Genomic DNA, 60948 nt, shown 5'->3' on the forward strand with positions numbered 1-60948 from the left:
GTCCTATAATATACTTCTTCCAAAAATAGGAACACATGGTACCAGTTGTCTATTGAATTTTTCTTCAAGATCTCTTGGACACTGAATACCTATACAATACACATCCTGTAACAGCATCATGCTTGAAAATGAGGGCATTAGAAATGTCTTTATGGGTCCTGAAATCCTCCTCCATCCATTAACTGAGACATTAAATTCTCTTTTCTGAGCTTCAGGCCTTCAGTTTTTGTACTACAACCTTATTAAAATGTAAATGCCATGCAGAGGAAACAGTTCTAAAATGTATTACTAGTAATCAGTCTATAAGTATAAATGAAGAATTTGAGATTCAGTTTGGTAGAGTGTAGGAATACGGAAGAGAGAGTACATGGTGTAATTCTATACGTGGCAGTTCCAGAAAGACATAATGTTCACCCAAATCCATTCTTGTCAGATTAATTAGAACTCTCATTGAAACATGGTTTACATCATAAACCAAATGTATCATATTTATGTATTTAGAATGTGCTAGTGCCCACTATATGCACAGTTGTGTGGGATAATCATAATAAAATACAAATTTTCTCCAAAAAAAAAAGTTACATTCAAAGTAGAAGGTAAAAATGACAGAAAGTAAAGGAACTGGATTTATCAATACTGGACAGTTATCATCGAAGGTGTGTTATAGAGGCAAAGTCATTGGTTACTTTTCTCTTTAAAGTTAGAATAATGTAGCTTCTCCTTTACTTCCAAAGCAAAAGTTCCCATATCCACAAGGATGATGTAATCACTGATCCCAGTGAAGCATCCCAGAATCTTGTCACATTTATGAGGTTTTTAATAGTATTTTTCTATATGACTTGTAGCCTTTCTTATACATAGTCTAATTTTTGAATTATGCAAAGTATTTACATTGAGCTTTCTAGAAAAAATCAATTTAATAAAATGGATACATTCAATCCATATTTAAGTAGTTTTCAGATTGGGCTCAGTTCCATTATCCTCTTTGAGTTTTTTATTGATAATAATACCGATAAATAATTAATATTATTAATTAATACTATTAATAATAAATACAAAGTTTTCAAAAGTTCTTGATGAAAAACCTACAATGCCTGTGAAACTGTCACAACAACCATGATAAAGGACATTTCCATTTCCATCCATTATAGTCAGTTCTTCCTTCTGCCCCGCCCCTGTCCTGGGCAACTGTAGATCTACTTTTTGTTCTATATATTAATTTGCAATTTCTATAATTTTATCATACAGAGGTCATCACATTATACACTTTCAAAGTATTCAACTTGTAGTGCATAAATTACTCTGCAAAACTCTAGAAAAGGTTAAGGACATACAAGGTTCAATAAATACTTGCTAATTAAATAGTGTTCAGATTTACCTCAGGTATTATACAGATACTGGGAAGCAATATCTATAATTTGCTCTCCAAGGAAATTAATAAAATAAATAATAGGAAAAGTTTTTAAAAGTTTAAGCTTTCCTATTCACTGACTCTCATGATCCTATTGACCTCTTAGAAGGTTCTACCCCATATCTATTTCTCAAGAATAAAGGAAGCCTTGGAAAAGAGTGATCGATCTCTAGGGAGACTACCAGTCTACTGTAGGAGTCAGCAAAGACTCCAAGAAATTGATAGAGTTAGCTTGGTATCCCCAAGGTATTTTTGCTTCCATGTATATTCCTATGTGTTTATTCAACTGAACTATAAGTAAGAGAAAAATAGTTGTTATAATTTATTTCATTTGACTTCCTGATCAAACTAGAATATCGAACACACACCCAACTCCTTCCTTCCCATTTCAACAACTCTAAAAAAAAAAAAAATAGATGAAAGATTAAGACCTCTAATTTAAGAAACGGATTAAGAATAATCTCAGAGGGGGTGCTTGGGTGGCTCTGTCAGTTAAACATCCAACTCTTGATTTTGGCTTGGGTCATAATCTCAGGGTCATGAGATCAAGCTCCACATCAAGCTCCTTGCTCAGCATGGAGTCTGCTTGTCCCTCTCCCTCTGCTCTGCCCCTCCCCATTCTCTCTCTCTCTTTCTCAAATAAAGAAATAAATAGAATCTTAAAAAAAAAAAAAAAAAAAAAAGAATCCCAGGAAAGTGCCATCCAAATCATGGTTAGGAAAGCAGGCTCTCATGAATTTCTTGCAAACTCTAAAAATGGTCCATAACATTAGATGTCAGTGCCATGTTTTACTTTTTGCTGGTATAATAGGTCTAATTGAAGTACTGTTTGAAGTTACTACCTCCAGATACCCCTATGAGAATTTAATCAGATATTCCTTTCATTGGCAACTAGATTTTCTCTGGAATGTTATATTGCAGTATCATAGGAAGACGCGGTGGGAGAATTAAGATTATACAAAGCTTTTTGATATCATAGTAAGCAGCGTCTCAATAAAGGTTCACAGGACTATAGATTTACTTCAATAGGTCCAGGAGATAGTCCTAAATGGTAAGTAAATCAAACTATTTTTAATGCGAGACAATCTAAAATTACCCTCGGAAATCCTTTGGTTAATCAAGGAATCCCTTTGAACTGTAATTGCTTTGGAATTCTAGGGCTTGAGATACATTCTGAAAATAGGCTCATTCATGAAGATTAGTGTTTCTCTCTCTCTCCTTCCTCTCTCTCTCTCTCACTTTGTGTCGATGCCATCATCTTCACTTAAGAATATTCACTTGTTAGCCATGTTTTTGCCAAGAAACAGAAAGAAAACATGGTCTTTTAGAAAGTTGAGATCTTGGAAAGTGAGAGTTGATAAATCTCATTTCCTTATGATGAAACGCCTTTGATATCTTGACATTTTGTGCTCACATAACCCTTTACAAATTTATCACTGGTCTCAGAGTCCTCATGTGGCATACTGGTACGTTGAGGAAGCAAATATTGCAAAGTTGCCAAAAGACCAATTCCAATCTAATTAGGACTTGCACTGCTTCAGTGAAGGCTACATAAACACTCTGTTAATATTCACAGCAGCAGCTTTGTCAATAACTCCCCCAGAATCTTCAAATTTATAACGGAAATCAGCAAACTATTGATTCTCTGACACTGATAGATCTATCTAGATTCACTGCCTCTTTTCTCTTGCCTCTGCCCCAATAAAGGGCACAAATGCCAGTTGCTTTAATCGGCTCCTAAACACTGAAGGATCATTATTAAAGTATGGCTGGCATCCCTGATCATTAATTATAATCTTGTGCACATATGCAGTGTGATTGCAGGAAATAATCAGCTTTGTCTGCCAAATTGGCAACATTTAGAAACTAATTTGTTATGACACAGCATCAAAGATATTTAAACAACAAACTCAAGGCTCTGCTGCTCTGCGTACATTGTTAAATATCAGATAACATCATTAAAAAATAGTTAACACATCCAGAGGGAGGTGGTGTGTACCCTTGAACTTCCATTCAAGTAGAATTATCAAAAAATAGTTTTTATGTGCTCCCAATCCTGCAGTTCATGTGTTGGGAACACCTCTCCAGAGTGACTGCCATTTAGAGGGGTGCTCGGAAGAGGTGCTGTCAACTTAATTAAGTGGGTGTAGGAATGTGTGCCTAGGGCAAAGATTAGACAGGATTACAATCTTTCCATTTGGGACTTACTAGAATTCATTTACCTACTTAATGCTTCAGGGGCCAAATCATAGCAGCAGATTCCCCACACCGGTGTCATTGTATGGAGAGTAACTGGTGTCAAGGTAAGTTATGTTCTCTCCATTCTTGATGTTGGCCCCCTCACTCTAGCATGAGAATATTCAATTTCTGAGTCTTGAAACGTACATCGTATGTTTCACTTTCCACCAGCCTTTTCCTCTGGACATCATAGCAACTGTTCTACTGTGGTTATTCAAGGAACTTTGATTCTCTGTTTTTCCTCCACCATTTTCTTTAATCTCACTCAGCAAAATCAAGCCCAAGCCATGTGCTCCATCCTTCTGCCAAGCTCCACTTCTCCACTCCCTAACACCTCCCAAAAACACATACATGTAAAATTCTTATTTCATTCCTTTTGCATATGAAACTATAGATGAAAGGTTGTTGTTTTATAGCAATTTCTAAGGATTCTAATTACTTCTAGAAATACTACTTTTGATTCACTTTTGTACCCTGCTCCAAAGGAAGTTAAATATGAAATAGTGCCAATAATGTATCTTTACAAAGCAAAAGTCCTGAATGTTTGTGGAAGCAACATTTTATCCCCATGCCTGAGGAGGCATAAGCTTTAGCCTCTCTGTAGACCTTTTTACTTACTCCATTAGGAGTGAAGGTATAATTTGGGGAAGAACTTAAGAAGAACTAAACAAGATTGTTTAGGTAGCCAGAACCTCCCTTCTCTCTTTTGAGGCTGAACAGCCCACTGTTCTTCTAGGGCAGCTCTTTGCCCACCTCCACCAGCTGGGGGCCTGACCAAGCCCAGTGCTGCCTGTCATGTGTTGTTAAGTCTACCTAATTTCAAAGCTTGTTTAGCAGGTTCATTTGGCCCTCAAACTAAGATAAATCCTCCAAATTAGCATTTGCCAATAATAAAATCGACATTCTGAACTCTGTTGGTCATTCTTTTGTTTCATTTTTTTTTATTTTTTCTAAATCCTGGTAAGAAAGTAGAATGCTATTTATTGGACTTCCCCAAAGGTTACATTTGCTCTATTGTCCACAAAAAAATAAAAACAGAGCAGCAGAATCTAGGAGAACAAAATATATAGTTGAGAAACTTCTAGTAAAGCCAGCACATGGGGACGCCTGCCTGTAACCATGTGCTAAATCTGCTTAATATGAAGCTATATACTCCAACTTGTGTTTATTAATAAAAAAGTTGGCACTTTGGTCTCCATCATTTTTTTCAGAACCTGGGTGAAAAAAGACTTTTGACAAATAGAAACTAAAATAATAGGAAAGTAAGAAAGAAAAATCACTGGAACAGAATGCAAATAATAATCAAATAATTTTTGTTCTCTTCATTTTAGATGAATTAGATGAAACTTACTCTTTGTTTCATGACATTCACCATCTCTGCTTGGTTTGTTAGTTGCACAGTGCTTAATAATGTACTAAATACTTACAACTGGGGGCACTTGGTAGGATGAGCACTGGGTGTTATGCTATATGTTGGCAAATTGAACTCCAATTAAAAAAAATTTAAAAAAACACCTACTACTTCCCAGTATCTTTGGCTGAGTCCATTTCTAAGTCTAACCTAAGAACCACTTAGTCATGAATCTATTTCATTCTTTATGTATATTCACTACCTATGTGATCTCGTGCAATCCACTGGCTTTAAATAGCAGTTGATAGTGTATCTCCAACTCGACCTCTCCCCTTAGAATCCATACTCATATACTTTATGCCTATTTAATACTTCTGAATAGCTAATGATATTTTCAACTTAACATAATCATTACTGATTTTGGATCTCCCTGTTCAGATCTGCTCCACATGCCTTGCGAGGAGACCTCATAAAAGGACCAGTGGAGGAGAACCAAGCCCCCAGAGACTGCAGAGCTAGTGCACATCTTCTCTTCTCCCCTAGATTCTCTTTTGCTAGACATTAGCCTAGTTCACTCCTCCTACACCTCACTTGTGCTTTTGTTGAGTCATCACCTCCTCAGAGAGGCCTTTCCAGACCATTCTATCTAAAAGGAAAACAAAAGCAAAAGGACAACAAAGAGCCCTAATCCTCTGTCCTCTCACCCTACTCCATTTTTTTCATTGCACATATCCCTACCTGATATTTTATGAGATTATATGTTTGCATGTTGTTTATTTTTTATTATCTGCCTCCCCTGAGAGGGTATGGACTCCATGAGGGAAGAAACTCATGTTTACTACTATTTTTTCCAGCACTGGAACAGTGCCTGGCACATACTGATGGATTGTGTGAATGAGTGGTGTGGCTCAGCCGAAACACAGAGTTAAGTGAAGAGCAACAGTGAGAAACAGGCCTAATTGGTAGAAAGATCACAACTCTGACACAGAGAGAAGTACTGCACACTGTTGGTCCTCTGGCCACCCTGCCTCCACTTTCTATCTGGCACCTGTCCCCTGGCCTTTGTGTGCTTTGTTTCTATTGGTTTCCACCTGAAACCTTTTGCTGAGGACCTTTTTATATTAGCTGCTTTGACCCTTTGGCCAAGAGCCCAGAAATTCTGGGAGTTTCTGTCCCTTCTAAGGTGGCTTATAGCCAAGAACTGGCCAGGAATATAAAGCCAACCCATCTCCTGTGCCTCTAGGTGGAATAAATTTCAAGGCTTAATGTATATTTCAGAGCTCCTATGAGATCTGGTTGATACTAAGATGTCACCTGAAATCATGCCTTTGCTTGGATCTTTCCCCTTCTCTGTCCTGGTTCCTACACTTCACTACCCATTGCTCCAGGGAGCTTCTCATTAGGCAATCACCTGCACCTTAAACCTCTTCCTACAGCCCAGTCTAAGGAAAGGGTCTCCCCGTATCAACCATGGAAAGTCATCTGTAGCCTCCGCATGGAAAAATGATAATGGCAAGGATTTATTGGATGCTAAATGCTCAGCCCTATGCTGAGAGCTGTATGTTCATGGTCTCTTATAATGCTTACAACCCTATCATTATCCCACTTTAGTGTGTCAAGTATTTGTGTTTAATACGTTTATTCAAACAGTAGTGTATAAGATTATTAAATGGAGGCACAGAGACCAGTGAGGAGGCCACTGTAATAATGTTAGGCAAGAGATAATAAGTATCAGAATTGTATCACCATCCATAGAAACAGCAAGGCAGTGACCACAATCTAAAGGAACAATATTTGAGATCGTCCCTGCCCATAAATAGAGAGTCCCTCAAATTCTCCAAGCTTTAGTTTCTCAATTGTAAAGGAATAGGTTTGGAAAAAAATTTTCTCAAGAGATTCTTCCCTTGAGGGCCCGGCAGAATGGCTCCCACAAAGAAGGGTGGCGAGAAGAAGAAGGGCCGTTCTGCCATCAACGAGGTAGTGACCAGAGAATACACCATCAACATTCACAAACCATGGAGTGGGTTTCAAGAAGCGTGCCCCTCGGGCACTCAAAGATTCCAGAAATTTGCCATGAAGGAGATGGGAACTCCAGATGTGCACATTGATACCAGGCTCAACAAAGCTGTCTGGGTCAAAGGAATAAGGAATGTTCCATACCGTATCCGTGTGTGGTTGTCCAGAAAACGTAACGAGGATGAAGATTCACCAAACAAGCTCTACAAGGCTGGTTACCCAAATACCTGTCACCACTTTCAAAAATCTACAGACTGTTCATGTAGATGAGAACTAATCGCTGATTGTCAAATAAAGGTATAAAACTGCAAAAAAAAAAAAAGAGAGAGAGAGAGAGAGAGAGAGATTCTTCCCTTCAGAAATCCGAGGGAAGACATAGCAAAAAGAAGACTGGACTTGAAGTCTTTGGAAGTGAACTGAAATTTCCTAGGACTCCTCCCAGCAGGGCACAGTGGAAGGAATATGGGCTATAGCAGGTCGTGCTCAAGTTAAGATTAGTGCTTAGATTCTTTTCAGCTATTTGACTCGAGATGACTAATTTAAATTTGTTGAGCTTCAGAGTACCTTTCCGCAAAATAGGAATAATATATTCCTTACAGGGTTGCTGTAAGGCTTAGAATTCCATGTAAAATACTCCCAGGGTGCCTGGCAAACTCTTAGGAGAGTTGCTTGATTTGTAGCAGCTTTACCCCATCTTCATCAAATCCGATTTCCTCGGGGTAGCCCGGGTGGCTCAGCAGGTTGAGCGCCGCCTTCAGCCCAGGGCCTGATCCTGGAGACCTGGGATCGAGTCCTACGTCAGGCTTCCTGCATGGAGCCTGCTTCTGCCTCTGTGTGTGTGTGTGTGTGTGTGTCTCATGAATAAATAGATAAAATCTTTAAAAAAAAAAAAAAAAAGAAAATCTGGTTTCCTCTAGCTCAAAAATGTTTAATAAATGCCCTTTTTATATTTTGGTCTTTTGTTTAATTACAAGTGTTAAAACAATTTTTTTTCTCCGTAACTGGAAGGCTGTATATCTCCCACTTCCTTCATCCACAAATTTTGCCCATCTTGAAAATATACTATTTAAAACTATGCAGTCTTTTTACATTCCTTTCAGGAACTATTTGGGTCATGTTACCATTTGAAAAGCCCAGGCAAACCAGAAAAGCTTAGGTTGTCAAGCTTAGAAGTCTAAATGGTTACAGAACTTCACTTGCTAATTCATAAGATGATACGTTTATCTGTCATTTCTTCATTTGTCATTTGTGTGGAAATCTATCCAACAACTTAAAAAATGCTTAATACTCATCACACCCAATGAATATATAATTTGTCTTTCTTTTTTTGAAATAATTTATCTTTCAAATAAAAATATTTGTTATATTTTGAATTCTTCTAATTGAAATCAGATATAAATAATAAAAATATTCATTATAGAGCAATACATTTTAAAAGTCCTCTTAAAGGTACATACACATTAGTATTTATTTCTAGGCCTCAAAAAGGTATGAAAAAATGCTTAATAATATACTTTTAAAAACTGTGCCCCTTTATATTGATTTGGAAGAATGATCCTCAGTTGTGTGAGAGATTATTAGATGGGCAAAAACCAAAGCCGTGGATGATGACAAATAGTTTCACTAAATAAAGGCCAGGCTTAAATATATAAAATAAGAAGCTTGGTATAAATGGGTATCTTGCCTCAAAATACCTCTCAACACTTTAGTAAGTCTTTATTGAGTCTGCACTTCATTTAATAATATATTTATTTTTAGGTAAAACCACTTTTATCCTACTAAGATGAAAAAAATCAAGTGGGAAGAATAATGCTTTGAGTCATAACATTTATTAAGTATCACCATAAAATCAACAATTCTATCAAATATTACCAAATGCTTTCTATGTGCCAAAATTAAATACATTATATGAATTAATTCCTTTGCTTCTCACCACAGTCCTACAAAGCAGTTATAATTATCCTCATTTTATAGATGAAGAAAATAAGACTCAAAACATTTAAATAAATTGCCCAAAACCGACCAAGCAATAAAGGATAGAATTAAAATTTGAACTCAAGATATCTGACTTTATGCTAAAAACGAGTAAGATTTAAAAAATACGGTATTGCTGAGTGTATTTTTTCTTTCCAAGTAGCAGCAACCGTAACATGCTTTAATAGTTTCCTCAAATGCTAGGGATATCATCTGGTGCATGTGAATGACAGTTTAACAAGTAGAGAATCCACATTTCTTCCAGGTGATAAACTCAACGCCTCAGTAAAGGAAATTTTCTATTAGAGAGACTTGAAAGCACCCAGAAGTTCTAGACAGGCACACCATCTTGTTTTTCAAAGTATGGAAGACCATAGATTTGTTCCAAAACACTATTACTCAACATGTTTTGGAAACCTCTTTGGGAACTGCCTTTAGGACTAGTTTCTAAGTTGCAAATAAAATCATCACTGTTCTTTTTTTTCCCTCTCTCTTAAATCCGAAGAATGTCACAAGGATTCAGCATCCATGTTACCTATATGACTTCACTCCAAATTAAATTCTGCTCTTGAGAACAAATTTTTACCATCACTACAGATAATTGAAAGAATGTATACCAAGTCCTGGATGGAATTTCCACAATCTTCTCAGGAAAATCAGTGACTATTAAAGTGAAATAAAAACTACTATTTGGGATGCATAGGATACCTGATGACATTATAAATACCTTTTTTTTTTTTTTTCCAGTCCAATCTTGACAGCCTTAGTGTGAAGAAATTTTGAGATCCAATCAGTGAGGAGCTGAAAGAGAAAGTGAGAGTGTGAGGAAGGGAACATAGGACAGGTGTTGAGGGAAGTACGTTCAGCCTACTGCACGAGGAATTTAACAAGTGGGTCCGGTGATCATTTTCTGTCCTTGTTTATTTCAAAAGGTGATTCCTGGGCTGGTATCGCTGCACGCTGTGATTTATGCCACAGAAATATTTTCTGTCAACGGAGGTATCTCATCTGGATGCAGTGTCCATTAATAGTCTTTTCGATCAAGGTAAAGACATCAGGTCTAAGCAAATATAGCAGCTCTCTAAAAAGGAGTACTTTCTCTACAGCTTTTGATTCCTATATGTATTTGCCCCTTGCCTATTTTTGTAAGCCATGGACTAGCAGCAATGCATCATCTCAGGGAAAGGCAGGGGTGGGAAATAAAAGTAGAGCTGCCAAGGCAAAATACTTAAATTGTGTGATTGCTTCTCCATTCTTAACATAATAACTGTTTACTTGGGGAGATTATACTTCATCACAATGTCTACTTTAGTCAAAGCAGTTTATGCAACAATTTCCTACATTTTCCCATATTTCTTGGGATATATCATTCCGTATTACTGAAATTGCATTCAGAAAAGCACAGTTTTGTGCAAACCATTTCACTAGTCAATTGCTATTATCAACCATTTGAGGTTTTACAATAATGTTTATCTTTTCCCTATCTTATACAATATATTCTAGCATTCTGTTTATATTAAAACATTTTAGAATATTTGAGCATAACCATGTATTGTGGGGTTCTGTTGTTGTTGCTGGGTCATTAGTGATAAACGTTCTTTTATTACCTACCCCCCTTAAAGTTTGAAATGTAAAACTAACTCAGTCATTTGAGAGTATTAAGTAGAAGATACCTCAATAGATTTGACACGGCTTAAAGCTTTTCCTTTAAAAATGCCTGCAGCTCCTGCATGAGTAACAAATGTATTTTTCTTTGTTCTATATAATAGAAATAACATGTAAAATTAAAATGAGCGCCTTCTCAAAAAAAAAAAAAGCTGAACACATATAAATCTGCTGTATACATTTCACTGTAACTTTAGCCTTTGAGCTTTTAACATTTTCCTTTCCTATTTGACTGAACATAATAAACAGTGAGAAAAATACAAGGCCATTAATTATCCCTAAACAAGGACATTTCCTAATGTTGTTATTTGAGTTGGTTCACCATTTCAAGAGAGAAGTTTGAACTTTGCTATAGAAATGGGCAATTATTTACATTTTTTTTACTCCTGCTGGTTTTTTCCTTCTTGAAGTCTGTTAACGGGGTTTTAGGCCATCCTCAGATGCAGAGCTGAGGTACTTGACAGGAAACAGAGACATGTGCTGTATTTTTTGTTGACTACAGAGAATTTTCTCTTTCTTGATTTGATTGATCTCAAAGGAAGACCTCTCTGTGAAATGAATGTATCAGCATGAATAGGCTACAATTTTATTCCATACTTTTTGTACTGTATTCAAAACACCAGGCTTAAAAGGAAAAAAAATGGCCCTTGAAACTTACTATGTCATACAAACAGCTACAAAGTAAAATGTACATCATACACAAAAGGAGTTTAATGTAAGCATAGGAACACACTATGGTTCAGAGTGTACGGTTCAGACTGAGCAAGGACAAAGTCAGATTGACAATCAAGTTGCAGTGTTAAGCTCTCCTAACTTTGCAACAAGTTAGGACATGAATAACCTTAAATGGGTTTGCATTCATCTTTGCAACTTCTAAGAACAGTAACTCCCTACAATCTATCACACTGAAAGTGCTATCTGTGTCTAATTCTCTGATATATTCCTAAAACATTAGGGGCACCATGTTCTCTATGTTATTTTGTATTTGTCAGGCAAAACATGTTCCATTAACTATTCTTTTAACAATGAAGCTAAGCTGATGACGTCCTAACTATGGAATTGTTCATAAAAGTGTGTAGGGTAATTTGGCCTGGCAGCTAGTTCACATGGAAAGGATTTTTGAGGAACAACTGGAAGTGTGAAGCATACTTCTGGAGGCCTAGCATTTCCACATTCAACTTGGCACAGAGGAAACAAAATGACACGATTGTGTCATTTCAAATAATGCTAAATAGGTTCAAGTCAGTTTTTAAAAATTCCCATATTCTAAAACAAGGATAAATTATAAACATTCTATATTTTGTATTCTAATGTAGGATTACTATGATCAATCACACTATTGTGACCAATCGTCTTTGGACATCGTATGGCCCCCCGTTTTCTGCCCTCTTGTTGCCCATTCCATTCTTCCAACCATTTCTTATGCACTACTCTAACACACTTAATGCACATCCTTTCTATTCACCTTCCATACTTTTATTGACACAAATTTGCATCCACAAACAACATATCATATAGCTTTGATAAATTGAAAGTAAAATAGTACTTTACATATCCTTATGCACTTTACTCTCATTGTTTAATGCTATGTTTTGCTTTGTTTTTAAAAGATTTTATTTATTTATTCATGAGAAACAGAGAAAGGGAGAGAAAGAGAGAGGCAGAGACACAGGCAGAGGGAGAAGCAGGCTCCATGCAGGGAGCCTGACGTGGGACTCGATCCCAGGTCTCCACGATCATGCCCTGGGCCAAAGGTGGCACTAAACCACTGAGCCACCCAGGCTGCCCTAATGCTATGTTTTTGAGATGTGTCTGTATTGGCAAACATCACACGACCTGTGAGTGAACTAACATGAGTTATTGGCTCACACAAATAATTGTGTAGGTTTAGGTGTGTGTTTGTGTGTGAATATGTGCCCCAACTGGAAAGATAACCAATTAGAGTCAAAAACTCAACCAGACCAGCTTTTGGTATTGAGAGATGATAACCAAAGGCTGATTAGTTCACCCAGAAACAATCAGTCTATTTAGGTCAAACAACTAGTTGATGGAATTCTTGTCTCAAATGAATAGTTGTTAAGACCTTTATGAAGGGTCTATAGCGTTGTTCTATCTTTGTTGCCTAGTAAAAGGTCCGTTAGAATAATGACATGATATTTAACTGGAAGTCATTAGTCTTCCTGGAATCCACTTGCCAAGCTCTTAGTATTTTTATTAATATTTATAACATTGATATTTCAAGGATAACATTTTAAATCAACAAAAGGACAGAGACCTTGACGCTGTTTTGTGTCCCACTAAGCAATGCAGGTGTCAGTGATTCAAGTTTCTAATTAGCATAATGCCAACGTGTCGTCTGTCCTATCCAGTGCATCTTTGCTTTTAGAAATCCCTCTTTCTGTAAGTTTACATTTGCCAATGCTAAGAGTTTCCTTAAAGTGAAAACGACAAATCATTTCTTTACATAAGAAGTGGGCACTTTACTTTTAAATATGAGTCCAAGAAAAAGATTCACGGAGCTTTCTTTTCTAAGTGTAGGTGACATTTAAATGACTCATAGTCAGATATTCTACAAATATAATGGGTATAAAGTAGTGAATAACTTTTTAATTAATTTAAACAAATAAGGGATCAATGATCAATTAGCACTAATTTCAGATTAATTATTTGGTGACTGGTATCCAAGAGATTGATTTGTTTAGTTGCTTGGTCATAAGTACCTGGAAGCCTTGCTTTCCTTGATAAAAATGCTAAAAACTTTAAGGTATTGAGACTTCAAGGAGTAGTAGAAGCATGCAAAGTCATTTAGGGAGGTTTTCAAATCACATATATTTCCTTCATTTACTTTGGAAGATATATTCTTTCCCATATGACAGGGGACAGGTTTATTTTTTAATGTCTTCAATATATAATACACCAAACTCTAAATCTAGATACCACATCCTAAATAAGAAATTCTTACAACTATTTTATTCATAAAGAAACGTAACTGGGAAGGAAAGTAACTTGTCCCAAGTCACAGAGGGAGGCTTTGAGGCAGTAAGGATCTCAGGACCTCGTGACTCCAAAGCATACTGGTTTTCCTTTGTAATGTTCAGTTCTCACATCTGAGGGAATGGTCCCATTTGCAATAAGCCAACTTTTAAAACACATCTGGAAAAAAATTAAAAAAATAAAACACATCTGGAGGGCAGCCCCGGTGGCATAGCGGTTTAGCACCACCTGCAGCCTAGGGCGTGATCCTGGAGACCCTGGATCCAGTCCCACGTCAGGCTCCCTGCATGGTGCCTGCTTCTCCCTCTGCCTGTGTCTCTGCCTCTCTCTCTCTCTCTCTCTCTCTCTCTCTCTCTCTGTGAATAAATAAATAAATAAATCTTAAAAAATAAAATAAAACACATCTGGACCTTAGAAATCAGGACTTGAGAGAAGGGAAAAAGTCGACCTTCAAATTACTCTCCAAAATTGGCCAGGTATCAAAATTACTTTGTTGAAAAAGGATATAGGGAAAGATAATCTTATTGATGAGATGGTGGGACTCTTCAAGCAGTGGCAACACATATAAATAGCTCATTTTACTGTTTGGTTCCTCACTTTTTGCTCATTTCAACTTAAGTAAAATATTGAATAAAAATATGGTTATTCTTATCTTGCTAGTGATTCAAACCTCTCCAGATAGAGATCTCTCTTTTTCTTGGATGCAGCAGAGGCGATTCCAATTATCAACTGTTGTTATCAAGGAAGAAAGATTCACCCTACGTATGTTAATATGTGTCTATGTTGGCTGTAATCTGTAAACATGACAACACATTATAGGTAACAGACAACACTTCTTTAAAAAAGAGGTCTCTTATGTAGATGGAAGAAAAGCACATAAAACTAGGTAACATTATGTGTGCATTGCAAAGGAAACTTTTTGATTTATGATAGTATGTCACACACTTGGGGATACATTAGGATAAAAGGGGATATCAAAAATCGAATTTCTTTTTCTTTATTACAGGTACAACTACAAGACAATATCACCAGATGGGATCATCAGAACCCATTTACAACTGCTATACTTTTTGAAAATAAGGCAATTGTCTCAGGTATGCATGCATTCATTACAGGCCTACTGTAACTAATAGGAGCTGATGATGGCTTTTCTGAAAAACTATAGAATGTCAAACGGGAGTTGCTTCTACTTTATGAATATATTAGGCTCAAAATTTGAAGGAAAAGATGCATAAAGCAATGCTTATTATCTATCCACTCAGTTACAAATGTTTAAGGTATTCATGAAACCTACTGTTTATCTATTTTTATAAATATACGGTGTTATTCAAAAAGTGACACCAAAGACATGCTGCCTGTGTATCTAGAATGTAAAAGTGGAAAAGTCAATTAAATGCCCATATGGTACTTTTTTGTTTGGGCTTTCAAAATGAACTAAACCACTTCTCCAACTTTGAATTTATTGTGGGAGCTTTTGGAAAAGAATAGTACCTGGTCAAATTTTGAGATTTTATTGAGATTTTATTGAGATTACTTTTATTGAGATTAAAAGTAAAACATACTCCATGCTCTAGATTTTGTATTACATTATATTATTTTAAAAATAACAACTGGAATTTAAAGAATGTGATACACTGTGTATGTATGTGTGTGTATGTGTTTGATATCAGTCTATTAGAAAACAATTTAGTAATTTTTTGTTTAAAATAAAAATATCAATATGCAACTGATAAATCACTAAGTTCTACCTCTGAAACTAGTAATACATTATATGTTAACTAAATAGAATTGATACAATTAAAAAAAAAACAGAGAACAACAAAGGTAGAAGCAGTGGCATGGTCTTTTAATTTCTTCAGATCCCCATATCAAAATGAGTAGAGGAACTAGATGGTAAAATCAAAAATCCCCAGACAACATACATAACAAAACTAGGTGAAAAGTTGTTCATAAAATGAAGCAGGTAGGGACACACTACCACAGCACAAAGGGCTCCTGGGTCATTACTAGCAAAGAAGAAAGCAGAAAGAAGCAACAGATATTTATTTAGTGAACCATGAAACAAGAGAATCCCAAAGGAGCCACCAGGTCTTCACTGGATGTTTGGTGTTCCAACTCGAGAACAGCAGCTCAAGTGGGAGGAGTTTACCCAATCCAATAACAGGTGGGGCCAGGGCCTGCCATTAAGGTGAGAACAGAACAGGCTAACTCCTATGAACGGGGACCCACTGTGAGGAGAATCTGCTGAGCAATACGTAGGCACTATGAACAAAAGAAATAACAATCTCAGATACAAGAGTGAGGGTTGGCGGCAGAATAGAGCCAAAAAATCTGAGTGAATGAGGAGACATATTGGTGAATCCTAAATTGAAACAACAAAAGAGGAAATGCATATTTCAAAGCCATCTTGAACCACACCTTCTTCTAAAGTCCAGTAAAATTAATCTCACACACAAAAAAACTGAGCAACAGGAAAAGGTCAAATTCTATCCAAAGTTATTATAAGATGAAAGAAAAAAAGGATCAAAATAACATTCCTACGAACATTGCTAGCATTCCAGAAAGACATGCCTACAGAATAGATCAAACTGCACCCTACTATTTCAAAACGAGCTAAAAGGCATTTTTAAATGATCAAAGATATCAAAGAATAACATAAATCATAACTAGAAAGACTCAGGATTTAGGAAACAGAACTCAGGAAATAATTAGAAATACAAGAAAATAACCAGAAATGAAGGCTGGAAAACAATACATGAATAAAGAAGCACAGAGATTAATCCTGTAAGAGCAAGGGAAGATAAAAGGAAGAACTTTTTAAAATTAAAATTTAAAAAGAAAAAAAAGGAGAAAAAGAGAAAGCAACAAAAACTTAGGACAGGCAAAGAAGAGAGACCATATGGTAAAATGAATTCCTGAAGAAAAAAAACACAGCTGTATTTCCAGAAAACATTCTTGAAATATAGAATTTTAAAACTCCACTCAAAACTAGATATTGAAAGAGCTAATATCTGAGATTATAAACTCAGAATAAGCAATATTAGTATAGCTTTTAGGAAAATTATTGGACTATCAATTAAAAAAAGATCATATTGTGTGCATATAGGCAAAAAGAGCAAATGTCTTTTAAATAGAGTAAAATTAAGGCAGCCCAGGTGGCTCAACAGTTTAGCACCACCTTCAGCCTAGGGCGTGATCCTGGAGACCCGGGATTGAGTTCCACGTCAGGCTCTCTACATGGAGCCTGCTTCTACCTCTGCCTGTGTCTCTGCCTTTCTCTCTCTCCTCTCTGTGTATTCTCATGAATAAATAAATAAAATCTAAATAAATAAATAAATGGATTAAAATTAAATTATTAGATTTATTGACAGGAACATGATTTTCAAGGAAAAACAAAAACTTGAGCCAAGTATTTTTTACCCAGCAAAAGACTTTCAAACATAAAGAACAAAGACAAAGGTGCAGAAAGGCAGAAAATACTATTTCCATGAGTTCCTTCTAAAAAATAAAGAGCAATCTTCAGACATGAAAATAACCAGAGAAACTCTGGCAGGACTGGTGGTAAGCATTATGCATGGCGTTCTAAGTGAAGGTTAAAGGGAGAAGATGATCTGTAATAGCCTTATGCTCTGAAATTTTAAAAATAGTGTAACTATATAAGATGGCTTATGGCAAGAACATGTGCAAGGAATTTTTTAAAAATAATTCCCCGTATGTATTACTGATGGTAGTAAAGTTACTGTTTTTTTGTGGGTTTTTTTTTATACTATTGCAGGCATAGTACGGTATATACTAATTCTATCATTCCTTATGTCCTTGAGAATCAGGCTTTTGAGTGTTGTAGAAAGGGAATACATATATATTATAGAAGAGGTTAAGTAAAAAAACTACAGGACTGTATTTGAAGCAGAAGTATTTGTATGGAACCATGAGTCACTGACACACATGCATGTACCCACGCACACATATTCTAGCTCTGCCCACCCGAAAGGCTTAGCAATAATGACCAAACAACTGAGACCAGTAATATTCTCTAGTGGATGCACATGGTGGTCTTGAAATACCGTTTTCCACTAAAGGTACCTAGAGCTTCTTGAAAGAATGGCAGTTCCCAGTCTATGGCAGAAAACAAATGAGATAAAACTGGAGCATGTGCCATTCTAGTCAGCAAGGGGGCTACTGAAATCTATTAAAGTTTTGTCAAAAGAACTCTGGAGTCAACTTGAAAAGGCTCCCAAAGCCCAAAGTGGGGACAATTTGAGCTCAGTCATGTCAATAATAACAACTGGATGAAATCCACACAATATGTTAAATCACAAGTTGCTACAGAATAAGTATTTTTAAAAGAAAAAAAATAAGATTACATGTTACACATGGAAAATGAGAATCTATTGCCTCTTCTTAAAAACTGATTTAAAAAATCAAGCAATGATGCTGCTTTTCCTATAGAAATGGAAGCATTTGGTTGCCAAATAGTATCTGAAAGTATCCATTTTTAAAAATATTCTGTGGGTGCCTGGGTGGCTTGAGTCACCCTCAAGAACGCCCCACTATTGACTTCGTGACCTCAGGGTCATGGGATCAAGCCCTGAGTCATACACCATGCTCAGGGAGTCTGCTTGTCTCTCTCTTCCTCTGCTCCCCTCGCCTACCCCACAAAAAAACAAAAATAAATAAAATCTTTAAAAAATAAAAGTATTCTGTCTAATAATGAAAAAAAATTATGGGATTAGAATCCCACTACATGGTGGGTATTTGTCCTTTCTAATGGCTGAGTAATATTCTATTGCATACGGAGTGTTATACTATATGTTGGCAAATTGAACTTCAATAAAAAAATAAAAAATAAAAATAAAAGAATCCCACATTTCCCAACTACCTAAGTTAATATATAAACTTAGGCATTGAACATGAACAGCTATTCAAATCACAGAAAGAGAAACATCTGGACACTCTGTCCGCTTAAAGACACCAACTAAAATCTGGCCAAAGGGAAGGTACCTGATTCTGATAAATCCTCTATATGTACCTAGCTGCTCAATCTTAGGAAATCCAGAAAATACAGGACCTTGTGGAACTGCCCTAACAGTACATAATGAGCAATATCCAGGCTTTCCAGCTCTGCATGGCAGAGACTTATGCTCTTCAGCAAGTACATGATAAAGAAAAGAAACGTATAGAAGGGGAAGTTGTAGATTAACAGAAATTCTTTGAATTATCAAATAAAAAACTGAATAAGACTATAGCTTTTAGGGACACACACACTTAGGGTATAAAACTAGAAGAAATTCAAGGAAGTTACTGCTATAAAAATCAGAAGAGTGATTACTTCAGGGAGAAAAAGGAAGTAAAGATTAACATAAGGGGATCCCTGGGTGGCTCAGTGGGTTTAGCGCCTGCCTTCGGCCCAGGGCGTGATCCTGAACACCTGGGATCAAGTCCCACATCGGGCTCCTCTGCCTGTGTCTCTGCCTCTCTCTCTTTCATGAATAAATAAATAAAATCTTAAAAAAAATATTAAAATAAGGCATATACAGCGAAGGTGGCTGAAAAAATTCTAGTTTTTGACCTGGGTGGTAGTTAAAAGGCTTTTATTTAAAATCACTCATTAAGCTACACATTTGTTTGGTGTGGCTTTCTGGATCTTTTATTTTATAATAAAAATTTAAATTAAAATAAAAATAGATTACTATTTAATCAATATTTTCTAACAACTTTAAAATAATTCACCTTGCTATAAAAAATAAAATTGTATGAAGTATACAATTACTTAAGATGTTTTTGTGAATTCTTAGTCATTTAAACAATTAGTCTACTACTTTATGATTTTATGGCTATCATACCACCAAGCTAGGAACAAATTCGATTTAGAAGAGCACTGACGAAACTACGTAACAGCTTCAAGAGATTTTTATCTACTGGAAGCTGATAATATAGGAGGTACAGCAACGTCTGAAGATTTCATTGTGGTAGGGCTGCCATCTTTTGATCCTCTGTACCAGAAACGAAGCTTCCACTTGCTCAGGCAGAGAGGAGGGCAGAAATGAATCATGCCAAAGAGGCTGATACTGTAGAAATCACTTCCAATCCTTCCGGTCACTTCACTGGGTAAAGTGTCACCATGAGCAGAAAGCCAATCCTCCATAATGATGATTTACAGTTGGAAAGTGGCTTTAGGACAGATTTACTATTGCCCTAGTCACACCACTCTGTTTCTATCACCAAAAGACATTTTTCCTGTAAAAAGCAATGTTAGGAAAGGACATACACATCAGAGCATGTTAATAACAGCCCCCCTTCATTTTCCCCTTCAAGTAAAGTGAGCAGTTAGAAAGGAAAGAGGAAAAACGCATAACTATGAGAGTGAATAAAATATTGAAGGCATCCAAACCTTGTACAGGAGAGAATAAACATTTCAGCAAATACTCAAGTCACTGGACATATTTATCATTTTGAAATCTCAAAGTATGGCAATACTTACAAGTTTGACACATCTTTAGGGAGTATACATAAATATGCATTTATTTTTGTTCTCAAGCACAATGATTCTACAAATAAACAAAAGCTCCCATATATCGGTCACTTATTATGTGACAGGCCATGTGCTAAGTGTTATATATAAATATTATCACTTAATTATCAAAAAAAAAAAAAGACTAGAACACTAGAGCTTGAGTTGACTAACTTTATCAAAGTTATACAGCTTATTTTCTTTACCCATGTACTGTACTCATACTAAGAGATGTTAAGATGTTACATTTCAGCTGTGGCCCAAAGACAATCCTCCAAAAAGGATTAGATCAAATGAAAACTTTTTATAGGAGGTGTTCAACATCTAGTTCTTAACAACCCTTCATATGTAGGTATGTGAATGATTCTCCTTGGACCACATAAGGCCTATAGGGGAGGACCCACATGGTTCTTCTTAAGGCCTATGCAAGACTACCTGGGGAGGGAAACTAGGGAGGCCAAAGTTATGCCTGGATTCCTAAGAGCAGAGGAAGGAGTCAGCTAACAAGCCAGAATAGAGATGTATTTGAGCTTTCAGGAGGAACCTAGGGAAAAATCCTCAGAAATAGGGGAATTTTCCAAAGAAGCCAAGAAATGCTCAAGAGAGAGACAGAGATGGAAGTAGGCTGCTAGCATCAGATCCCTGCAAGTTCAGGAATCAACATCAGTGTAGCAGGCTATTTCCTGACACCTTCTGTTTCCTCTCTTCCCAGGCACCAACCCCAAGTGGTCGGAAAGTACTTTGTCCTGCAAGCTGGTGGAAAGAGCATACAAGCCTCCAATGGGGGAAGAGAGAAAACACCAACTCCCTTACCCGACAGTAGACTTCCCACGTGCTACAGGGGAGGAGAGGAGTCTGGAATTTAAAAAAAAGTTTGGGCTCTGAATATTACCTGTTTTTGATGGTATTAATCAAGCTTATTACTGAACTGAGCCTGTGTTTTGTAATTTAACTTGACTATAAGACGTTTTATTATTTAAGAGTAAGGAGAAATGTTATGAGGCCTGCCAGGAACAGAGAAAGAAGAAGCCCCTGAGATGAATTTAAATGGAGAGAGGAAATTAATACAAAGTTGTTTTACGATTACTTCCCCTGAGTTTTGCTTGTTCAACACAGGAGCTACCTTGACGTGTGTGCTTCTGGCCGGGAATGAACTCCATGACTTGCCAGTGGAATGATTATTTTTGTCATCATATTATTGCCCCTATATGCCTCATATATAACCTCTCTTCTTATTCAGAGAAATTGCAGCTGACACTGTTATCATTCACATGCCAAAATGGTGTTTAAAGGAGGCTGACTTACAGTTCTTGTTTTCAGGGATATATTTTTACTGTGAAAGGCATAAGCCTTCTCTGAGGTACCTACAACATGTCATCCTCTCACAACTAGCTGCGACTAGCTTTTCTATTATTTGCATCACTTCCGTGGAATTTACTGGACTTTATTATAATTTTGATCACATATACATGTTTTGTCTTTCTCATGTGTAAGTGTTGTCTTGCCCAATTTAGGTTGTGTTTTCTTTGAGGACACATGCTTAAACATATACTTTTTCAAATTAATCCATAGCATCTGACAGAACTTTACTCCTAAGTGCTCAAGAAATATGTAATGTCTGGAAACGTTAGTTATAAGTTGGCAAACCATGTTTCATTTCGTGACCTCAAACACTTGTTTCCACTTCTATATAGCTTGATGCAGAACAAATCATTGTTTAGCTTTATGCTAAAGAAAGCTTTCAAATAAAGACCCACTTAGCTGTGTGCTTTGATTTAAAGCCTGTCATCAGGATATCAATAATCTTTCATGTGAAGCTTCTGGAATGTGGAAGAGAAGATGGCAGAAAAGGGCAGGAGAACAAAACTGAATCCCATGCTAGAAAATTACTGGTAAATAGTTTTTCCTTCAAAGGAGAGGAAGATGGTCATATGTGTATATTGCATGTAGATTTACAGACAGAAAAAAATCCTATTTGCACATTTATTTCACACACTTCTTTTTCATTTTATTCACTGTGCTTTGAGCTTCCTAGGCTAGTTTCTAACAGTTGTGCCCCTGACAGTGTTATGAGTGGTGGTTGTAGGCATTAGGCTTGCCTTTTTACAAAGATTTTGCCCCTGTTATCTCTGACATAACTGACTGACTGAGAAACAAAACCCTACAAATACCATTTATTCATTCTCTTTCATTCAATTGTTTATTCCATAAACGTACTTGAGCATATCTTAGGTTCCACGAACGTGCCTTTAAAGTTCCAGAACTGCATTCTTCACATAATGATAGCCATGATGAACACCACACTCACCAGATCACTGTCTCCATTTCCCTAAGAGACTGAGCATCAGGTGATTTGTTTGATTTGCACCTCCTCCCTCCACACGACTCCTGCTAACATACGGGTTTTCATTTTCTATTTGGCTCATCTTCTGCCCTAAATTCAACAACTATTTCAATTTAAAGAAACAGCGTAGCAAAACTATCTGCAAATCCAACTGCACTCCTTGGTGACTTGTTATTTTGATAAAAACATTTGAATCTTGTGCACTGACACAAGTCTGACATCGATGCTGGGAATGTAAGAATCTGGGGAACCATAACTATAGACGAGAAAGTAGAGTCAGGGTAGTGGGAATAATCATGCTTCATTTATGGCCACCTTAGGTAATGACTATCCAAGAAGTTGAAATTTGCAATTATTTTATTTTGCCTTTACCTCGTCACAGCTCGAGGTAAAAGAAAAAAAATACTGAAGAGACAAAAATCACCTCTATACAGTTATTTATAGTAAACAGTATGTATTAAATAACTACAATGTGAATAAATGAGTTCTTCAGGTAGATACGAGGAAACAATACAATGCTCCTTGAGTTTAATTGGGAGAGATTAAAATGTGAAGCCTCAAGTTCTGGAGAATAAATAGAAACAAGAAGAAAAGAAAAACCTAAATGTGTGGGACTCAAAAAGGTACTGTAAAAGCAAGCCTTGTTCTAGGAAGGAGAGAATTTGGGGCTGGTTCTTGAAAGGAGTGATGAATGCAGACCAAAGAAGGGGTGGTCAAGAGGCCACAGAGACAGGATAACACAAAGTGTGGGGCAACAGCAACAGCCTATTGATCAGCTTGGCTGTAGCAGAGTCAGGGTTAAGAACTGATGATGACAAATGGAATCAGAAAGTTACATGTAACTAGCAAAGTCCTGGATTGACACAAAGCATAATAGCCCCTTGAATGGGAAACACAACCCAGTGGTGGTAGAGTACACATCCCAGAAAAAAGATTTATTCTTGAATAAGGTTTTACCTATAAAAATAGCTATACAGATGCCTATTTTCTAGTTGGGGTAGCAATTAATTTGCAAGTACACCCCAATCTGTTTTTCCACAATTTCCCAATAGTGGATGTGAAGCCAAGAGGCAAAGATAAAGATGCCTCAGCTTTTTAGAAGTAGTGAGAGAGCTGGATTCCTTATAAAAAGAAATAATTTTTATCTCACGCCATATTAACAGCTCATCTTTTTTAAGTAGCCACATCGACTTTGCATAAAAAGAGAGCATAAAGAACTGGTACAACAATTACAAATACAAATTATCTTACCCCTAGTTTTATTTTTTTATATTTTATTATTTTATTTTATTTTATTTTATTTTATTTTATTTATTTTATTTTATTTATTTTTACCCCTAGTATTATTTTAGAGATGAACCAAGTTTCTCTTGCCCTCATACCCACAGTCTAAAAACATCTCACAGCTTGTGGGCACAGTTTGTCATATCACAGGTATTTATTCTCACTGTGAAGAAAATCAGAAAATAACTACTGATTTAATCAGACAGCAACATTAGATTAGCATCTACACATTCTCAGCTGAGTTTACAGTTCAGATATTTTCAGCCAGTTACTGACTTCTTAGAGGTCAGTACTTATGACTTTTACTGCCATTATAAAATAGGAAAAAACAAGCCAAAAAATAATTAATTTCTATGTAGTTGAGCTATATAACCCCTTTCTCCCAGTGATGTTTACCATCTTGATGTTTTCCTAAAAGTTAATGATGGATATCCCATTAGGCTTATTTAATACAACTGCTTTAGCATTATAAAACTTATTATTAGAAGCAAAAAAATGTACTAATAGAACAATGTTCAGCTATGAGTAAGCTTTTGCTTATGCTGTAAAAATATAAGATATAAACTGGGCCAGATTGAACTAGGTGGTAGGAAGGGTCCAAGTTGGATACAAAACACTATGGTGACAGATAAATTCTTTCAGAATTTCACTACATTGTTAAAAAAAAAAAAAAAACCCACTCATTAGAATCTTACTTGGCTATATCTTGCTATTTTGTTCCAATATGGAACAGACATGATTTTAAAACAAACTCTAAAGACAAAATTACTTTTCTACAAATGATTGTTTCTTCAGCAGTATTAAAGAAGTAGATCTTCTGACATATGGAATGATCTGGACCAATTAACTTTCTCTTTGTATTATCATAGATAGTGTTTGCTTGTTTCTTTTTCTATATGAACTTTTGAAAATCCTTGCCAAAATTAAAAAAAAAAAAACTGTCCAAATTTTTATTGGGCCGGCAATAAACTTAAAAATTAACTACAATTGACATATTAATGGTGTTCAATCTTTTCACCCAACAGCATGGACTGTCTTTCCAGTTGTTCCATCTTCTGTTTTAGGTTGGGCTCCCCAAGAAACAGACCCTGAAAAATTTACTGTGCCTGGAACAACATCTGTGATGAAAGACAAAGGCAGGATTAGGCTGTGGGAGCATCTGAACTATGACACAGCTAAGGACAGGTACTTTCACCAAACACTCAGGAAGCTTTGGAGCTGGAAGAGCTTTTAGAGCTCCCAGATTGAAACAGGCCTCTGAGGCCTGCATGGACCAGCTGGGACATACAAGCTTCCCCTAAAGAGGGCTGTAACTTGGTGAGTCAACTCCCTTGGCTAAAGAGAATGTTCAGCTGTGATTGGTCACCAGCCAGCACTCCTAGTAGTGGGGAGAATTAGTGCCTAATTCATCTCAGAGGCATCTTGTAGGTGAAACATATCAACTACTACTGATCATGCTCAAACTACCAAGATCCACTTGCTTTATATAGTAAGTGTACCCCTATTGTAGGAGTGCTGACAACACTGACTCCATCTTTGGCCCTCCACCTTGTGCTCCCCTCTGGCAAACAGGTGGCATCACTTTAGATTACTAGTAAAGAGCCTCTGGCACACATATGGAGCCACTTTGGATAACAACTCTGTGAGCTAACCACCATGCCCCTAGCTCCGTGAAGCTGAGGATTAAGGTCCGGATGGAGTCGAGGATAGTGGTAAACCACCTGGATCTGTCGACCTGATTCCTCCCATCAGTAACTTACCCTGAATAAAACTCTGTAAACAGAGTGCCTTGATTTTTGGTATTAGAGCACCTTCTGAGCCTGGAGGATACATTACTAACCCTCCTCTACCTTCCAACGCCCATCTAGGGGCATCTCCTCCAGAATTCTGATAGGAAAACTTAACAAGAGAAAGGTGAGTAGGACCATCAGTAGCCCTTCCTGTTAGTTACTCTTGGGGTACAACTGATACTCATTTTCCCCCTCCTCTTCTAAGATTCTCAATTTCCCTCAACTTCAGCTAGCACTTATAGGTGACTTGTGATGGAATGATCCAGACCATCAACCCCGAGGAGGGACCTGAGCCCCTGGTCTTCATGATTTCTTCAGCCTATAGCTGCTTTTTTTCTCATTCACCATAAATATTGAGCAGGGGAATATCAAGAGACATCCAGTGATCACCAAGATGACAAATATTCTTCCCTCTCCCTGTTGTGTAGTATAAGCCCCTACCTCCTCCTAATTATCAGGAACTTTTTTTTCCCTTTCTTTTCCTTGCCTGCTGGAAGGAAGCATAAGGAATCCTGGCATACAGAATCTGGAAGTAACCACATGGCAGTCAAAAACTTAGGTTTAACAGGATTATTGTTTTTTCCCTAATAGAAATGCTTCCCCCTTTTAGAACCAAGACCTCAGACCAAGCTTAGAGTTGTAGGAACAAGAAGCACAGATTCCTCCAGCGGGTTCCTGGGAATGATAGTAAGCAGATTGTGCTTCCTGTGTCTCCTATCCACCGGGGATGCAGGACCATATAAAAGCTATTGATTTATGCCTTGCATCTTGGAGAACAGCACTTCATCCTCATGGGAGTATCATCTCCAGGCTGCTGACACAGCTCATTTAGGCTGCTGACTCCTAGGTGGTGTATTGTATGGCCAGTCCCCATTCTTGAATATCCTCTGCTATTAAGTGCCCCCCCCGCCCCGGCCTAGCCAAAACATGATCCTGGATGCAGCATTTCCAATGTGCAATGAATTGCTACTGAGACCATCTAGCCTTATGATTTACTACATCTGAGAGAACTAGGCTCATGATGAGCAATTCTGGCTGCATGGCTACCTAATCTCCCAGAGACAGGCACTCCATCTTTATCAGGGACCAGTAATATGCCAGGAGCTATGAGTGATATACAGGTATCTGTTACAGATGGTATGACTTTACTTCAAAACCACAGGTATCTATGTCATGACCATCCTCTTGGTATTTTCCAAAGTTCTACATAGCAACTTTTCTCACCACAGATACCCCTAATATGGGTCATGTGGCCCAGAGGGCAGGGATAATTGCATTAGAGAATGGACCTTTTAAAGCCCTTTCCTGCTGTAAGCCACACATAGCTGGCAGCCTTCCATGACATTTGGTAGATGGGTGTCCTACCAAAGTGTGGAATGAGCTGCTTCTGTAGCCCAAAGTAGTTTACCAGCAGTTGTTCCTTGTTAGTGATGGGATCTGAAAAATGTAAAAATTTGTACTTTACTTTGGAGAATATGTCCTAGCATGCCTCAGATCACTCAACTGCTATAAACTTCACTATTGTGATGGGTCCCTGAAGCTTAACAGATCATTTCTAGTTTATTCAGTGTGGACTACTGCTTGTTCCAAGTTCCTATCTAGTAGCCAAGGAGCACCATCTGACAGGGTCCTTGCCAGGATGTGAAATTCTTTATCATAGGAAAGAATTCCCAAGTCAATATACTCTCCCTTGTCCAACTTCTGATTCTAGCTTCCTTAATCACAGTCTAAACCCCACTCTCCTGTTTCTTACTAGTATATCTTGGCTAGGTTTGTTTTGTTTTTGTTTTTGTTTGCTCTTTCAATGTACAATTAATCTTATCCCTTGGAAAGCCCAAAACTTTCCCAAATTACTGATGTGTTTTCACCCTAATTGTCAGTCTGATAGCCAGGAGAGGCTATAAAAGTAAATCCTTGTAGAGAGAGTGTATCTTGCCTTTAAGACAGAGTTCTCTGCATTTTATTTAACGAAGTGTGGAGTTTTAATAATTAACAGTAAGAAGTGGGATGCTTCTACAGAGCTAGAGGATTTAGGAGAATATGGAGTTTCAATATTGTTGAAGGCACTGACTCAGTTTTCCCATTCCAAGGCTCAGAGTCCCTCTCCTTCCCAATTAGGTTCAGAGCAGAGCAAACTTGCCAGGTTGAGAACTCAACCTTCCAAGGAGTTATACTATCTTTTTAATTAAGGCCTAGGCATTACCTTCAGCTTTATCTATCCTCTGGCTATGAGAAATTAGCATTCTTTTGTGTGCTATGAAGGAGCCCTTCTGACTTTTACACTTAACATTAGGTGGTGACCAATCACTTTGCATATTTCATTATCTTTCTCCAAAACACAGCTTGGACTCATCAAAAGCCATAGGATTCCATATTCCATATAATTACTACTTTCCCTGAACCTCTCAAGCCCCTAAAATTATTGCGGCTGTTAGTGAAGTCCTTTTCCGATTTCCTATGTCAGTCCACCACGGTGAAACTTTTAACAACTGCATCCCTAGAATGTGCCAAAGCCTACCTGCACTCTACCTACCACCAATGATTTTGCCCTCATTACGAAACATTCATCAATATTCTGGTCCTAACAACCCAATTTAAGGTCTGTTTCCTCAGTCCACTCTCAGAACCAACTGTCTTAAGATCAGGTGCCCTAAGAAACAGACTCACAGATGCAGATTTGCATGCATGATGTTTGCTAAGTACACACACACACACACACACACACACACACACACAACCACCTGTGAGAGAAAGCAAGCCACAGAACTGGGCAGAAATAAAAAGCCGAATTGAGATGAACTTGCAGTAGACGCCTCAGCTGATTCTACCAGGAGCACAGAGGCTAAAAAGGCTTTTCAGAGCTATCCTAAATTAAGGCAGGAGGCTAAGCCAGTGTCCTGCCATACCAACCAAGCATTTCATGTCATCTTCCCAAAATGTAATTGGCTTTTTGAACAGCAAAAGTGAATGTTGCATGACAATGAAGTCACAGCTAAAACCTGTCAACTAACTTAAAAACAGAAAATAGAGACCTTTATAGATATTCAAGGCTAAGAAAATTAGTCCCATGTGCCCTTAAAAATTTTTTTTGAGGAAGTATTCCAATATAGAGAGGAGAAGATATGAGATTCTAAACCTAGAGCACATCAAAAGAAATTCATAGAGGACAGATGAGCCACCATCAGTGGCAACCTGTGAGTTTTATCCATGGTTCCTCCAGGGCCTCAGGTAACAAAGTCCTCTTACTCTTGGCCTTCTAAAGAACCAATGTAAAATTTTAATAGAATATTTTCTGTCTGTAAATGCTTAATATTCTTAATACACATTTTGTTTAGGGGTGCCTGGCTGGCTCAGTCCAAAGAGCATACAATCTTGATCTCAGGGTTGTGAGCCCATGTTGGATATAAAGATTACTTAAAAATAAATAAGTAAACAAAAACAAAAACAAAAAAACCTTTGATTATTTAAATGTAAATTTAAAAGCAAATAATATAACAGAAAAATGGTGAAAAAACATAAGTCAGGTTCATAAATCATTATATCCAAATATTTACTAAATATAAAGTATTAAAACTCACCAATTATTAAAGAAATATAAATTTAAAAAATAATGCGATGGATGCCATTTGATCTATTATTTTTAAAGATTAAAAAGACCGTTTTGTTCAGGTGATAAAATATAGGCCTTTTCATGCATTACTGCTAAATGTGCAAATTGTTTTAATAATCCTGGAGAATGATTATTAACATTAACAAGGTGTTAAACCCTTGAGTCTGCAAGCTGCCCCAGGGATATTCATAGTATTTGTTTATAATACTAAAAAACAAGAAATAGCCTAATAAGCCAAAAAGAGGGTTGAATACATAAATTATTCTATGGAATTATACAGTGAAATACTGTATTGCTGATAACAAAGGTGTAGAAAAATAAGTAATATTAAGGCAATATTTTAATATCTATTTTTAAAGAGAAAAAAGTAAATTATTAAGTAATAACTAGTTTGTGGATTGATAATGTAAAATTGTATATTTTACGAGGCTTCTATATGCAAGACTGAGAAGTTTTGATACGCATTGTGTTTATAGAAAAAGATGACTGGCAAAAGAAGTTAAGAATGAATGTATGGGGAAGAAAAGTTGAGCGCTCAGCATAAACTGATTTAAGTCCTTGTGACCGGAAGTATGCAAACAAGTAGCTGGGATTTTGATTGTGAGTGTTTGCTGTTTGGGTTTGGGGGAGTGACAGAGATCAAAAACTGATATTCTGGGCAGCCCCGGTGGCCCAGCAGTTTAGCACCACCTTCGGCCCAGGGCGTGATCCTGGAGACCTGGGATTGAGTCCCATGTCAGGCTCCCCACATGGAGCCTGCTTCTCCCTCTGCCCGTGTCTCTACCTCTCTCTCTCTCTCTCTCTGTGTCTCTCATTAATAAATAAATAAATAATATCTTTAAAAAAACTGATATTCTTGGTTTAAAAAGGTTAAAGTGACACAGTATGGCACAGAATTGAGGAGAAGGCCATTCTTCTTGTCTAAACACAGATCTCAGCCTAGCTGTGGTGCCCTGTGAATTGATGACTTCCATTTGTTTATAAACTCGTTCAATTTATAAGTATTTATTGAACAACTACTCTGTGATAGTCCCTGTTTTTGATGCTGGGAATATAAAAATGAATAAGACACATTTTCTGCTCTAGTGGAACATTATATACACAATAACCAAGTAAAAAATTAATATGTAATATAATATGGCATAATTACATAAAAGATTTTATATAGTTGTGATATATCTTATACACAATCACATTATATAATTATGTTCCATATTAAATATGATATGTGACATTATGTATTAAATTATAACGTATCATATATGACAAATGTTAAGAAAAATAAATCAGAGAAGAAATGGTATGGTAATTAAGGGACTGATTTCACTGGGGTAGTCTAATACAGAGATATTTCAACTGAGATTTGAAGGAAGAGACAGAGTGAGCTCTGCATATTTATGGAGAGCACACCAGCTTAAGGAGAGAATGCAGGTGACGGCCATGTGGTTACAGAGACCTTGACAATCAGAGGAACTCTATGGAGCCCCGTGCTAAGGGCACAAAGTACCAGAATAAAGAAATGAAGTCAGAGGGTGGCTCCAGACAGGGTTATGACGGAGGGAACGTCTCATTCTTAAAGAAAGCAAGTGATACAACCTCACTTAGGTTTAAAAAAAAAAAAGAAAAGAAAAAATCATTCTTTTTAAGGTGAACAGGAAGCAGAGAAATTGGCTACAGTCCAGAGGTGATGCTATATTACATGCGAATAGTCAGGCTTTACTCACAGATAGAATTTGTATTATGAAAGAAAGAAAAAAGTCAATTATGGCAATTTGGGTTTTGGTCTAGACCATGAGAAGAACAAAACACCAAGAGAAAAATCCATGGTCTAGCCACAGACATTTTCATGTAGGGCATCATCAACAGCAGCAACTCTAAAACTCCCTAAAATGAACTTCTGAGGTCCAGATATCAAGTCAGAACCTAAGTAAGAGAGGAAAACATGGCAGATATTTCATGGTGATGTTTGCTGAAAGACTAGCTTATGAACGATTATGAAAGATTGGATTAAGAAAACTCTGTGGGGCTTATAGAAAACTGGGTAGTTTTTGGAAGAGGGTGCAAAGGTCCTGCAGTCAGGTACATGGATTGATAGATCAAAAAAAGAAAGATTGTATAAAGAGAGGCAGAGAGAAACTGTGTGTGTGTGTGTGTGTGTGTGTGTGTGTGTGTGTGTAAAAAGCAAAAGAGAGAATGGGTATGTTCCAAAATGTTAACAGCAAATTACTTTTATTCACACTTTTCCTCAATGAATGAGTATTAATATTGTTAAGATAAAATGAAGGATTATTTTAAAAAACAGAGGTGGAGAAAAGAGTGGCTCTGCTACAGCTCATGTTTCCTAGGAGAATCAAATCACTATTTTACATTGCTATTTGACTTAATAATCCCTCTCTCTTTTATGTGGACATCAAGGCCTAGTAGCAAAATGAATGCAACCATCACTCAATGAAGCTATGAAATTAGAAAATCATCCCTACGTTATTTTATTTATAACATAAAATCCTCTTACTCTCAATATACTATCAGTTGTAAGACATATTGTTTCCACTGCTTCTTGGATCAATAGTTCTCTTCCCCCAACTGCCTAGGTTCTCTGGCCTGTATAAAGAGGCTAGCCAGCCAACCCAAGGAAAGCAGGGCCAATACTCATAGTTCTTATGGTAAAAGTGAACGGGCATGAGAGGGGCCCACTATGGAATGTCTTAGCAATTATCCTAAGTCTAGGTGAACAAGAACAAAAAGAAAACCTAATCCAAGAATATATTTCCTGCTGTGTTTAGTACCTTTTACTGTGTTATGGAACAGATAGGTAGGGTGCTCTGAGAGTTAAGGAAGATAGACCTGCTTTCAGTAAAGAGGGCAGTCCAGCTCTCAAAAACAAAAGCCTTGATGGAATCTACGTTCCATGACTTCTTTCCCCTAACAGAATCATTAGGCTGCCTGTATGGGGCAACATATGGGAGTCAAGGATCCTTCTGAATTCCACAACTGGGGTATGGAAGCCTTGCCCCCTGCCCCCTGTAGAAGATTACATCATGCTCAGAAGCATAAGGATGTCTTTGTTGCTGTCTTCCCTACAGTACTTTTTGATCCCACTAGAAGAGCTGGAAAATGTTATTCCTATTCATATAAATTTATACTTCTGAAGCCCTACAATGTTATTTGTTTCAGTGATTTTCTTTCACCAGCAATGAAATCCATGGGTTGATTATAGGCTATGTCTGTAAAAAATTGAAAGGATTTCTTTTTATCCATTTTGCATTTGTATGCCTTTTCAGTTCCATAGGGAGTCCCCCTGGGTTCTATTCTGGGAGCAGGGTGAGAAACATTTTTAGCTTTTCATTTGTAAGAAGAAAATCTCCACAGGTTGGAGGGTTCACTGGATACTTAAATTGATATCCTCATCGTGGTTATATTAAACTATGCAAATCTTTCCATAATGCAACATGAAAATGCATTTTAAAAGCACATGCCAATATATGTAGAGTCTTAGATTTTACTCATCTTAAGAAGCACATAATATTCTTAACATTAGTCACATTTAGATGAAATTTGAACACTTTTTGCATTGAGTGTATAGTTGATAATGTGTTGTATTATTCCATTGTCTTTTTTTTTTTTTACCTGCTTTATCTTTCTCTGCCAAGCCAATGATCTGCAAAGCCAAAAGTAATATGGATTTCACTTAAGTCACTATGGAAACTCAACAATTGCTGAGAAAGATAACCTTGCTAACAGCTTGGGTGTTTTATGGGTGAAACAAAGATATTATACCTATAGAGAAAGTTGGTAAATTAATTTATAAACTCAACATTTATTTCACACAAATGCAATTACTCTCATCTTTGCTCCCTGAAGGAGATTATGCCTTATTTTAGTGTCCTCAACGCTTAGCAGAATGTATTGTTGCTCCACCCCAAATCATATAGATTGGATGAATGGATGGATGGATGGATGGGTAATAAAGTAATGAGTCATCTAGGGATTGGCTGATGAATGAGTGAGGACAAGAGCTTATGAATCCAGCATAGTATACAGTTTTCAGAGTAGCACATCAGTCTTTTATTTCTTCTTTATCTAGGTCAGAAGGTAAAAAGCACATAAAGAGAGAGCCTATCCTCCATTCTCAGGAACAAAACAAGGATGTCCATGCTCACTATTACTATGTAATGTAGTACTGGAAGTCTTAGCCTCGGAAATAAGATAACAAAAAGAAATAAAGGGCACCCAAATTGGCAAGGAAGAAGTAAAACTTTCACTATTTGCAGATGACATGATACTCTATGTAGAAAACCCAAAAGACTCCACCAAAAAATTGCTAGAACTAGGGGCACTTGGGTGGCTCAGTGGTTGAGTATCTTCCTTTGGCTCAGGGTGTGATCCCAGGATCCTGGGATCAAGTCCTACATCGGGCTCCCTGCAGGAAGCCTGCTTCTCCCTCTGCCTCCACCTCTCTCTTTCTGTCTCCCATGAACAAATAAATCTTTTTAAAAAATTTTTCTAGAAATAATATGTGAATTCAGCAAAGTTGCAAGATATGAAGTCAATGTGCAGAAATCTGTTGCATTTCTGTACACCAATAATGAAGCAACAGAAAAATCAAGGAACGGATTCCATTTGCAATTACACCAAAAACAATAAGATACCTAGGAATAAACTTAAAGAGGTAAAAGATCTATACTCTGAAAACTATAGAACAACTTATGAAAGAAATTGAAGAGGACACAAAGAAATGGAAAAATATTCCATTCCCATGGATTAGAAAAAAAAACCTATACTACCCAAAGCAATCTACACACTTAATGCAACCCCTATCAAAATACCACCAGCATTTTTCACAGCACTAAAACAAACAATCATAAAATTTGTATGGAACCACAAAAGACCCTGAATAGCCAAAAAAAAAAAAAATTCCTGAAAAAGGAATATAAAACTGGAGGCATCATGATTGTGGATTTCAAACTGTATTACAAACCTATAGTCATCAAGACAATATAGTACTGGCACAAAATAGAATAGAAAACCCAGAGGTGGACCCACAACTATAAGGTCAACTGATCTTCCACAAGCCAGGCGCAAACATCCAGTGGAAAAAAGTCTCTTCAACAAATGGTGTTGGTAGAACTGGACAGCAACATGCAGAATAATGAAACTGGACTTCTTTCTTACACCACATACAAAAATAAATTCAAAATGGATGAAACCTAAATGTGAGACAAGAAACCATCAAAATCCTAGAGAACACAGGCAGAAACCTCTTTGACACATGGCTGAAGCAACTTGTTATTAGACATGTTTCGAGGCAAGAGAAACAAAAGTAAAAATGACTTATTGGGAAGTCATCAAGATAAAAAGCTTCTGCACAGTGTAGGAAACAATCAACAAAACTAAAAGGTGGCCTATGGAATGGGAGAAGGTATTTGGAAACAACATATTTGATAAAGGGTTAGTATCCAAAATCTATAAATAACTTACAAAACTCAACACCCCAAAACCAAATAATCCAGTTAAGAAATGGGCAGAAGACATGAATAGACACTTTTCCAAAGAAGACAACCAGGTGGCTAACAGACACATGAAAAGATGCTCAAAGTCCTTCATCATCAGGGAAATACAAATCAAAACCGTGATGAGAAAACTGTGATGAGACTCACCTCACACCTGTCAGAATGGCTAAAATTAACAACACAAGAAACAATAGGTGTTGGTGAGCATGCAGAGAAAAGGAACACTTTTGCACTATCGGTGGGAATGCAAACTGGTACAGCCACTCTGGAGAACAGTATGGAGGTTCCTCAAAAAGTAAAAAATAGAACTACCCTATAACCCAGATATTGCACTACTAGGTATTTATCCAAAGGGTAGAAAAACACTGATTTGAAGGAACATCTGCACCCCGATTTATAGCAGCATTATCAACAACAGCCAAACTATGGAGAGAGCCCAAATGTCCACAGACTGATGAATGGATAAAGAAAATGTAGTATATATACAAAATGGAATAGTATTCATCCATCAAAAAGAATGAAATCTTGCCATTTGCAACAACATGGATAAAACTAGAGTGTATTACACTAAGTGAAATAAGTCAGTCAAAAGATAAATACCATATGATCTCATTCATATGTGGAATTTAAGAAAAAAAAACAGATGAACATATGGGAATGGGAAAAGAGAAAAAGGATAGAGGGAAAAAAACCATTTACAACTCTTAAAGATAGTGAATAAATTGAGAGTTGATGGAGGGATATGAATGGGGGATGGGATAGATGAATGATGGGCATTAAAGAGGGCACTTGTGATGAGCACTGGGTGTTGTATATAAGTGATAAATCACTGAATTATACTCCAAAAACCAATACCACACTGTATGTTAACTAAAATTTAAATTACAAAAATAAAACCGGACAGTCTCAATTAACACGGCTGGGGGAAAGAAAGTACATAAAGATATCTCAGTCCTGATTGGAAAACTCCTTGGTCTTGTTAAGCCCCCAAGCATTTCGAAAGAATGTTAAAGTAAATATCTAACATGAGTTCCAAACTAATAAATGAGACCTAGCCAAAAAAGTGGTAGAGATTTGCTTTCTAAAAGGTAGTAATTAGTTGGAGAATCCAAATAAAAGGTAACTCTTAGCTATCAGTCAAAAAGTGGGGAGTTGGAAAGGGAAGTTCTCTCAAAAAATGCTTAAAAATAGGCCTACATATGCATAAAAGCTTTATGGTTATAGGAAACTATGTTTCTCTACCACTTGTAAGTTAGGGCTTTAAATAGCTGAATACTGTTTAGGACCATGTGTGTTTACTTTTTCTTTCCTTTTAGGCAAACACAATATAACAAAATGTTCCTTCTTTGTAAAATAAATTCTAACCTTGAGATTTTGTGGTATTTTACAGAAAGCAATGGGAGTTGATGGAGTTAAAATATACTATTCAGAGATTTTACAGTCTCAAAAATGGTTGTTCCTTTGGGAATGGTACCTCCTAAATGAGCCAGCACTTAATTGGAAACAGAAAATGCCATTGTTAAAATTACAACAGACTCACTCCTCTAGGCACGTGCACTCAATGTTATTTGTAAATACTTAGCAGGCTCTCTGGTAAGCTATGTGTGGCCATGTACTTGCCTTCTTTTCTCCCTTGGCAAGTACTTGAGCTATAAATTTGTCACTAAAAATTTAGAAACCTGGATATGGTACTCATAATAATAGCTTCTTTGTTTCCAGGCTCATTGGGTCAGTGAAAGTGGGTCTTGAAATAGCAAAACTATAGCATAATACTAATTATCTCATTTGCAAACTTTTTTTTTTCATTTTAAGCAAAATCTGTATGTATTGCAAAGGAAAATCCTACAGACTTTGGTGATGAATGAGCAGAGAATCAATCAGAGACAAGAATATTTAAATGGCAGCAAATTAATAGCAGATGAGATTTTTTTCATTGTTTCTTGGATTTTTTGTTTGTTTTTAGGAAGGAGTTAACAGAGAAAGGAGCTGAGAGAGACCAAGTCTTAAGTGTTAAACTTTGAGTTGAACTCGTAAAACAATCAATGTGATTCATCATATCAGAAAGAGAAAAACCAAGAACCATATGATCCTCTCATTAGATGCAGAGAAAGCATTTGACAAAATACAGCATCCATTCCTGATCAAAACTCTTCAGAGTGTAGGGATAGAGGGAACATTCCTCGACATCTTAAAAGCCATCTACGAAAAGCCCACATCAAATATCATTCTCAATGGGGAAGCACTGGGAGCCTTTCCCCTAAGATCAGGAACAAGACAGGGATGTCCACTCTCACCACTGCTATTCAACATAGTACTGGAAGTCCTAGCCTCAGCAATCAGACAACAAAAAGAAATAAAAGGCATTCAAATTGGCAAAGAAGAAGTCAAACTCTCCCTCTTCGCCGATGACATGATACTCTACATAGAAAACCCAAAAGCCTCCACCCCAAGATTGCTAGAACTCATACAGCAATTTGGTAGCGTGACAAGATACAAAATCAATGCTCAGAAATCAGTGGCATTTCTATACACTAACAATGAGACTAAAGAAAGAGAAATTAAGGAGTCAATCCCATTTATAATTGCACCCAAAAGCATAAGATAACTAGTAATAAACCTAACCAAAGAGGTAAAGGATCTATACCCTAAAAACTATAGAACACTTCTGAAAGAAATTGAGGAAGACACAAAGAGATGGAAAACTATTCCATGCTCATGGATTGGCAGAATTAATATTGTGAAAATGTCGATGTTACCCAGGGCAATTTACACGTTTAATGTAATCCCTATCAAAATACCATGGACTTTCTTCAGAGAGTTAGAACAAATTATTTTAAGATTTGTGTGGAATCAGAAAAGACCCCGAATAGCCAGGGGAATTTTAAAAAAGAAAACCATAGCTGGGGCCATCACAATGCCAGATTTCAGGTTGTACTACAAAGCTGTGGTCATCAAGACAGTGTGGTACTGGCACAAAAACAGACACATAGATCAATGGAACAGAATAGAGAATCCAGAAGTGGACCTTGAACTTTATGGTCAACTAATATTCGATAAAGGAGGAAAGACTATCCATTGGAAGAAAGACAGTCTCTTCAATAAATGGTGCTGGGAAAATTGGACATCCACATGCAGAAGAATGAAACTAGACCACTCTCTTTCACCATACACAAAGATAAACTCAAAATGGATGAAAGATCTCAATGTGAGACAAGATTCCATCAAAATCCTAGAGAAGAACACAGGCAACACCCTTTTTGAACTTGGCCACAGTAACTTCTTGCAAGAGACATCCATGAAGGCAAAAGAAACAAAAGCAAAAATGAACTATTGGGACTTCATCAAGATAAGAAGCTTTTGCACAGCAAAGGATACAGTCAACAAAACTAAAGACAACCTACAGAATGGGAGAAGATACTTGCAAATGACGTATCAGATAAAGGGCTAGTTTCCAAGATCTATAAAGAACTTGTTAAACTCAACACCAAAGAAACAAACAATCCAATCATGAAATGGGCAAAGGACATGAAGAGAAATCTCACAGAAGACATAGACATGGCCAACATGCACATGAGAAAATGCTCTGCATCACTTGCCATCAGGGAAATACAAATCAAAACCACAATGAGATACCACCTCACACCAGTGAGAATGGGGCAAATTAACAAGGCAGGAAACCACAAATGTTGGAGAAGATGCGGAGAAAAGGGAACCCTCTTGCACTGTTGGTGGGAATGTGAACTGGTGCAGCCACTCTGGAAAACTGTGTGGAGGTTCCTCAAAGAGTTAAAAATAGACCTGCTCTATGACCCAGCAATTGCACTGCTGGGGATTTACCCCAAATATTCAGATGCAATGAAACGCCGGGACACCTGCACCCCGATGTTTATAGCAGCAATGTCCACAATGGCCAAACTGTGGAAGGAGCCTCGGTGTCCATCGAAAGATGAATGGATAAAGAAGATGTGGTCTATGTATACAATGGAATATTACTCAGCCATTAGAAACGACAAATACCCACCATTTGCTTCGACGTGGATGGAACTGGAGGGTATTATGCTGAGTGAAGTAAGTCAATATGAGAAGGACAAACAGTGTATGTTCTCATTCATTCATTTATCTCATTCAATATAAATAATAGTGAAAGGGAATATAAGGGAAGGGAGAAGAAATGTGTGGGAAATATCAGAAGGGGAGACAGAACATAAAGACTCCTAACTCTGGGAAATGAACTAGGGGTGGTGGAAGGGGAGGAGAGCAGGGGTGGGGGGGATTGGGTGATGGGCACTGAGGAGGGCACTTGAAGGGATGAGTACTGGGTGTTATTCTGTATGTTGGTAAATTGAACACCAATAAAAAATTAATTTATTAGAAAAAAATAAATAAATAAACTTTGAGTTGAGACCATGGGATCTTAGTCATAAAACACTGTTTCTTCTTGTTCCAGATACCTATTGCTGTCCAATAACCACCCCCTAAAGTAGTGGGGTGAAATTACAAGCATTTTATTATACTCACAATTTTGTGGGTCAGGAATTTGAGAAAGGCATAGTAGAATGGCTAATCTTTGCTGCACAATGTCTGGGGCCTCAGTGAAGGTGATTTGGATGGGTGGAAATGACTGGGAAAGCTCAGTTGGTCATATGTTTAAGGTCTTGTTTCTACCTGTTGGTTCGGTTCACTGATTCTTTTTCACTTTGTTTCTACTGGCTTCTTTACTCAGATGGAACAACTGGGGTCTGTGTATCTTTCTCCATGTGGCCTGTTCACATGGCTAGCCAGATTTTCTCTATAATGTGGTGGTCTCAAGGAAATGGGACTGTTTACACAGGGGTTGGTTTCCCCAAGCACAAACATTTTAAGAGTGGGTTGTCCTAGCTTAGAAACTCTACAACACCACTTCAAACAGTCCATTGGTCAAACCAAGTCACTAAAAAAAGGCCAGATTCAAAAAGATCTACATCTCAAAAAGAAAAATAAGACATGCATCCACCCCTCCTCAGAGTGTAATCCCACCTAATCTTGAAAGTTTTACAAAAAGAATTAAAGGTAGGGGGGAAAGAAAGTTCCAGCATAATCAAGCAAGAAGACATATTATCTTCCAGTTTAAGGATATTCTTTGTGCTAGTAATCCCTATTAAAATGAGAAAAAGATAATTATTGGTAAATTTGGTTGTCTGGTCAACATGTATACTTTATGTGATAGAAAAGTACTGTGGAATGCAAAAATCAAATATATAAATCTGGCATATTTAATCCATATAAAAGTATAAAGATTTTTCCTAAAGTAATGATGACCTCCTAATTTTCTGTTTTCCCTCATTCAGAATACTCTGGGCTTATCTAGTAAAAGGGTCTGTAATTTCCTCTATTAGGATGTATCTAAATGTGCTGTGATTAAAGGGACTGTATCTCAAATGTGTCCTAATTCAACTGTATCTGTGAATTTTGCAATTTGGCTCTTATGAACTCTGACAATATGTAAAATTACACTTATGGAATTACACGTATTGCATGGAAATTACACTTATTGAGCTTTTAGTCTATGCCAGGAAATATTTTAAGCACTTAATACCTATCAACTTATTTAAATCTCAAAATGGCCTAGGAGGCGAATAGTAGTATTATCTCCATTTAACAAATAAGATATTGAAAGCAGAGCAAAGACCTTGCCCAAGATCACAATGCAAATAAGTGGTAAGGCTGGGAATCGAATTCAGATAGCTAGCTTTATCTGATGTTCTAACCACTATAGTATACAGTACTATGTAAGCTGTTTGGGTATTCCCAAAAGTAACAGTTGGAGCCAAATTATTTTTTGTAATCCTACTATTTGTGATGTCCTTCTGTATCTAAAATCTTGTTTCTGAGGAACAAATCCTTTACATCGTCTCTGTAACCCAAAATCCTTCCAATCACTGGCAGAAAATATAAACTGAAAAAAAATATAATATGGGGTACATTTTGTATTGTTTCTAAGTAAGGGAGTGTTAAACATGTATTAGCACATATTTTGGTCATCTGTAACTAGAGCCAATTTATCTGAATCTAGCATTAAAATCCTGCTGAGCACCGAGGACCCACTTGGGCCAGATATGGTTACTTACCCTCAATTTCTCCAAGATATGAAAAAGAATCCTCATAACCAAATGTCAAGGATTTTAAGAGACCACACTTTCTGTTGATATAATACACACAACAGAGTGTGTGGGTCACTGTACAAGGCTAAAAGTACAAGTTAATTTTTATTATTTTCAAGACGTCCCTGTACTACCAGTTACCATTAGTAGAGCAAACGTAACAAAGGGCAACTATCAAACAGACAATGTTTATAGAAAAATTAAATAAAATTCAATAAGATGCAGTTCTAGAGAACAGGGTATGGATCAGAGTGGACAACTGTCAGTATCAGCTTGAACTGTTGGAGTAGGTACTAAAGTGTATGTTATTTCTCCTTCTGAGAAGATACAAGAAAAGTAACAACAAAGTGAAAATCAGGAAAACCACATAAGGAGAGACATCCTGCTAAAAACTGAATGAGAAACCAGAGATGGACGAGCACAGAGCACATGCAGCAGTGAGAGTAAACAAGTCACTCTCAGACTCGGGAGTTCTGAGAGCAACAGGAAGGTTCTCTGCTATCACATTGCCTATTATTGCTTGTTATGTCATAGTAAAGTGAGCATGAGGTTTTCCCAAAGTCCAAAGGCTCTTGTACTTGATTATTTTAGAGCTCCATCCTTCAAAGTGTCACATGGGGCAACAGAAATGGCAGCAGTGGTGATGCCAACTTTGGGGGAAACCTGAGAACAAGATGATACTGCTTGAGAAGAAGCAGAATCTTAATCATTTTTATTTTTTTAAGATTTTATTTATTTATTCATGAAAGACATAGAGGGAGAGAGAAAGGCAGAGACATAGGCAGAGGGAGAAGCAGGCTCTCCATGGGGAGCCCGATGCAGGACTTGATCCCAGGACCTCTGGGATCACAACCTGAGCCAAAGGCAGACACTCAACCACTGAGCCACCACGTACCCTCTTAATCATCTTTAAATTAAAATTTTGACTTTTTGGTAAGTTATTTTGAACAGGAAACCAGATTCAAACCTCTAGGACCTTTTCTGCCTGGGTCAAAGAACCTCTGGATGAAATAACTCTCTAACATTCCCTTTTGAGGGGAGCATTTTCTTTCTTGTAATTGTCTCTTGGCACCTGAGTCTTCTAGTGTATGCCTTCCCTGGGAGCTTCAGAACTCTCCTACTCAAGTTTCATCCTACTCATGGTTGAAAAGTACACAGGGGCTTCCACTTGCCTATTATAAATTCAGTTTATACTGGTGTCCTGGAAGCAGGAGCCCCTTTAGGGAACATAAATGGATAGAATGCATATATTTCACTTTGTGCCTTTTATTTTCTGAGCTTAAAAAAATCCTTTACTTTTTATACTTCTTTATATTAGCCTCTCTAAGATAACTTGAACCATTTTCTTTGCCCTTTTATTGAAGCCAATGGGGCATTGCAAATTATCATTGTACTACTGAGTCAGTAATAGCCACAGAGTTTTAAAAAGCATTATTAAAGGAACTAATCTGAATGCACATCAACTACTTTTCTCATTTGAATAATACAGCCATGTAATTTTTTAAACTGTATTAAAAATGCCCAGTTTAAATTACAGAATACAGTTCCATTTGTGGGGCTCTGACGTGGGTCTTTTGCAGCAAGGATTTGCTTAATTTTTGTTTTTTATAATGTTTCCAAAATAAATTACAAAAGAAATGACTAATAAATTCTTAACCAAGTTTTTAATTCTATGTCCTGATAGAATTGTCTTAAAATTATTATATGTCAAAGGCTATCATATTTTTCTGCACACTATAGCCAGAAAAGAGGAGACTACTCTCTTTTCTCCATTACTCCAACAATCCCCCCAAAGAGTGATGAGACAATAATAACTAACATTCATTCACTCGATCTAGAGTAAGTGGCACTATGCTACCAATTATCTTATTTAATCTTCCAAACAATCCTGAAATGAAGGAATTCCTATTTGCACTTTCCCCTGCTTCATCATCACCAGTACATGCATGTATCCCAGATCCTGAGTCCAAACTTGCTGGCTAAGGTCAAGTTTAAACTCTACCATGGAGATACCAGAGACTCAGGGTGACAGTGAACGTTTTGGGGTTTTATAGGGATCTGACCAGAGCTGAGTTTCAAGGATATATACCCGGGAGACAACAATCAAATGCATTTTAGAGAAGAACTTTCTCCAAAGACTCACCACAAGGCTACTGACTAGTTCAGAGATGACATAATGAGGCTACAACTCTAAGAGAGAGAAGAAAAGAAAGGAACAAGCACCAAGGAATTGTTGCATGTCAGCACCCAGAGGGGAGCAGCTCTGAAAAGCAGGAGGTTAGGTGAACAGCCCTGGTATGGGAAGGTGACAGTGCTGCTGGAAGGCTGTACAAGGGCAACAGCGAAGATGATGGTGACATTTCTCTTAGATACACTGGTTCAAAGTTCTGGTAAAACCTACAGGTGGAAATGCCTAACTTCTCTTTTTGACTAGAGGAGTGAAATGAAAGCAAGGTGTGACTGTAAAGTAAAATCAGGAAAGAACAAAGGGGAAGGCAAAAAAGAGGGGGCAGACAAGAGGTGGAAGATGGGAAAGCATCTCCCACTACACTACGTACAAGGGATTCTGCACCACCACAGAATCTGCTGTTCCAAGAGAAAAGAAAAAAAGATGTGACTTTACCAAATCACCAAACAGGATGGCCCTTTCAACAAATCATACAAATAATTAAAACTCTCTGGCAACCACACTGGGGCACAGACCTCTACGCATCACCTACTTTATTACTTCCAAGACCTTAAAAAAAAAAAAAAAAAAAAAAAGGAACAAAAAAGAAAGGGAAGAGGGGATGGAGAGAGAGAGAGAAGGGGGAAAAGGGAAGAAAGAAAATAATAGAAAAGATAGATCTGCTTTTCTTTGGTTTTGCTGTTAATGAAGTGGTGAATTCAAATTGTTAGCTCCTAGAAATGACAGGGCTTATGAGAAAGCACATAACTTGCGTACTTATTTCTGATCCAGGTAGATGTCTAATTTTTCAGTATACTGAAATTTAGTTTTTTGTGTTTTCTACTAACTGGCATCCAGGAGGATCTTGATATAAGAAAGGCTACTCAGTGATAGTTCAAAATCTATTTTTAACCTTTCGCTTTATAAGATAACCTGGAAGGTGAAGTTCCTTGATTGCTGCCTGGAAGTCATATGCACCTACTCAAAAACAGCCCCCAGCTTCACCTCCAGCTTCATTCTTCCCAGGATCCTCTCTTACTTATAGGAATATCCTTGGTATCTGCCTTCTTAAAAGAACAATACTGCTTTTCCCATCTAAATTAAAGATTTTCAATGCTTTATTTGCTTTGGTAGTATTTTTTTAAAAGATTTTTCTTTATTTATTCATGAGAGACCCAGGCAGAGGGAGAAGCAGGCTCCATGCAGGGAGCCCGATGCGGGACTCGATCCTGGGACTCCAGGATCACGCCCTGAGCTGAAGGCAGGCGCCAAACCACTGAGGCACCCAGGTGTCCCTGGTAGTATTTTTTCTTTAAACGAAATCATCAGCTTCTGGAACCTTTTTGAAACTTTCTCAAATATTACAAATTTGAGACTGGTGAACAACCACAAATCTTTATCAAGCAGCCATTGACCCCTTTGCACACCCCTAAGCATGAGGTGATAAAGAAATAGTTCAATTCTGCAATTCTTTGCTTGGACTTCCTAATGTAAATTTAAGAGTGATTATATAGCCACTGAAATGAGATTAAAATGAAGCAAAGGCCAGAGTAATTAGGCAGGAAACTCAGACCTCAAATGAAGGTGTTTCAGGCTAAAGTGAGAAAGGTCTTTTATTCCAAGAAGGCTGAGCATGTTTTTTGTTTGTTTTGTGGTAGTAATTTAAAAGACTCTTTTTTTTTTTTTTTTTTTTTTTTAATTTAAAAGACTCTTGACTTTTCTGCAAACCACCTGAGTGACTGTCTCATTGGTGGACTCATTCAGGTACCCAGTTGTTTTCCTAAAGTATGGATTCTCCTCAGGAAAATACAAACTGGCAGGTTGAAATTCAAGTCTTTGTTTCTTTCTTGAGGAAAGTTCTTTCCCTGCTAGACAGCATGGAATGGTAGAAGGAGCATAATATTGGAATGAAAAACAAACAAGCAAACTGAATTAACAATCCCAGCTCTGCCCTATGAGCAAGTTTGTGACGGTTCATTCATTCAGCAAATACATGTAATTTTGAAGGTGTTGTGCTAAGCACCAGGGGTGGAAAGCTGCAAATGCATTTCCTACCATTAGGAAAGGCCGACTTAGACTTGGGTGCTATCCACTGTGTTGAGTGCTACAGTAGTTAAAACCATAGGAATGCAATAAAGCCTGTGAGGATGCAGAAGAGGGAACTTTTAGGCTGAGATTTGAAAAGTGAGTAGATACCTGAGTGGGTTCACTTTTATCATCTGTAAAATAAGAGGCACAGTTTCAGTTTCTCCCACAACTGCTTCAAGGTGGTTATTTGTGTAATGCGCAAGTAAAGAGACATAGCCCACGGTCAGGCACCAAGTTAATTCATCAACTCTCTTTTTCGCTAACCTGGCTGAGAAGTCTGTGCTTATTCCTGGTTGTTCATTTTTCTGTAGCTTTCTTCCCATCTGAAATAAACTTTGATATATCCTATGGAAGAAACTAAGTTTCCCTGGGTTTTGGTTTTGGTTTTGGTTTGCATTTTTGCTTTGAGTTTTTCTAATTGGTATGGATACCTCTTTTTTCCCCCCAACCACTGTAAATTACTACAGGGCCACCCCAATGCTATCCACTTCTTTAGTATCCCCCTGACTGCTTAGCAAAATGTCTGCATATTGTAGGAGCTTAATTAGTGCTCATGAAAGAAAGAGCAGGGGCAGGTATGTAGCTTGTTCTCAACAAAATTATATTGAATTGGATCAACAAGTAGACTAGAAGTAAATACGAAATGACAACAACAAATATTCCAGAGCTGAAAACATTTTATGACTAGCAAGTAGTAACAGTCAGCCTGAAAATTAATTCCCCGTTTATTACCATTTTTGCTCTGATTGGTATCTTTAAAAGTCAGGCTTATTAGCATGCAGGTTTACAATTATGCTCTGAGCTCTGAGCCTTGTAATGTCCTGTCATTTTACCTCTAGGGATTTATGTCTGATTCCTGCTTCGTTTGTGAGTGCCCGTAGGACAGAATGACAGAGCCATTCATGTCGCACCAGTAGATGATGGTGATGATATTATCATTTCCACAATCAGTTTGGTGATGGTAGTTTGAACCTCATCATGTCTAACAGAGACAAAAATAAAGAAATTAATATTTGAAAACTCAGTGTATTGTGTTTAGCATCATTATTGCCACTTTTATGGCAAGTGCTCTGACATTTAAGTGAGTTCCCATTTACAATATTGCCACCATAATCTCCTCATTTTGTAATTGCTTTTGGATACTTATAAGGTTTAATTTCTGATATTACTTCTCAATAAAAAAAAGGAACTCATGTATTAGATTTATGGAAAATTATCTTAGGGATTTTAGATTGTTATTTTAATGTTGGAAGAGCTCAGTGCAGCAATAGGTCCTATTGTCAGCTGCTGTAGCCTGCATGAGTTACATGAATTTCTTGGGCTATACAGCCATGGGGGCTAATTGCATTCTGGGGGTAGCAACTCCTGTCTTGGGGTTGTGGAATAAATGCATAATAAAGTATTCTGAAATGAGCAGTTTATTTCGCTATTCCTAAGAGACCCTTTGACTCTGAGATGGATACAGGACATCTGCCCCAGCATACTTGCCTCTTCTGAAGCCCTGACAGAGAGTGCCACTGAAGTGTGGGATTTTCACTAGCTGGCGTGATGTCAGTCAACTAAGGAATACATTTGAGAGGGCAGCAAACCAAGGCACCGCTGTCTGACAGCTTTGTTTCCACGTGATTGATTGGCCAGGGGATCAACAAGGCAGCTATCAGACATGGTCTAAACATTCAGCTGTAGGACTTGGTGTTTAGGAAGGCAGAAAATTTCCTCTGTTTGGCCCATGGATTGGAACCCAGTACAGAGACAGAGGTCCCCCCACTACCTACCCACTTTCAAGAACATTCTTAAATTAACTTTATAATTAATATTATTGTAATGGTTTCTGAGCAGCCTTGCCAAAGCTAGGTCTTTATTCTACCCAAAACCATTCAGCTTCATCATCCATAGCAAATACAAAGAAATATTTCCAAAGATCTATAATTCTATAGGGTTCTCCAGAGGATATCTTATTCATCTTTTGGATACAACAATCAATACTTAGCTATTTTCCAGGCTGATGTGAGTACTACCTTAACTTTCAAACAGCTGAGTTAGTTGGTACTTATTTTTTTTTTTTTGATCACAAAATATGAGTTCTGAGGACACCAAAAGATAGCGGAGCGGGTTGAAGGCAGAAATTTGAATAAAATTTTTCTTCTGTTGTAAATCCTATAGAAATAATTTTTCCTTGTAGCCTGGCTTCTCTCTACACAATAATCTGTCTACTAAATTCTGGAAATACTATGGATCAAACAAGTCATATAAATACATCTTTGCTCTAACTGTTAAGAAACTAAATTTAGCAAACATTGGGCAGAGAAGGAGAGGAGGTATGTGATATGGTTAAGCAAAAGAATTTTTCTAAATAAATAAAAACGAGGTATTTATTTGCCTAAAACAGGAAAATCTAAGCAATTTGGGAGCCTGTACCATGATTTTCAACAAATCTAGCTCTACGTTTGTTTACCTAACTCAACGTTTTATCCATGTTAGACACTAGAAGAAATCTAGCAAGACAATGGGAAAAATAACCTAATGTCGCCAGTGAGCAATTCGCTAACAACCTCAGGTTTAAAAAAAATTCTTCCTGCTTCTCAGTTAATATTTGAGGATTATAACTATAATCTCTGAATAATCTATTCAATAATTTACATGTAGATAATAGTAAAAATGTTCTGCAACTACCCGTTGAGATAAGGCATCTTCACATTTCAGTGAATAACCAAGGAAAAACCCTGCAGCTTTCAGCTGGCAGTTCAGAGGAAGTTTCTGTTGAGTTTCTGAGGCTGTCAGACTACTATCTCCTCTGCCTGTCCATTTCTATAGCAGCTTTGTTGTGTTTTATGATGATAGTCTCACCCCCTTGAGATCAGCCATAGGAAAGGTACAATAGAAGCATTATTTGTATTGTTTGGTTTTGTATGAGACACACATTGGGAAGCCACTACTTCGTGGAATAGCATTAGCAGGAGGTCTCCAGGGGGCACCTCTTACCAATCTTGCTGGCTCAACCCAAGGCTGAATGACAATAAAGAATGGGAAAAATTAAAAGGAAAGGTGCTTTAATTGAACCTGTATTTGTGGAAATGTGATATAGACCTAGAAAACACCTTTTTTAGTTCCTGGAATGAGAAAGAGGGCTTCTCCAGAGGCCCTCTGCAATGACAGCCAAATCATTACAGGCTAAAACAAATGCCCCCCATTAGCTCTAGATGTACTTCAAAAATTCTTCTGTAAGAAAAATGCTTATTTTTCCATTGACAAATAAAACAAGGTAATGGAAAATACAATAAGAAATAAAATAAAGTAGAGAAGATCTAAAACAGGAGTCAACAAACTTTCTCACTTAAAGGGCTTCACATGGTACATGGTCTCTGTTACAACTATCCAACTACCATTATAGCATGAAAGGACTCACAGAAAATAACATGAGCAAATGGGCACAACTTTGTTCCAAGAAAATTTTAGTTCTAAAAATAGGCTAGATTTGACCAAGGAAGCAATACTTCACTGACCACTGATCTAAAATATTTTCTAATCTAGTTATTCACTCTAAAGTTGAAGAAAGGCCGAAAGTAATAAAGGGAGTTAGAAAACACATCCAAAATCCAGATATTTTGAGGTTGAGTCTCTTGCCCCACAGTAACATTGTCATAATGCTCTCATGCCAAACATTGCTTGCAAAACTTGGACGTTAAGTGGAACACCTGAGAGGGCTGGCACCTCAGAGTCTTTATTCCTCCAAAACCATGCAAGGAAAGTCATCTTCTCCCCATATTTTAACAAAACACCTTACAGCTGAGGTATGGTGGGAGAAAAACACTGGATTTGGAATTAGAAGTTCTGAATTTGCACCATCGTGGTCTCATTCACCAGGTATGTGTACTCGGGCAAGTCAGAAGGTTCATGGCTTTCATTTTCCTTATCTCTAAGAGTCAATATTTAACTCAGCAGGAATCCTGTCAGGATCAAATGAGAAAATTTGCCTAAAAATCCCTTATTAATTACAAGGGACTAAACAAATATGAGCTAAGTCAATATATCAACAAAATATATAGGTAAACAAATGGCTGCCTTTAGGTAAGCTGTGATCAATAGATTATATGATGGATTGTGATAAGCAAACATATAAGTCCCATGTGTGCATAGACCAGGTATTTTACTGTACCTCAGGGCCTCAGATTATATCTCCTAGTCTTGACAAGCACACACTTGTAAATATATTATTAAAATATAATAAATTTCATATATATCCAATCATAGGAGTGTCAGAAAAAAAATCCTGTTTTAAAAAAATTTAATAATATACTCTGTAAGGTTAAGGAAGAAGCAGCCTTTTTTTTCTATGTTTGAAAGAATGCTTGTCACTGTGCCTCTCAATTTGGAACACATACAAACTAGTTCTGCATTCACAGATGACTTGGTGAACCAGAGAGTGGGGGAAATTTCTCATGATAAGGCTGAAAAACAATTCCTAAAACTTCTCCCCACATAGATTCATAATAATTTGCTTCTCTAGAGCCATATTCAAACCAGGGCATGGCTCTCTTCCTTGAGAGGTGTTCTGAGAGGACATTTTGAAGTAGTAAAAGAAAAAACAGTATTGTTATATAATCTGGTTTTGGCGTCTGTTTGTGCTGATCACAGTAAGCATTAGGAAGCATTCTAGAGTCTGCTGATGTTTGCTTTAATCCAACCGTCTTTTTTAGAGTTACTCTATTTCTAGCATTCATTTTAGTTCTCTTCTTTAGTAACTCCAAAGAAGGCACAGGACCTGTTATTATTAAAAGCAAAACTTTCTTATTTGAAGACATATTCTTGCTGCCCATGGCTTCCAACAGTGTCCGTGAGCTCCAAGAAAATCTTCTGGCCTGAACCTTAGGGATCATTGCGATTCTGAGCGCCAATCAACTACCATCCTGACCCCATTGAGATCAATCTAGAGGTACTCTCTACGAGCAAAAGACTTTTAAGAATGAGGAAGTGTTGATAGGGATATAGGAAGAAATGGAAGAAGATAAAAGCAGAAGATATTTCATATTCAAACAGCACATTTTATAAAACAGAACATGAATTCATGAAACCATGTATAACAACCATGTATAACTGGTAGTGAAGAGCCCTGATTTAAAGCCAAACGTACCACTAATGTGTACCTTTCTGCACGTTCCCTTCACTATCTGATGTGACTTCCATTTCCTCCCCCTTCTAGAGGGTTTGGACCACATACCCAATCTGCTATCTTTATTGTTTTATGGATTCACAATCCCAGGGATTTTAATAGGTACTTAATACAATGAATTAAAGAAGGTTAAGTGGGAGATTCTCCTCTGCATATCCTAGTGTGATAAAAGCAAGTGCTTAGGCTTACAGACCTAAGTTCTACCTTATAATGTAGGGTTTTGGGGGGTTTTTTGTTCTTTTTTTTTTTTTTTTTTTAGTTTTTTTTAACACAGACCTTTGGCTATATAATAACTCTATCATACACATGTAAATGCTCAGATTAGATTCATTGACAGTTGTCTTTCCTAGGGCTTCATTCATTCCAGAGGAGAAATAACCTTTTCTTGATGCCCAAACTATGCCTCACTTCTCCTATCTCTAATGAAAAACTCCTGGTAAAAAGTTGTGTATTGCTTTGATTGGCTGTGAAGAGTGGGTAGCACACAAAAATATATAATGATAGGATATAAAAATCATGGGCTTGGAAAAGTAGTCCATAAAAGACATTATATTTTATACTTAGAAGCAGAATTTTATATCTTATGATAACAGATTATCCAGGCATAATAACTCTTTATACCAATGACGAAAACAATAGACAATATATCTTTATACCATTTATTACATGATCTAAATACTTGGAAACTAGAACAGAATCACCACCAAACAAGTTTTAATGTACTAGGGAAGTGGTTCTCAACTCTGATAGCATAATAATATCATGTTTTTAATGATTGGTTGGTTGGTTGATTTTTTAGAGAAAGATTGATTGGTTGGTTGGTTGTTGATTTTTTAGGAGAGGAAAAGAGAAAGAATGAAGAGCAGAGGGAGAGGGAGAATCTTTAGCTGACTCCACGCCCAGTGTGGAGCCCAACCTGGGGCTTGATCTCACAATGCTGAGATCATGACCTGAGCCAAAATCAAGAGTTGGCCACTTAACTGACTAAGCCACCCAGCCCAGGTGCCCCTCAAGTTTTAATTTTTAAAATAACCAGGGTCCGGCCCCACCCTCCACATCAACAGTTAAATTCCAGGACCTTTGAATGTGAGAGTTGTGTTCCCAGGGGCACTTACAAACACCAAAATGCAAATGGTCCACAGGGAAATTTGCTACCCCACTGCCCCAACTTGTTCTACTTAACAGATGCAAGAAAATATTTGTAGACACCTCACTTTTCCTGTACAAGTCTTCCTTCCTTCATTAGCACATATTCCAATAAGGGAACAATTTCACTTCATTTTTCAAGTTTTCATTGAATTATAGGAAGCATGGGAAGATAAGGCCACTAGCAATTATCATTTTTGGAAGGATAATGTTGCCTGAAAAAAGGCAGTCAGGGAAGCTGCTCCAGGTGGCCTCTGAGACCCCTGGAGATTTTCTCATTTCTCACTAACTCATGTTTTACCATCTGTAGAAAGGAGGCAACATTTGCCTCTGACCACCCCAGAAGAGTGATCTGAGTGAAAATATAATTAAATATGTGAGTTCCTAGGAGTCTTTTTCGTAAAAAAAAGGTATGATGTAAAAATTAAGACATCATGATAGTTACTATGGTTGTCACTACTACTGTTACTTCACTGTTGTACTACAATATCCCTGTCACTCTGTTAACAATCTTCTTGGGACCAAAAGTGACAGGTGTAAAATGATTTTTTTTAATGTCACACTTGCTTTGTCTTGTAAAGAAAAGTCTATGAGGACCTGAGAGGAGGCCAAAAATACAGTATTCTTGTAAGCCAAGTCCCTATACCCTCAGATCTAATGCACACACTCATTATTTCAGCTTCTCCACCCCTTCAATTACCATGTCTTTTCATTCAAATATAATGTAAAGCTTCAGCTGATTTGAATAGTGTTATAAAACACTGGAGGGACTCTCTTTAGAGCATTAAATTGTGTCAGCCTTTCTTGCATCCAGCCTTCCTGAATATCAGAACTATTTCTGTCTTGCTTCTAGAGGACAAGCTCCATTTCATATTTGTCTCTTGCAGAGCAATGGAATACGTGCATCGTAGTAACTGCTGCCATGTGCCATTGAAGGATCCTGTGTTCAGAGTATAGCCCATTTTCCTTACATGTACAATGAAAGAAACTGGACTGAGTTCTTCTATCATCCTTTTACTTCAAATATTATTGTGATTATATAATTATTTCCAAAAACCCAATAGGATGTTTTTTAAAAAGCTGAACTGTGACTAAGATTCAATTCAAAAACAAGCCCAGGGCAGCCCCGGTGGCTCAGCAGTTTAGCGCCGCCTTCAGCCCAGGGTGTGATCCTGGAGACCCAGGATCGAGTCCCACATCAGGCTCCCTGCATGCAGCCTATTTCTCCCTCTGCCTGTGTCTCTGCTTCTCTCTCTTCTCTCTGTGTATTCTCATGAATAAATAAATAAAATTTAAAAAAAAAAAAACAAGCCCAATACTACCATCGGCTAAAATAGCAAAGAAATCTCTGAATAGTTTAATGGTGTGTATGGGAACATGGGGGCTTTCCCCTGATACATATTAAAACATATGATAAAATTATGATAATTAAGGCATTGTCACTCTGACCCAAAATATATATTTGTACAATGGAACAGAACAGACAGCACAAAAACTGATTTATGTTTATAAGAGAAGCAGGGAGAAAATGATGAGGATAGGAATTACTATAGTGATTGAAATACTTATCCATTTCTAATTGTTACTCATACTATATAGAAAATATATTTTCCAAGTCAACAAAATTGTTTGCCCATGCTATGGTCACATCTTTAAATTTCTAGATTAAGCTGTACTAGGTATAGTTTTATTTAAAGTAATAAGAATTTGAAAAGACTGCGTTTAACTTTTTTTTACCATAATTATAAGTAAAACTGGTTTATGGTTTTCTTTTTGCATTATTTTTGTATCTAAGTACTAAGAAGTCAATTTTTCATCCCAGAACTATGACTCTTACCTAGCTGAATAGGCAACGACATAGGATGAACTATATTACCCAAAGCCACTTGAGCTGGAAAGTTAGAGTTCAGCAGTGAGACCTGCTGAAAACAATGAACAAGTGTATATTTTAGTTTTCTTTGTACAGGTTAAAACAATTTTGTGAACCATTGCTGTATGCATATAACATCAAACCAATTTGTTTGTTTGGAAACTAAAACTTTAAGTCATTTAGATTATCACATATATACAAAACACATATAAAAAATAAGTGGATTTTCTTTTTAATTAATTAAATTAATTAACTATTTTAATTACTGACAGCATGTTTATTCCATGATAAAATTCAAGCAAAATAAATTTTGGTAAAAACCAACATTATATAAAGACAAAATTACCGTATAAAAGAATTAATTAACCACTGTGAAACAGTGAGAATTCATAGGGCATAGAGTTCAAAAGATCCGAGCCCAAGTTAAAAACTATAAACTAGTTGCAAAATACAAAATCAACACACAAAACTCAGGTGTGTTCCTATACAGTAACAATGAACAATCCAAAAAGACAATTAAGAAAGCAATTTCATTTATGATAGCATTTTAGAGAATAAAGTACTTGAAAATAAATGTAATGCAGGAGACAAAAGACTTGTATACTTAAACTACAAAATGTTGCTAAATGAAATTAAAGAAAATACTGATAAATGTAAAGGCATCCTGTGTTCATAAATTGGAAGACAATGTTCTTAAGATGTCAATACTACTCAAAGCAATTTACAAATTCAATGCAATCTCAATCAAAACCCCTATGAAGGGATGCCTGGGTGGCTCAGCGGTTAAGCATCTGCCTTCGGCTCAGGACCTGACCTCGAGTTCCAGGACTGAGTCTCACGTTGGGCTCTCTGCATGGAGCCTGCTTCTCCCTCTGCTTATGTCTCTGCCTCTTTCTGTGTCTCTCATGAATAAATAAATAAAACTCTTTCAAAAAACAAAACCCTATGAAGTTTTTTGAAGAAATAGAAAAATACTCCCTAAAACTCATGTGGAATCTCAAGGAGCCACAAATAGCCAAAACAATCTTGAAAACAAAACTGGAGGTCTCAACTTCCAAATTTCAAAACCTGTTACAAAGCTGAAGGCATCAAAATAGTGTGGTACTGGCATAAAGACAGATGTTTAGACAACGAAATACAACAGAGAGCCAGAAATTAGTCCTTATATATGGGATTAAATGATTTTTGAAAAGGATAACCCAGACCATTTGATGAGAAAGGATAGTCTTTTCAATATTTGCAAATCATATATCTGATAAAGAACTAATATCCAGAATATATAAAGAACTCACATAACAATAAAAACATCATCTCAACAACAATAAAAACCAAATTAGAAATAGTTAAAGGACTTTAATAGACATTTCTTCGAAAAAAGGATATATAAATGACCAATAAGCATGTGAAAAGATGCTCAACTTCCTGATCATCAGGAAAATGCAACTCAAAACTATAATGAGATACCACTTCACATGCATTAGGATGGCTACTACCAATAAAAGAAAACAAAATAAAAGGATAAGTTGTTATCAAGGATGTGAAAAAATCAGAGCCCTTGTTCTTCACTGTGGGGACATAAATGATACTGTCATTGTGAAAAACAGGATAGTGGTCCCATAAAAAAGTATACATAGAATTACCATATGATCCAGCAACCTCACTTTTGGGGATTTACCCAAAATAATTGAAACAGGAACAGGAACAGATATTTGTACACCAATGTTCATAGCAGCACTATTCACAATAGCCAAAAGGTAGAAACATTCCAAATGTCCACCAAAGGAAGAATGGACAAAAAAAATGTGGCATATCCATACAAAGGAATGTTATTCAGTCTTTAAAATAAATGAACTTTGAAGACATTATGCTAAGTGAAATAATCCAGACACAAAAGAACAAATACTCTACAATTTTACTCATATGAGGTACTTAGACTAGTCAAATTTATAGAGGCAGAAAATAAAATGGTGGTTGCCAAGGACTAAAAGGAGGAGGAAATGAGTATTACTGCTTAATAGATACCGAGTTTCAGGTTGCAAAGATGAAAAAGTTCTGGAGATTTATGGTAGTGATGGTTGCTCAACAATATGAATGTATTTAATGCCACTGAACTTTGCACCTAAAAATGGCAAAAATGGTAAATTTCATGTATATTTTAACACACACACACACACACACACACACACACACACACACACCTCTAAACTGCTTGAGGCCAGGGAGTATGTCTTACTTCTTTACATATAAAATGCTGACTAAACATCACAGCCACTGGTATCAAATGGAGCAGATTTTGAAACCTAGCCTTTTCACTTACTATCTATTGGAATAGTAATACTAACTTCTCAAAACCTCTGTTTCCATATCTATAAAATGACAGCTGCATTACCTACCTTGTGAGCTGACAAGAAGGATAAACGGGTAGTGTGTAAAGAAAACCACTTACTTATGATGCTGACAAGTGGTAGGTATCAAATTATTCTTATCCTGGAACTCAGCATGACTGACACAGTTCTCACCTCTATATGACGAGGTATGGTGTTGCCTTGATTTTCTGTCCATACAGTGGGAACTATGTGGGCTATATCACAGAGTTGCTATGATGATTAACTGAGATTTTGAGAAAATGTTTATAAATTACAGGACTATATAAAAATAAGATATTCCACTGCAGAACAATAAAATACGTTTTAAAATAGTGCAAAATGTGTTTTCAAAAAAATACTTGTATTTGCCACAAAGAACATTTTTCAACATTGATTTTAAATGTAAAAACATATTTCAAAAGAAAATATGCAGGAGCCTCCAAACCTGGAATTACAATATTCAGGTCTCCCAGACATATATGGAAAGACTGATCACCCACACACAAAATAAACACATATTTCATGGTGGCACTTATACTTGTAAAAAATAACCCAAATACTTACCATTCTGAAATGACTGCTTACACTCATGACCAAGGGAAAACTACCTCTGCTTTCATCGATTACTCAACCTCAAAGAGATCTTCTTGAAAGAGCCAAAGCCCCCACAGCTGAGTGAAATTAGATGTTCAGTGATCAACTGAGGGCCTCTGCTTTTCAAAGGCAGCATTTTGGAGGTTTTCCTCTATCTAGAAGAAACCGCTGGCAAGAAGAGGCATTCTTTACTTGCACCTTCTTCTTCAGGGCAGCAGAGGGCACTCCAACTCCACGAGAGATAGAGCTCTCAGCCCCCTCAGCTTGCTTTACCTTCCTGGCCTTGCTGACTAAAGACCTAGGAAACCCAGACCAGCAGAACTCCCCTGTTCTCACAACTAAATTCCACTGAGAACCTAGTTCCATTCCCTGAGAATCATCAGTACACTTAAAAGGAGTAAATGGAGATTTTGTGAAAGGCAATTTTGCGGCACACTACACAGTGGGCTGCCTCAGGCCTGATCAACAACTTCCTCTCACACCTCTTACATCCCAAAGACAGTCAACAACTTCTGTGGCAGAAATTGTGAAGGGGCAACCAACACTTCCTCCTGTCCATAAGCCCCAAAGAAATTCCACTCAGGAACATTACATTCTAGCCAAATAGCATGGAACTGGCCGCCTGGCTGAGGAGTGGCACCAGTTCTATGTATCACAGGTAAAGGGAGCAGGATGGGAGAGCTCACGGCACATTGTTGGAAAACGTTGGGGCAACACGTCCAAAAGCAGTGGCCCCATGAGTCTTGACCAAGATAAACAGTCTTCTTCCTTAAAATGTATACGTGGATAGACATTTCTGAGACTAACTTAGGTTGTGCAAAGAAACTCTCCTGCCTTCTAAAACAATGCACTGAAAAATCACAAAACAATTTTAAAAAAATGAATTAAAGAGGAAAGGTTTCAGAGGTTGCCTCCCCCCCCCCCCCCAAAAACCCAGGTATGATGTTACCTGCCAGATTCCCTTCATTCTATTCATACTGCTTAGGAACCTAGATAATTTTCTCTCAGGCCATCTGATGAGGACTTCCTTTCTTCTGTTTTCTCTGTGGCCCGTCCCCATTTTCTTCATCCTATTTTTGTCATCCAAGTTCCTTCAGCCAATATGATATACATTCTTTCCAGATCAGCCAAGCATCACAAAGAAATAAAACAACCATCCAGATTTAAATCTACATTAGCTAATATATCATTAAAGTCACCTTGCCTCCGTGCCTTTGCCAAAACTGGTGAAATTTACATGGAAGGAAACTCATTATAATGCCCTTCCTCAGGTGATTTAACAAGCTTCAGAAAATGGGTGTGTGTGTGGAGGATATGACAAATTGTTGGGTCGTTCAAGGCATTGTCCTTTAGGTGTCAAAGCAATTGGTGTGCCCTCCAAATGGGCCTTAAAATGATCAAGTTTGAACCAAGTTCAAATCCTGACTCTGATATTTTTCTTTAACTTATGTTACCTACAGGACATAACTTCTCTGAACCTCCATATTCTCAGATATAAAAATTAAAATATGGACAATGTAGGATTGTTAAAATGACTTATAGTTCAAATTCGTATTTGAACAACATCCCTGGATGCTCAGTAAACCTGACATTCTTCCTTTGATTAAAGCAATCAATTAAATGTTATACTTACTTTTGAGCACTTGTGTGTGTTTCCGGCCTAGGGGAAGTTCAAATTCTTCATTTCACTCTCTCCATTTCAGGATGCCCAATGTCAGCAAGCTTCATGGGGGGGGGGGGGGGGGGGGGGGGTTAAGGGGGGTGGAGATATATTTAGCTACAAATTATCATTCTTTTTGTTCCTGAAGACTACAGAAGAGGCTTCTTTTATCTATTTGGAAAATTTTCCAGTGTCTCTGAAAATGAACAAACAGACCCAAGGAAAACTGACAAAGAACAACCTGACTTAACAAGATTTGTGTAGAAGGCTTTGGTGCAAGACTCTCAGCATTTCTAAATCATACTGCACATCTAGGTTTCTTTCCAAATAGTATATTGATTACTTGCAGCCAAATTGTGGTCTTTCAAACAGCATGTTCCTTTATCATGGAACCAGCAGTTTCAGATTCCATAATGGAGAGCTACATAGTTTATAGGAATTGATATTCAGAATACGACTTTTTAGTTTGAAGCTGAATAATGATAGATGTGCGTGGAGCCTGGTTGCTTGCTGGGAAAAAATAGTGCATTTCAAGTTTCCATATTTTTGCCAAGGGAAACAGCACCTTATGCATTCTTTTAGGAGAGAAAAATCTTTCCATCTATCACACCAGTTTAGAAGACCTAATTCTAGAAACGTCATTGTAAAAGTTTCTTCTTTCCTGGGGATGGCTACTCAAAACTAAGCAAACAGTTGTAAATTCACCTTTCATTCCAAGAAAATCATTTGTTCCATACTATACGTATGGAACATACACACTGTTAATTCTGTCTTTAATGGTCAATTTGGGATTAGGAAAAATGGTCATGGAAAGAAAGTGTCACCTAGTTTTCCATGATGGGTTCCGGAATACGTGTACCATTCTAAGTTAAATGGAGACTTTTTGGCCATATTTACTATCTTTTAAAGTAGAGATCAAGTAATCTGCATTATTTTTATTTCATCCACATTATTTGTAAAGTATCGGGAACGACATACCTGCTCTTTTCCTCTCTTGAGAAAACAATCTTTTTCGAGCTTTCGTTCAAATATAAATCCTAAAGTTAGTCTTTAAATTTTCATAAAATATTTTGGAATATATTTTTATTTTTTTAATTTTAATTTTTATTTATGATAGTCACAGAGAGAGAGAGAGGCAGAGACACAGGCAGAGGGAAAAGCAGGCTCCATGCACCGGGAGCCCGACGTGGGATTCGATCCTGGGTCTCCAGGATCGCGCCCTGGGCCAAAGGCAGGCGCCAAACCGCTGCGCCACCCAGGGATCCCTGGAATATATTTTTAAAAATAAACTCTCTGATAATGGCACAAACACCTTATATCCTGCCCACGTTTTTTTCTTTACAGAGATTCTAAACTTTAGTGATTTTTTAATCAAAATAGCCTTTCTGCTTCACATCCCATTAAATATGAATTTAAAAGAAAAGACAGAAGAAGTATTTTATGTAAATATCTAGAATGCATAGAATCTGAGAGTTTTCTCCCATAGTAGCTTCCTGAGCAAAATATAGTCAGTTTGGTAAGACAAATTGCTTACCTACTGCACCAGAATATAAAGGAAATGTCCTGCTCTGTCAGGTAGAAATGTATGGGGAGAATGTGTACTGCTTATGACACAGGAAACAGTTCAATTTACTGGTTCTATATGCATGTGCTGCTGTAAAAGCTCTATTTCTTGTAATTTATTACAATATCATAGAATTAAAATTTTGGATGTAACTCTGTAAGTGAGACTCTTCAATTTGAGACTACATCAATCTACCTTGATCCCTCTCTTCTCTCAAGTTCTATTGATTTTTTTATTTTATTTTTTTTAATTTATTTATGATAGTCACATAGAGAGAGAGAGAGAGAGAGGCAGAGACACAGGCAGAGGGAGAAGCAGGCTCCATGCACCGGGAGCCCGATGTGGGATTCGATCCCGGGTCTCCAGGATCGCGCCCTGGGCCAAAGGCAGGCGCTAAACCTCTGCGCCACCCAGGGATCCCATCTTCTCTCAAGTTCTAGAATGCGATATCATGCACTTTGATATTTCAAATTTCATTCAAACAATTCCATATATTTTGGCTTACACTTCACAAAGATTGTATATTTTTTGTGTACACAGACTCACAAAATTTTGTGTTTTATAGATGGTCATAGTTTCTAAAAAAAAGTGACAAACATAGAATAGGATATCCAAACACATTTTTTCTTAATAAATTGTTTTAGGAAATGTTATTGAATGTAAATAAGATTTTTGAAGTCAGAATGATTTTGTGATGCTATTAATATAAAGAAATCATGAAAAGTTATTTGCCAGATACAGTCTACTCACCACAGTTAGCTTTCACCCGTTCACGGTGCCCTCCCCCTACACACACACACACACACACACACACACTCGCACACATATACTTATGAACCTTAGGAGAGAAAAGAAGGAGGGTCCATCCTGCTTCCTTACAAATTCTGAAAACAGTAATTTTACAAACTCAAAAATCATTATTTTTCTTGAGTATAATCATTAATTTTCAATGATGGCTCTGAAGAAATCTATAAAACTACCTAGGTGATGATCTTGAAACCAAGTTATCAAAAACGCATAGATTAGGAAGCCAAGATACCTAAGTTTTGAAATTAATAAAAATCCTTGATAAAGTTTGCACACTCCAGTATGCAACTGTAAGTGGAGATTACCTCCAGAACAGTCTCATTAATTTTGTGGAAGTACATAGACTGTATTTAAAGTTTAATTTTGTTAACCTTGACATATTTGTTTTATCACATTAGAATAAAAGAATATGGTTTAGTGAAAGTGGAAGGGTTTTTTTTGGTAATTTCAGAATTATGCAGTGTCTCAAGGTCTGTAAGATCATAAACATCTATTAAAATAAAGATATTTTACCTAAACTAAGCGATCAATTGGTTAATAGTTCATCTTTACCTTTAAAATTCAGTAAATAAAAAAAAAATGTCTGATTTGCTTCTCACAGAGGAGACAGCCAGCCACTTAAGCATAATAAATTACACAATAATTTTTTGAACCTGTGAATTTGAAATTGCAACTGTT

At 37.0% G+C, this 60948-nt stretch overlaps 1 long non-coding RNA gene across 1 annotated transcript; it reads right to left on the bottom strand.

Moving 5' to 3' along the window:
* Positions 1-9718: 9718 nt before the first annotated feature.
* LOC111097853 lies at positions 9719-57970 on the bottom strand. The gene is made up of 2 exons (XR_005366027.1): positions 57873-57970; positions 9719-9791 (listed from the first exon to the last, which is right to left on the bottom strand). It is a non-coding gene; the product is annotated as an uncharacterized LOC111097853 (long non-coding RNA).
* Between the last annotated feature and the right edge of the window lie 2978 nt (positions 57971-60948).

Source organism: Canis lupus, chromosome 10 (genome assembly GCF_011100685.1).
Source record: "Canis lupus familiaris isolate Mischka breed German Shepherd chromosome 10, alternate assembly UU_Cfam_GSD_1.0, whole genome shotgun sequence".
NCBI lineage: Eukaryota > Metazoa > Chordata > Mammalia > Carnivora > Canidae > Canis > Canis lupus.